Below are 72,089 nucleotides of genomic sequence, written 5' to 3'. Positions count from 1 at the left end.
AGAAACAAAATAAAATAAAATGATTTTTTAAGGAAGAATTTAGAAACCAAATAAAATAAAATGATTTTTTCCAGGAGAATTTAGAAACCAAGTAAAAAAAAAATTGCCTTTCTATGGCCCAGTGCCCACTATTTGAGAGAGAGAGATGGCACACCCAGGAGTCAAGACTGGCACACAAGCAGAAAGGGCAATATTAATCTCCCACTGATTTTTTTTTTTCAGGGAGACTTTAGAAACAAAATAAAATAAAATTATTTTTTATGGAAGAATTTAGAAACCAAATAAAATAAAATGATTTTTTCCGGGAGAATTTAGAAACCAAATACAATTTTTTTTTGCCTTTCTATGGCCCAGTGCCGACTATTTGAGAGAGAGAGAGAGATGGCACACCCAGGAGTCAAGACTGGCACACAAGCAGAAAGGGCAATATTAATCTCCCACTGATTTTTTTTTTTTTTCAGGGAGACTTTAGAAACAAAATAAAATAAAATGATTTTTTCAGAAAGAATTTAGAAACCAAATAAAATAAAAACATTTTTACCGGGAGAATTTAGAAACCAAAAAAAAAAAAAAATATAGGCTTTCTATGGCCCACTGAGTGAGAGATGGCACACACAGGAGTCAGGAGTGGCACACAAGCCCAGAGGCCAATATTTATCTCCCACTGATTGATTTATTGATTTTTTCTGGTAGAATTTAGAAACCAAATCAACAAAAAAAATAAATAGGCTTTCTACGGCCCACTGAGTGAGAGATGGCACACACAGGAGTCAGGAGTGGCACACAAGCCCAGAGGCCAATATTTATCTCCCACTGATTGATTTATTGATTTTTTCTGGTAGAATTTAGAAACCAAATCAACCAAAAAAATAAATAGGCTTTCTATGGCCCACTGAGTGAGAGATGGCACACTGTTATGTCTGCTAATGAAAGGTGTAATGAAGGCAATCCAGAGACACAGTGTGCCTAGCGATCAGAGCGCACACAGTGATCTGACAAATACCCAAAAACAAAAGAACGAGCTCTGAGACGTGGAAACTCTGTAGACTGCACACCTGATCCTATCCTAAACACAACTAAAAGTGGCTGTGGATTGCGCCTAACCACTACCTATGCAACTCGGCACAGCCTAAGAAACTAGCTAGCCTGAAGATAGAAAAATAGGCCTGACTTGCCCCCAGAGAAATACCCCAAAGGAAAAGGCAGCCCCCCACATATAATGACTGTGAGTAAGATGAAAAGACAAAACGTAGGGATGAAATAGATTCAGCAAAGTGGGGCCCAATATTCTTAGACAGAGCGAGGACAGTAATCGAACTTTGCAGTCTACAAAAAACCCTAAAGCAAAACCCACGCAAAGGGGGACAAAAAAGACCCACCGTGCCGGACTAACGGCACGGCGGTACACCCTTTGCGTCTCAGAGCTTCCAGCAAAACAAAAGACAAGCTGGACAGAAAAAAGGCAACAAAATAGCAAAAAAGCACTTAGCTATACAGAGCAGCAGGTCACAGGAACAATCAGGAGAAGCTCAGATCCAACACTGGAACATTGACTAGGAGCAAGGATAGCAGCATCAGGTGGAGTTAAGTAACGAAGCAGCTAACGAGCTCACCAGAACACCTGAGGAAGGAAGCTCAGAAGCTGCAGTACCACTTGTGACCACAGGAGTGAATTCAGCCACAGAATTCACAACAGTACCCCCCCCCTTGAGGAGGGGTCACCGAACCCTCACCAGAGCCCCCAGGCCTACCAGGATGAGCCGCATGAAAGGCACGAACAAGATCGGGAGCATGAACATCAGAGGCAAAAATCCAGGAATTATCTTCCTGAGCATAACCCTTCCATTTAACCAGATACTGGAGTTTTCGTCTAGAAACACGAGAATCCAAAATCTTCTCCACAATATACTCCAATTCCCCCTCCACCAAAACCGGGGCAGGAGGCTCAACAGATGGAACCATAGGTGCCACGTATCTCCGCAACAATGACCTATGGAATACATTATGTATGGAAAAGGAGTCTGGGAGGGTCAGACGAAAAGACACAGGATTGAGAACCTCAGAAATCCTATACGGACCAATAAAACGAGGTTTAAATTTAGGAGAGGAAACCTTCATAGGAATATGACGAGAAGATAACCAAACCAGATCCCCAACACGAAGTCGGGGACCCACACGGCGTCTGCGATTAGCAAAAAGTTGAGCCTTCTCCTGGGACAAGGTCAAATTGTCCACTACCTGAGTCCAGATCTGCTGCAACCTGTCCACCACAGAATCCACACCAGGACAGTCCGAAGACTCAACCTGTCCTGAAGAGAAACGAGGATGGAACCCAGAATTGCAGAAAAATGGAGAAACCAAGGTAGCCGAGCTGGCCCGATTATTAAGGGCGAACTCAGCCAACGGCAAAAAGGACACCCAATCATCCTGGTCTGCAGAAACAAAACATCTCAGATATGTTTCCAAGGTCTGATTGGTTCGTTCGGTCTGGCCATTAGTCTGAGGATGGAAAGCCGAGGAAAAGGATAGGTCAATGCCCATCCTACCACAAAAGGCTCGCCAGAACCTTGAAACAAACTGGGAACCTCTGTCAGAAACAATATTCTCAGGAATGCCATGCAACCGAACCATATGCTGAAAGAACAAAGGTACCAAATCAGAGGAGGAAGGCAATTTAGCCAAGGGCACCAGATGGACCATTTTAGAAAAGCGATCACAGACCACCCAAATGACTGACATCTTTTGAGAAACGGGAAGGTCAGAAATGAAATCCATCGAAATATGTGTCCAAGGCCTCTTTGGGACCGGCAAGGGCAAAAGCAACCCACTGGCACGAGAACAGGAGGGCTTAGCCCTATCACAAATCCCACAGGACTGCACAAAAGTACGTACATCCCATGACAGAGATGGCCACCAGAAGGATCTAGCCACTAACTCTCTGGTACCAAAGATTCCAGGATGACCAGCCAACACCGAACAATGAAGTTCAGAGATAAGTTTATTAGTCCACCTATCAGGGACGAACAGTTTCTCCGCTGGACAACGATCAGGTTTATTCGCCTGAAATTTTTGCAGCACCCGCCGCAAATCAGGGGAGATGGCAGACACAATGACTCCTTCCTTGAGGATACCCGCTGGCTCAGATAAACCCGGAGAGTCGGGCACAAAACTCCTAGACAGAGCATCCGCCTTCACATTTTTAGAGCCCGGAAGGTACGAAATCACAAAGTCGAAGCGGGCAAAAAATAACGACCAACGGGCCTGTCTAGGATTCAAGCGCTTGGCAGACTCGAGATAAGTCAAGTTCTTATGATCAGTCAATACCACCACGCGATGCTTAGCTCCTTCAAGCCAATGACGCCACTCCTCGAATGCCCACTTCATGGCCAGCAACTCTCGGTTGCCCACATCATAATTACGCTCGGCGGGCGAAAACTTCCTGGAAAAGAAAGCACATGGTTTCATCACTGAGCAATCAGAACCTCTCTGTGACAAAACCGCCCCTGCTCCAATCTCAGAAGCATCAACCTCGACCTGGAACGGAAGAGAAACATCTGGCTGACACAACACAGGGGCAGAACAAAAACGACGCTTCAACTCCTGAAAAGCTTCCACAGCAGCAGAAGACCAATTGACCAAATCAGCACCCTTCTTGGTCAAATCGGTCAATGGTTTGGCAATGCTAGAAAAATTACAGATGAAGCGACGATAAAAATTAGCAAAGCCCAGGAACTTTTGCAGACTTTTCAGAGATGTCGGCTGAATCCAATCCTGGATGGCTTGGACCTTAACTGGATCCATCTCGAAGATAGAAGGGGTAAAGATGAATCCCAAAAATGAAACTTTCTGCACACCGAAGAGACACTTTGATCCCTTCACAAACAAAGAGTTAGCACGCAGGACCTGAAAAACCATTCTGACCTGCTTCACATGAGACTCCCAATCATCTGAGAAGATCAAAATGTCATCCAAGTAAACAATCAGGAATTTATCCAGGTACTCACGGAAGATGTCATGCATAAAGGATTGAAACACTGATGGAGCATTGGCAAGTCCGAACGGCATCACTAGATACTCAAAATGACCCTCGGGCGTATTGAATGCAGTTTTCCATTCATCTCCTTGCCTGATTCTCACCAGATTATACGCACCACGAAGATCTATCTTAGTGAACCAACTAGCCCCCTTAATCCGAGCAAACAAGTCAGATAACAATGGCAAGGGATACTGAAATTTAACAGTGATCTTATTAAGAAGGCGGTAATCAATACACGGTCTCAGCGAACCATCCTTCTTAGCTACAAAGAAGAACCCTGCTCCCAGTGGTGATGACGATGGGCGAATATGTCCCTTCTCTAGGGATTCCTTCACATAACTGCGCATAGCGGCGTGTTCGGGCACGGATAAATTAAATAATCGACCTTTAGGGAATTTACTACCAGGAATCAAATTGATAGCACAATCACAATCCCTATGCGGAGGTAGGGCATCGGACTTGGTCTCTTCAAATACATCCTGATAATCAGACAAGAACTCTGGGACCTCAGAAGGGGTGGATGACGAAATCGACAAAAATGGAACATCACCATGTACCCCCTGACAACCCCAGCTGGATACCGACATGGAATTCCAATCCAATACTGGATTATGGGTTTGTAGCCATGGCAACCCCAACACGACCACATCATGCAGATTATGCAACACCAGAAAGCGAATAACTTCCTGATGTGCAGGAGCCATGCACATGGTCAGCTGGGCCCAGTACTGAGGTTTATTCTTGGCCAAAGGTGTAGCATCAATTCCTCTCAATGGAATAGGACACCGCAAAGGCTCCAAGAAAAACCCACAACGTTTAGCATAATCCAAATCCATCAGATTTAGGGCAGCGCCTGAATCCACAAACGCCATGACAGAAAACGACGACAAAGAGCATATCAAGGTAATGGACAGAAGGAATTTGGACTGTACAGTACCAATGACGGCAGACCTAGCGGACCGCTTAGTGCGCTTAGGACAATCAGAAATAGCATGAGTGGAATCACCACAGTAGAAACATAGCCCATTCAGACGTCTGTATTCCTGCCGTTCCACTCTGGTCATAGTCCTATCGCACTGCATAGGCTCAGGTTTAACCTCAGGCAATACCGCCAAATGGTGCACAGATTTACGCTCGCGCAAGCGTCTACCGATCTGAATGGCTAAAGACAAAGACTCATTCAAACCAGCAGGCATAGGAAATCCCACCATGACATCCTTAAGAGCCTCAGAGAGACCCTTTCTGAACAAAGCTGCCAGCGCAGATTCATTCCACTGAGTGAGTACTGACCATTTCCCAAATTTCTGACAATATACTTCTATATCATCCTGACCCTGGCACAAAGCCAGCAAATTTTTCTCAGCCTGATCCACTGAATTAGGCTCATCGTACAGTAATCCGAGTGCCAGGAAAAACGCATCGACACTACTCAATGCAGGGTCTCCTGGCGCAAGAGAAAATGCCCAGTCTTGAGGGTCGCCGCGCAAAAAAGAAATAATAATCAAAACCTGTTGAATAGGATTACCAGAAGAATGAGGTTTCAAGGCCAGAAATAGCTTACAATTATTTTTGAAACTTGGAAACTTAGTTCTATCTCCAAAAAACAAATCAGGAATAGGAATTCTTGGTTCTAACATAGATTTCTGATCAATAGTATCTTGAATCTTTTGTACATTTATAACGAGATTATCCATTGAAGAGCACAGACCCTGAAAATCCATGTCCACACCTGTGTCCAGAAACACCCAAATGTCTAGGGGAAAAAAAAAAAAAAAAAAAAAGTGAACACAGAGCAGAGAAAAAAAAAAAAAAATGTGGTCAGAACTTTTTCTTTCCCTCTATTGAGAATCATTAGTTGGCTCCTAGTACTGTTATGTCTGCTAATGAAAGGTGTAATGAAGGCAATCCAGAGACACAGTGTGCCTAGCGATCAGAGCGCACACAGTGATCTGACAAATACCCAAAAACAAAAGAACGAGCTCTGAGACGTGGAAACTCTGTAGACTGCACACCTGATCCTATCCTAAACACAACTAAAAGTGGCTGTGGATTGCGCCTAACCACTACCTATGCAACTCGGCACAGCCTAAGAAACTAGCTAGCCTGAAGATAGAAAAATAGGCCTGACTTGCCCCCAGAGAAATACCCCAAAGGAAAAGGCAGCCCCCCACATATAATGACTGTGAGTAAGATGAAAAGACAAAACGTAGGGATGAAATAGATTCAGCAAAGTGGGGCCCGATATTCTTAGACAGAGCGAGGACAGTAAGCGAACTTTGCAGTCTACAAAAAACCCTAAAGCAAAACCCACGCAAAGGGGGACAAAAAAGACCCACCGTGCCGGACTAACGGCACGGCGGTACACCCTTTGCGTCTCAGAGCTTCCAGCAAAACAAAAGACAAGCTGGACAGAAAAAAGGCAACAAAATAGCAAAAAAGCACTTAGCTATACAGAGCAGCAGGTCACATGAACAATCAGGAGAAGCTCAGATCCAACACTGGAACATTGACTAGGAGCAAGGATAGCAGCATCAGGTGGAGTTAAGTAACGAAGCAGCTAACGAGCTCACCAGAACACCTGAGGAAGGAAGCTCAGAAGCTGCAGTACCACTTGTGACCACAGGAGTGAATTCAGCCACAGAATTCACAACAGCAAACACAGGAGTCAGGAGTGGCACACAAGCCCAGAGGCCAATATTTATCTCCCACTGATTGATTTATTGATTTTTTCAGGTAGAATTTAGAAACCAAATCAACCAAAAAAATAAATAGGCTTTCCATGGCCCACTGAGTGAGAGATGGCACACACAGGAGTCAGGAGTGGCACACAAGCCCAGAGGCCAATATTTATCTCCCACTGACTGATTTATTGATTTTTTCAGGTAGAATTTAGAAAACAAATCAACAAAAAAAATTAATAGGCTTTCTATGGCCCACTGAGTGAGAGATGGCACACACAGGAGTCAGGAGTGGCACACAAGCCCAGAGGCCAATATTTATCTCCCACTGATTGATTTATTGATTTTTTCAGGTAGAATTTAGAAACCAAATCAACAAAAAAATAAATAGGCTTTCTATGGCCCACTGAGTGAGAGATGGCACACACAGGAGTCAGGAGTGGCACACAAGCCCAGAGGCCAATATTTATCTCCCACTGATTGATTTATTGATTTTTCCAGGTAGAATTTAGAAACCAAATCAACCAAAAAAATTAATAGGCTTTCTATGGCCCACTGAGTGAGAGATGGCACACACAGGAGTTAGGAGTGGCACACAAACCCAGAGGCCAATATTTATCTCCCACTGATTGATTTATTGATTTTTTCAGGTAGAATATAGAAACCAAATCAACCCAAAAAATAAATAGGCTTTCTATGGCCCACTGAGTGAGAGATGGCACACACAGGAGTCAGGAGTGGCACACAAGCCCAGATGCCAATATTTATCTCCCACTGATTGATTTATTGATTTTTTCAGGTAGAATTTAGAAACCAAATCAACCAAAAAAATAAATAGGCTTTCTATGGCCCACTGAGTGAGAGATGGCACACACAGAAGTCAGGAGTGGCACACAAGCCCAGAGGCCAATATTTATCTCCCACTGATTGATTTATTGATTTTTTCAGGTAGAATTTAGAAACCAAATCAACCAAAAAAATAAATAGGCTTTCTATGGCCCACTGAGTGAGAGATGGCACACACAGGAGTCAGGAGTGGCACACAAGCCCAGAGGCCAATATTTATCTCCCACTGATTGATTTATTGATTTTTTCAGGTAGCATTTAGAAACCAAATCAACAAAAAAAATAAATAGGCTTTCTATGGCCCACTGAGTGAGAGATGGCACACACAGGAGTCAGGAGTGGCACACAAGCCCAGAGGCCAATATTTATCTCCCACTGATTGATTTATTGATTTTTTCAGGTAGAATTTAGAAACCAAATCAACCAAAAAAATAAATAGGCTTTCTATTTCCCACTGAGTGAGAGATGGCACACACAGGAGTCAGGAGTGGCACACAAGCCCAGATGCCAATATTTATCTCCCACTGATTGATTTATTGATTTTTTCAGGTAGAATTTAGAAACCAAATCAACCCCCCCCAAAAAAAATAGGCTTTCTATGGCCCACTATGTGAGAGAGATGGCACACACAGGGATGGCACTCTAGCAGAAATGCCAATCTTAATCTCCCACAACTTATTTTTTGTAGGGAGAAATAAAAAAAAAAAAATAAATAAAAGGGACTGTCCTACAATTACTATCTCCCTGCAGTAATCTCAGCCAGGTATGGCAGGCAGCAATAAGGAGTGGACTGATGCACAAATTAAATAAAAAGTGTGGACAAACAAAAAAGATAGCTGTGCAGAAAGGAAGGAACAAGAGGATTTGTGCTTTGAAAAAAGCAGTTGGTTTGCACAGCGGCGTACACACAGCAATGCAGCTATCAGGGAGCCTTCTAGGGCAGCCCAATGAGCTACAGCGCTGAGAAAAAAAAAAAAATGTAGCTTCCACTATCCCTGCACACCGAAGGTGGTGTTGGACAGTGGAAATCGCTACAGCACAAGCGGTTTGGGGGTTAATGGACCCTGCCTAACGCTATCCCTGCTTCTGACGAAGCGGCAGCAACCTCTCCCTAAGCTCAGATCAGCAGCAGTAAGATGGTGGTCGGCGGGAACGCCTCTTTATAGCCCCTGTGACGCCGCAGACAGCAAGCCAATCACTGCAATGCCCTTCTCTAAGATGGTGGAGACCAGGACCTATGTCATTACGCTGCCCACACTCTGCGTTCACTTTCATTGGCTGAGAAATGGCGCTTTTCGCGTCATTGAAACGCGACTTTGGCGCGAAAGTCGCGTACCGCAGGGCCGACCCCACACAGGGGTCGGGTCGGGTTTCACGACTTTTGAAAATGAACGACCCGTTTCGCTCAACCCTACCCATAAGCATTACAGTCAACAATAACACTAGGGGTGGAGCCGCATATTCATCACTGTAATGGGCGGCATCACGTGACCGCTCATACAGGAGAAGCTGCGGCGAGGAGAGGAAGCAGCGAGGGAGCCGGGTAAGTATTTTATTAACAGCGGGGGGGGGGGGGGGGGGGTGGAAAGGGGTGCACAGGGGGTGGGAGGGGGTTGGGGACAGGGAACTTTTTTTTAAACACCAAAAAAAAAAAGATTTTTCATATTTTCATATTTTCTCTCCAGTGAATGCTGCTGGAGAGAAGAAATGAATGGCGGCTTCAGCACCACGCTGGGGGGACAGCGCTTACTGTAGCGCTGTCTCCTGCACAGCACACGGACTGCACACGGACAGCATCCGTGTGCGGTACGTGTTTTACACGGACCCATTGACTATAATGGGTCCGTGTAATACGTGCGCTCCCACGAACACTGACATGTCTCCGTGTTTTTCAAACGGACACACGGTCCGTGAAAACACGCTGGCATGTGCAGAGACACATTGATTTTAATGTGTCTACGTGAGTCAGTGTCTCCGGTAAGTGAGGAAACTGTCACCTCACGTACCGGAGCCACTGACGTGTGAAACCGGCCTTAGTTTGTGAATCCAAAAGTGATCCCAGTTTTTCTTTATCAAAAAACTTTTTTAGCTACAGGATACCCTCCCTTTGTCTTCAAAACCATACAAAATGTACATACAATGGAAAATAATTCAAAAATTACCTGAATGTAATGTTTATTTTAAGCTATTTTGTTCTTACAAAGAATATATTGTTACTTCTCATGTCATCCCATCTACCCTGATACTGTCCCTCCATGACCTTCAAATCTTTGCTCATCACTGACTGCATCAAAGTTTTCAGGGAAGTTAGCAAGATGGTGAAGCAGAAAATGCACCTTGATGCTCATATTGCAACTAAAAATTTGGAGCTTTCCAAGTGTTTCCGGACAATGTTGGTGTAATTGTTTGCTCGTGTATTTCCAAGAAAGTCCTTGACAAGGACTTTGAATGATAACTAAGCATAATTTTGGAGATCTAACATTGTCCCGCCGAAATGTTCATCTTTGATGAGCTGCCAAATCTGTGGACCATCAAACACATCAGCAGTCAGAGGTTTGCCACAACAGAGAGGAGCCAGAAGACCACAACGTCTGATTTCTTTTACTCCTGCACTGATTAGAAGCACCTCACCTTCATATTAAATGGTGCAGATTTCTTTTAGCAGTGCAGGGGTTGATATACTCAGGTGAGAGCTTATGGAAACTTTCCTGCATTAGTGCTCTCAGCTGTTCCCTGTTTGTCACACAAATCTCCTATATAATCTGGGCCCTGGTAATCCCTCATTGTCAAAGATAGCTTATGCTGCATGGTTGAAGATGGTGGTTTGTGGTTGTTGTTGAAAGAAGGAGTTTTGTCTAGTTGGTTCAAGAAAATAGGGGGGAACCCAAGTCGAGTTTTTTATTCATTTACTTCCTTAGATCGCAGCTGGCGGTTGTGCAATACCCTGATCATCTGCACCTACTGTCACTGTTATTAGCGGCAGCAGGTATTGGATGATTGGGGTAAGAGTCCCAAAAGCCCCCACCTGCTGTCATTTGGACTTTAATATAATGCTCATCATTCTCCTCTGCTTGCCGGCAGAGCAGGGGAGAATGATGAGAGCCAGCTTCAGCACCAGCCATCGGGGAACAGCGCTTAATGTAGCGCTTCTTCCCTGGCGGCTGTCTGTGTGGTACTGATGAAGAACACAGGTTGCCACACATGTGCCACATATAGTACACACATGGACACATGGACATGGATATCCCTGGTACTATATTTTTCCAGTACCGGAAATAAATGGACGTGTGAAACTGGCCTGAAGGAGATTTGACTTACCATGTCTCAAGATATTTATTTTATCTGATGAATACACACTACTTTTCATTGGACTTATCCTTTAATTTGGGTCTATATCATTATAAATCTGTGAGTCTAATGGTATGTCACATATTTTTCTATGATAATTTTATTATTGCATGGATAATTTTTTTATATCCATGGAATCCATTGATAAATTTTGTGCTCTATCATCTCTCAATTGTTATGACCTGGTGGTCAGGACAATAATGGACCTGGTGGTTAAGAGCACACGGAATGACCTGATAGTTACTGATAATAAAGGACTAGCTCTGGGACGTGGGAACTCTGCTGACCGCAATCCCTAATCCTATCAAACACACTAGAAATAGCCGTGGATTGCGCCTAACACTCCCTATGCAACTCGGCACAGCCTAAGGAACTAGCTAGCCCTGAAGATAGAAAAATAAAGCCTACCTTGCCTCAAAGAAATTCCCCAAAGGAAAAGGCAGCCCCCCACATATAATGACTGTGAGTAAAGATGAAAATACAAACACAGAGATGAAATAGATTTAGCAAAGTGAGGCCCGACTTACTGAACAGACCGAGGATAGGAAAGGTTACTTTGCGGTCAGCACAAAAACCTACAAAAAGACCACGCAGAGGGCGCAAAAAAGACCCTCCGCACCGACTCACGGTGCGGAGGCGCTCCCTCTGCGTCCCAGAGCTTCCAGCAAGCAAGACAACAATAAAAATAGCAAGCTGGACAGAAAAATAGCAAACCAAAGAAATACAAGCTGGAATTTAGCTTCTGCTGGGAAGACAGGTCACAAGAACGATCCAGGAGTGAACTAGACCAATACTGGAACATTGACAGGTGGCATGGAGCAAAGATCTAAGTGGAGTTAAATAGAGCAGCCAGCTAACGAATTAACCTCGTCACCTGTGGAAGGAAACTCAGAAACACCCACCAGAGGAAGTCCATGGACAGAACCAGCCGAAGTACCATTCATGACCACAGGAGGGAGCCCGACAACAGAATTCACAACACTCAATATTTTGCATGATTTCAACATTACATTCAGAGTCTTTGGTATTACAAGTCAGTGTTCATTTTCATGCATTTTATTTATCCATACTCTGAAATTACAGTTACCACTCCTAATTAGGAGCAAAGTTACAAGGGACTCATTCTTGCCTCTTTTTTAGAGATTAATATTGATCCTTATTGTGGATCTGTGTAATGGGAGAGCCTGAAGGGGCATAACTAGGTGAACATCTAATTCTTCATTAGAGCTCCTGATGGTGGGATTAGACTTGGCTGCAGATGGACACCAGGTGCGAGACCAGGACAGATCTTGGTCGCATGGCACCTGAGCCCCAAGGGGCAAGAAGCTGTAATGGCCCAAAAGGAAAGTTTAACTGGTACAGACAGGCATGACAGGAATGGCAGGTGCTGATGGGGATGGATGGTATACAGGCAAGTACTGGCAGGTGCAGTCTGGTGCGCCTTGTATATAGGTATGTGTAGGCAGGTACGGCTGGTATGCAGGCAGGCATTGTCAAGTGCAGGTTAGTACAGCTGGTACACAGGCAGGCACTGGCAGTTGCAGGCTTGTACGGCTGGTATACAGGCAGGCAGTGGCAGGTGTAGCCAGGTGCTGGCAGGCCCAGCTGATATACAGGCAGGCAGGTGCTGGCATGCACGGCTGGAATACAGGTAGGCAGGGACTGGCAGGAATGACTGGAATACAGTAACACACAACAGGTATGGAAAGATAGGGACAGGCAAGGATTGGCCGATACTGTCAGATACAGGGGGCCTGTGAACTAGCAAGCGTGCAACAAGGCAGAGTGAACACATAGCTCAGGCACCTCCCATCAGGTGGAGGTGCCTTAAATAATAAGTGTCTCCCAGCCATTGGTTGGGAACACTTTAAGAAAGGGCACTGTCCCTTTAAGAAGGAGGGAGCAGATGCGTGCCCTTAGCACAGCACCTTGGGATCTGTGAGCAATTCAGAGACCCCGGGCAGCAGTAGGAGGAGGAAGTGTGGGAAGGGGGCCACAGCGGTGAGTGAGTCGTTGCCCCTGCCAGGGAAAGAGAAAAGCCTTCAGGGATGCCGGCGCTACAGTACCCCCTTCCCCTTAATGCCCCTTCTTCAAGACCGCAAGAATTCTGTACAGGAGGAGAGGAGCATGGATGTTCTTCCTGGACTTCCATGACCTCTCCTCTGGACCGAACCCCTTCCAATCTAAAAGGAAAAAGGTTTTATATATGGAGATCTAATAGAGAAAAAAAAAACCAACCAGCACTCCTAATGTGAACACGTGCAAGCTGCAAGCTGCATCATATAGATAAAAAAGAACACAGCAGCACATGTACATGAATCTAGGCCATGTGAAAACACAGACAAATATTCAATACGAATTATACTTCTCAAAAATATGCTTTCATAAAAAATTTTTTTTCATAAAACTTACAGTTATAGATAAAATGAAGATTCTTAGTGCATAAATTGGCCAATTCATGTGTGCCCATCAACCACGGCAAGGTGATTTCCCTCTGATGGGTCCTACTCTACCATACATGCCACTTTTGGGCCACCAGCCTACAACTCTGGACAAAACATGTCACTCTGGGCTAAACCTACAATTTAGGGGCAGGTAGAGTTGATTACCACCACCTGCAAGGCCAATGGGAGGAGTACAAAGATCAGTCAGGATGCAGCTGCATCCATACATCAAATAGAGAAAAAAAACAACAACCATCACTCCTAATGTGAACACGTGCAAGCTGCAAGCTGCATCATATAGATAAAAAAGAACACAGCAGCACATGTACATGAATCTAGGCCATGTGAAAACACAGACAAATATTCAATATGAATTATACTTCTCAAAAAGAATTTTTCCTAAAAAAATTTTCAAATTTTTTTTTTTCATAAAATTTACAGCTATAGATAAAATGAAGATTCTTAGCGCATAAATTGGCCAATTCATGTGTGCCCATCAACCACGGCAAGGTGATCTCCCTCTGATGGGTCCTACTCTACCATACATGCCACTTTTGGGCCACCAGCCTTCAACGCTGGACAAAACATGTCACTCTGGGGTAAACCTACAATTTATGGGCAGGTAGAGTTGATTACCACCACCTGCAAGATGGGCACACATGAATTGGCCAATTTATGCGCTAAGAATCTTCATTTTATCTATAACTGAAAGTTTTCTGAAAAATGTTTTTTTCATATTTGTCTGCTGTGTTCTTTTTTATCTATATGGAGATCTATATATTTGCCTTCAGTACCCATAAGCGTGACTATTTTGTGGATCTGTAGCATTTTACACCTTGTGGCTTTGCTATTGACTTTTTTTTTACTATTTGTTTTTGCCAATGTACTGTTTTTTGTAACAAGCATATTATTATATTTATTTAACTTGATGTACTCTGACTCCGCATCACTCATAGGTTATAGATAAAAGGGAGTGTTCCTTAGAATTTTTGCTAGACACTATTTTTATTAATGTGCAATTTGCCATGATACATTAATATATTACCATACAATGCTTTCTGTTCAAGATTGGTAATGAAGTCTATCTTGATGTGCTGCCAGGAACTGCCAGGGAGCAGATGGTTCGTAGCTGTTTCATAGTCTTATTCTGGGCACAGGAGGAACAGGCTGAGACAAAATCCACAAAATCCTTGTATAGGGAGGGCTACAAATAATGCCATGAAATGTGTAGAGCCGTTTGTTCTGTCCAACATGACCAGCCAATTTAGATGAGTGACCCCAGTGAAGAATTCGCTCCCTGTTCAGTTTAGCAATTAAGGTTTTTCCTCATGGGACTCGAGACAAGTCCAGCGAAGAGACAGCAAGCATCTTGGAGGGCTCGGTGATGCACTAAGGCTCCTCCTCCTGGTTAGAAGACAGAAGGGACCTGAAAAGTGCATCAGCTTTGATGTTCTTGTCTGCCTGCCGAAAATGGAGAACAAAATCAAAGCAAGATAAGAACCTAGACCACCTGGCTTGATGCGGATTTAGGTGCTGTGCAGACTGCAGATAGGCCATGTTCTTGTGGCCCATATAGAAAATTACAGGATGAACCACTCCTTTGAGTAGAAATCACCACTTCTCCAAAGCCAATTTAATTGCCAACAGTTCTCAATTGCCTATTGAGTAGTTGCATTCAGGAGCAGAGAAAGCTTTGGAAAAGTAATGACAGGTCACCATATGCCCAGTAGGAGATTTTTGAGTAAGGATGGCACTGGCCCCAGAGGAGGAAGCATCCACCTCAATCCGGTCTCAGAGATGATGTAGCTTAAGAAGGGAAGAGAGGTTTGCTCAAAGATGCATTTCTAAATCTTGGCGTACAAACAGTTCTTCCTCAATCTCAGCAAGACTTGGTGGACATCCCTCCTGTGTGTGGGCAGACTGGGAGAGAACACCAGAATGTTCCCAGGTAAATTACCTCTCAGGAGTAGAGAAGATCCTAGAAGATATTGTTTACTAGTTCTTGGAAGACTGCTGGGGCGTTGCAGAGCCCAAACAGCATTATGCGATACTGATAATTGCCAACCCAGGTGTTGAAGACTGTCTTCCACTCGTCTCCCTGGCGTATTCGGACTAGGATATATGCTCCCCATAGATCATGCTTAGTAAAGACTCAGGAACCCCTGAGATGAACAAACAACTCTGAGATGAGGGGCAGAGGATATTTATTCTTGATCGTTATCTGGTTGAGACCCCTATAGTTGATACAAGGATGGAGCGAGCCATGCTTCTTTTTAACAAATAAGAATCCTGCACCAGCTGGGCAGAATAACTTCCAGATAAATCCTCTGCCAAGGTTCTTTTTGATATATTCAGACATGGCTTGGGTCTCTTCCTGGGACCAGGGATAGATACAGTCTCAAGGAGGAGAAGAACCAGGAAGAAGATCTATATGACAGTCATACGGCCTGTGTGGTGGTAGTGTCTCCATCTCCTTGTCAAAGATGTTTGCAAAGGCCCAATAGGAGGGATGTAAGCCAGGTAAATTTGATGGAATAGCTGGAGGTCGAGCAGCACAAATGGGGAGCAGGCATTGCTCATGACAGTAGTCACCCCAAAGCAGTATCTCTCCGGATCTCCAATCTAGAACAGGCTTGTGTGCATGTAGCCATGAGCAGAGGATGGTACAGACCTAATAGCACATAAAAGAAAATGTTCTCCTGAAGTTCCATTGCCTCAGCGATGAAGAGAACGGCTTCGGATAGAGATTTCCCATCCACAGATGATACCCCAATGGACTATTTATGCATTGACTGGGGATCTGATACTGATCTGCCAAGGCCTGTTGTATGAAATTTCCTGCTCAACCAGAGTCCAGAAAGGCTGATTCAATGAAACCAGTGTTGACACAGGAAACGGACACTGACAGAGTCAGCAGAGGAGAGGAGTAATTCTCACCCAGGGTAGCCTCTCCTACTGACCATAGGCTCTGGATTTTTCCAGCTTCTCTGGACAGGAGTGAATCTGATGTTCGAGACTACCGCAGTAGAAACACCTCCCCTCGCAATGCCGGACCTCCTCACTATGCTTTGCCATTTTCACTCAGTTAACTTGCATAGTCTCAGAGGAGCATGTCGATGCAGATATCTGAGGCATGATCGACCTTTGAAAGGTAGTTGCCAAGTGCATAGAGTTTTCTCTTGTGGATCACCTCCTTGGAGCACTCGTGAAACCTGATGTCGAACTAGGTGGACAGGGACACCAGGAATATCATGACCAGCTAGCTCGTCCTTAATTCTCCCAGCAAGACCCTACCAGAAGGCAACCGCCAGCACCTCATTGTTGCAGGCGAGTTTGGAGGTCAGGGTGCGGAATTGGACACTGCCCACTGTGAGGTTTCCCTGGTGCAATCTGATGAGCGAGGATGCTGAGGAAGAAATGCAACCAGACCCATCAAAGACCTTGAAGGCTTTTAAGAAGGTCTGGAGGTTGGAGACAAGAGAATCCCCTCATTCCCATAGGAGATTAAGCTACGCCAGAGCTTTGTTGGTTAGATGAGACATCATGAATGCTACTTTGGCCCGATCTGAAGAAAACTGGTGTGCCCAGAGCTCAAAGTGCAGTGTGCAATAATTTATGAATGCTCAGTACAGTGTAGGATCACCGTCATAACGTGGTGGAGCATAAAAATAGGGTTCGGAACCAAGAACACAGCTGGTAGTCTGGAGATTCACTGCTGAGGTCACTGCAGCTTGAGCAGGAACAGAAGTGGATGCAGATGTAAAGGTATCCAGGTTGGTGGTTACAGTCTGTAGATAGGACATGATCTTGTCCTGCTGGTCCCGCTGGCGGGAGACCTCCTGATAAAGGTCAAAGACTGTTAAGGATGGAAAGGATGACAATTAACCCTTTAATAGTGCCTTTAGAAAAAATTCTAGGCAACCACAACTTGTAACACTGATTTCTACTATTGATCCATGTACAGTTTACATACCCTGGCAGAATTTTTGCTTTCTTGGCCTTTTTTCAGAGAATATGAGTGAAATGATGGCACCAAAACCTTTTCTCCACTCATGGTTAGTGGTTGGGTGAAGCCTTTTATTGTTAAACTACTGTGTTTTCTCTTTTTAAATCATAATGACAACCCAAAACATCCAAATGACCCTGATCAAAAGTTCACATACCCCATTTTGGATTTTGGCTCACTGAAGAGCAAGAAATCTTTTCAGAAAAAACAAACTTCAATTTTCAATGATGTATTTGATGAGTTAACTAAAATCTAGAAGGAGCAAATAATTTCCTGGTGGGAAAGGCAAAGATTAGAAAATTATTTAACAAATAATATAGTACCAAGGGTTTACGTATTACCCTTCTCCCAGCTACACGATGTAGGACCTCGCACTTAATGACCAAGTGGGAAAAGGAGGCAACTGAAAGCTCCTTGAGATTTATGAGACTACTGCTGGAGGAGGAAAAGTTAACCTTGGATCTTTAAATGCTAAACTGAAGTAACAAGAAGAGGTCACTAAAAGTTTCAGTGTGAACGTGAATTTCAGTCAAAAGAGAGTTTCTTTAACATAGACCAATTTATCAGTTTCTGACACATGCACCTTAACACAAAAATGAAGACCTTGGGAAAGGGTTAGAGGAAAAGGTGATAGAAAACCTATTTTTGTATACTAAAAATATCTGCTGTGTGCTTGCTCTGAACAAATACCAGTTTTAGACATAAAGAATGTTAAACTGTTAAATAGACTTATAAAGGCTGAGATGAGTCTTCTGAGTATGGGCTTCTCCTTCGTACTGACCTGTAGGCTTTCTACATTTGACTGCATTAAGGATCCCAATTTATTTGTTAGAAAGTTCAAGTGGTGGAAACATTATCCCAACAAGATCAAAGGACACATGCAGAATTGGATATACCTCCCTACCTGCTTTTTGACGTAAGGCTTTTAGCTATCCTGGATAGACCACTTACATTCTGAATGCTGGCACGGGACTTATCAATAATAATTGAACCCTCGGATAAGGGGGGAAATATAATAGACAGAGAATAATATTGTGAAATATGACAGGTACTAAATGACAGGTTTACATATAGTCTTCCTGCAAAGCTCAAAATCAACATTGGGAATGAGGAATTTGAATTCATTCCACCCACATATCCAATATTGGCTACTTTCGATGCCTTCCTTAAAATTAACAAGGGATGCTGGCCTGCCAAGGGTAGGCCAATAGCATAAGTCCCCATTACCAAGGAGGTCTAATCACGTATGGGACTATTTTGGAGCTAACCTACAACCAACATGAGCTTTCTTTTGATATGTTTTCCTTCCTCGCATACTGTTGTTCTGGACCATGGATAACACAATGGGCTATTGACACTGTTGAAGCTATCCTAATACTTCATGTTGAAGTGACACTATATGTGACCTCTCTTACTAGCTCATTCTGCTTCTCATCATCTTACCATTCATTCATCCATCAATTGACCACAAGTATCCTGCCCCAAGGTGAAGAGATAATAGGTCTTTAGCAGTCAATATTGTGGTAGTATCCTCTCTCCTTCTCCCTTTCCTTCCCCTTTACCATTATTAGTCTTACCATATTAGTGTCACACATGCCTGACTGCGGTTTTACCTTTTTATTCCCCCTGATGTGTTACCTGAGGAACTTTTAACCAACAGGCCCTCTATCGCTGAGCATGTGCAACATAAACATCATCAGATGCAGGGATATCAAAATGACGTCACCATGGTTACCTGTGGACAGGAGGTAAGCGTAAAATTAGGGTATGTGCATTAGTGGTTTTCAGTGACACGTCTCCTAGGCTATGAGTAACTAATTGATGTGCACTTCTTGATTTGCTTATGATGCAGTCACCAGATTAACCACTGTCCCATGTTTATTCGCAGTTTGGGGCTTGATTCACAGTTTGGGGCATGCAGATGATGCACTTCTCAGGACATGCACATATCTAAGCCGGCCTTAGCACCCCTTTGTGTAACACGATCACCAGGGCGACCACAGACCAAAGGTGAAGCGCTGGCCTGGGCCCACTCTCACCCTTGGGGCTCTCCCTCTCCAAAGGATAAGTTGTTCCCTGCAACCACCTTTAAAAACCATTTTATATAATACTTACATGTTCTCTCTGTCCCATCCTCCAAACATTTTCCTGTTCTTCCCTCCTGTAGGTTGTTCTTTCATAGTACTTACTATGGGCCTTCATATCCTCACCACTTCCATCTCTCTCTTTCCTGCTATAGTTCATCCCTTTCCCCATTCTACAGTCTCACTACACTCCCCCATGTGTCTCATAATCCCTTCCCAGTCAGGCACATTATCTGATTTTCTTTCTGGGCCTTTGTTTACAGTGTAGTTGTCATGACAAATAAACCAGGGTCTCATGTCACCTGGGCAACCAAAACACATGATGCGTCACCTGATTGAGCCGACTCCACCCTCATAGTGATTCCTTACCCCCTCGCTCTCTCTAATACACGCCTGCAGCCCTGGCGCCATGACACACATGTCGCTCTTATATGGTTGGGGTTAAGCACATCATGCTCCTATCTGCTCCCTATAAAATGCTGGCAGGTTAGCCTCCCACTACACTACAGCTCACTAGTTTAAGCAAATTTAAGTATATTATTTCATGGGACAATCTCTTAAGACTAAATCATAGAAGTAAAGTAACAGATAGTAGCTTGTAGAGGAAAATATAGCCATGTAAACAACATATAATCCTGATATTTTCATAAAGTAACGAGAAACATAATCACTGATGAAAGGAATGAGGACATTTTGATATGAGTAAACTTTCTGAGGTTATAGCTGAATAGCAGCCATGCAGTAGATTTGTATCATGGGACAATTTACATTAACCTCAAGAGACACTGCCCTTTGCTGGGAATCAGTCTTGCACAATATATTACACAGGGTGTTGCTCGACGAGTAGAACCTGTCCTCAGTGCAGCTTGCACACACCATCACCACCACCTATGCTTTCTAAAGCCTTTTAGATCTTCCCTTTTAACATAACAACGTGAAGGATTCTAATTGCCAGAACGAGGATGCGTTTCGCCACTGACGTTTATTAATTCACACAAAAGCTAAGATTGTGAAATAAACGGAAAAATCTGAAAATAGCTGTGCAAGGTGTGTCACCATGTTAAGAAAAAAAGAGCAAAACCAACCACGACAGTCGGCTAGAGTGATTATAAAGCAGATTAGTAATAAAAACATTACCATTCGTAGAAGCCTTCTGGCTTTGGAGACATGTGTAGAGGTAGACAAGCTCTTCTTCCATGATGCTCTTCATGTGAACATATGTGATTGGGTTCAGCATGTCCTCAACACGCTCTGAGTGCGCTATTGTATTATTTTCTTGTCAATGTCACGTTATTAGTAGAAAGCGAGTCGGCAGATCTTTAACTCCAGCTGCAGTCACATTCTCATGAAGTACAACGCTGCTCAGTGAAATGTTCTGCTGTAATTAGGATTTTCGAGGAATGGAAATCTTTAGCTGATGCAGAGAAAAGCAGTTTTCGCATTAGTCCTTCAATGGGTGTTGCAAAGCCTGTTAGCAGCCTTTCCGAATTCACATATTTTAGATATTGCCAACGTTTTATTGTTTTCAGTGCAGCAAGTCCACAGATCAACCCAATTTCATAAGCTTCTTCTGAGCTAAGGCCCGGTTCACACGGTTGTACTAAAGCTTAGCTGGTCAGTCTGCTATGTGTGCAGCTCCATATGCTCGTCCACATAGCAGATGAGTGAAGTAGCTGCCTGCTACTGGCATACGGTAGGCTGGTCTGTAAAACAGGCTACACTGATGTTCGGTGAAATTTTTTCACAAGGACCATCATTCGGTATGAAAACTCACAGGCACACTAGTTATCATTCAGTTATGTCCATAAAGCACATGGACAGCACATTCACCAAATACATGCTCGTCTGAACTAGCGAGATAGCCCTTTTGTCAATGAATGGAGGGGATAATGGTCACTGCTAGTTGTGGCAGTGATAACATGACATGGCTTACCAACTTTATAAATATTACACAACCATTGTATCATCGATTTTTAATTTTTATTTTAACCTTCCATAGACTATTAACATCAAGGCATCAAGTGGAGAGGGAAAAGACATACACAGAATGAAACCAGGATGAGCACAGGAGGCCAGTCTAGCTAAATAGATAGGACAGGATGGAATACTGTGCGGTCAGTATAAAACACTACAAAAATCCACGCAGAGTTTACAAAAAATCTCCACACCTGACTAAAGGTGTGGCGGGCAAATCTGCCTCCAGAGCTTCCAGCAAGACAGAATAAATTCACACTGATAAGCTGGACAAACATAGAAAGCACAGAATGGATAAGTCCACAATCTATGGACAGAAAAGAGCAAGCAAAAACTTAGCTTAGCTGAACTGGTCAGGATAACAGGGAACTCCAAAGAGATGTGAATCCAACCAGGAACCATTTACAAGTGGCACTGGCTGAAGAAAGAGCCAGACCTAAATAGCCGAGCAGAAGAGACGATAAGTGGAGGCAGCTGATGACAGCTAACTCCAAGGAGCAGCCATACCACTTACAACCACAGGAGGGAGCCCTAGAGCGGAATTCACAACACCACTCCAGGCGATAAAAAAATCCAATATCTTTTTTTTTTTTAAATTCGTTTATTAACAACAAAATAGTAGTGTTACAAACATTTTGCATCCCGGATTATCAAACATAAAATGTAATATATATAAATTGCGTATTATTAAGTTTAAAATAAAATACAGCTGTCATCTATAACCAACATTATATTGTGATTATTAAAGCTGTTGGATCAATGGTAACACATGAAGTTCTATAGATAAAAATTCAATATCTTTATTCTGCCATAATGAGATGTTTCGACCTTAAAGGGACACTGTCACCTGAATTTGGAGGGAACAATCTTCAGCCATGGAGGCGGGGTTTTGGGGTTTTTGATTCACCCTTCCTTACCCGCTGGCTGCATGCTGGCTGCAATATTGGATTGAAGTTCATTCTCTGTCCTTCATAGTACACGCCTGCGCAAGGCAAGATTGCACCTTGTGCAGACATGTACTACAGAGGACAAAGAATGAGCTTCAATCCAATATTGCAGCCAGCATGCAGCCAGCGGGTAAGGAAAGGGTGAATCAAAAACCCGAAAACCCCGCCTCCATGGCTGAAGATTGTTCCTTCCAAATTCAGGTGACAGTGTCCCTTTAAAAGGTCATGATAAAGACCTTTTTAGGTCGAAACGTCGCATTATGGCAGAATAAAGATATTGGATTTTTTTTATCACCTGGACTGGATGCTGTTCCTTTTACTTTGAAGACTATTAACATCAAGGCAGTCCACACTTTTCTCTGGACTAACGTTCTAGAACGTCAATTTAGAGTCATTAATTTGCACAAAATCGTGTAACTGTGAGGTCAAGAAACCAGCTGTCTGACAGAGCCAACTTCCCACATAGAAGGCAAGCATAGTATTTTATCATATTTACCTTCTCGATACACAACACTGAACCAGTACTTGTGTAATACAGATTAGGAAATACTGACGTACTTCCTCCTCTGGACCCAACTATCATGTGATTATTGGGTCCTGGAAACTCAGTCAGTTCTGCTATGCAGGCAGGAGAATTAATATACCAACTCCAGTTACAAGGGATATCAACAATAAATAGAATCTATTAACATGTTAAAATTTAAGATGTTTAACATCAACATGTTAAGATTTTTCAAAGTACCATTACAGTGATTTTTTATTGCAGCGCTGGAGTGCTGTTACTCATCTAAGTTCCCTGAGCCTAGTCTATACTTACCAGCCGTTATCTTCAGCTTTTCCTGGCTCTGCTCTGGTCCTGTTGAACCATGTTGTGACTGTAGCTTCTGACTGACCGGAAGACAGAAGTAACCATCACAAGCGCTCAGTGTAAGTCTGGCTCATTCTGGCTCTCATAAACTCACATTGAATTTTGACTTCCAGATCACACGAGCAAACACTGGAGCTCTCAAGCAAGCCAAAAACTGCAGATGACCAGAGTGGTGTTGGGATCAGGCAAAGACAGTGCCTGGTAGGTATAACACTGGGGCAGGGAACTTAGATTAGTAGCACCACTCCAGTGCAGTGCTGCAAGAAAAATTCTGGAAGGGTGCTTTAAGATAGACAGTGTTAAATAAATAATAAAAGAAAAGCAAGAAAAAATAAAACAGGGAATAAAAAAAGAGTCACTACTAGTCTAAGTCACTGTTCCTAGCCCTAGCCTTAAAAACATTCCAATATATAAAAAAAATTCACAGAAAAGGAAAAGCAATTTAAAATGCTCTTTATTGGTCTTTCGCTGTCATAAATAAATATATATATACTAGATGGTGGCCCGATTCTAACGCATCCGGTATTCTAGAATATGCATGTCCACGTAGTATATTGCCCAGCCCACGTAGTATATTGCCCAGCCACGTAGTATATTGCCCAGCCACGTAGTATATTGTCCAGCCACGTAGTATATTGCCCAGCCACGTAGTATATTGCACAGCCCACGTAGTATATTGCCCAGCCACGTAGTATATTGCCCAGCCACGTAGTATATTGCCCAGCCACGTAGTATATTGCCCAGCCACGTAGTATATTGCCCAGCCACATAGTATATTGCCCAGCCACGTAGTATATTGCCCAGCCACGTAGTATTTTGTCCAGCCACGTAGTATATTGCCCAGCCACGTAGTATATTGCCCAGCCACGTAGTATTTTGTCCAGCCACGTAGTATATTGCCCAGCCACGTAGTATTTTGTCCAGCCACGTAGTATATTGCCCAGACTCCACGACTGCAACAAAATGCAACATGTTGCATTCGACGCAGTTTGGCGCAGCGTCAAAACGAAGCATGCAGAGGCATCCGCATACATTCGCATGGTCTGCATACCCAATGTTAAAGATAGATACGCAGGATGCATGCCGAAGTAGGCAGAGCTGAATGGAAGAGGTGTGGCAGTGGGCGGGGCTTAACGGAGGAACTAGGCAGCCCTCCGTAGCTCTGCCCAACGTAAGTGTGAAACCAGCCTAATATGGCGTTTCTTCCCTTTTGAGTTTTGCACGGTGTCTCAAAAGTAGTTTTCGACCACATATGGGGTATCAGTAAACTCAGGAGAAGTTGAACAACAAATTTGGGGGTTAATTTTTTCCTGTTACCCTTGTGAAAATACAAAATTTGGAGCTAAAAAAGATTTTTGTGGGAAAAATTAGATGTTCTTTATTTTCACATCTTAATGTTATAAACTTCTGTGAAGCACCTGGTGGTTCCCAAGTTGTATGGAGCAATGTCTCCTGTTACCCTTATGAAAATTGTAAATTTGGAGCTAAAAAAGATTTATTTGGGAAAAATGTGATTTTTTTTTAGTTTTACGGCTCTACATTATAAACTTAAGGGGTCTAGTTTCTAAAATGTTGTCACCTGCTGGGGGTTTCCACTATTTAGGTATATGAGGGGCTCTCCAAATGCAACATGGCAAGCGCTAATTATTCCAGCAAATTTTACATTCAAAAAGTCAAATGGTGCTCCTTCCCTTCCCAGCCCTACTCGGTGCTCAAACAGTGGTTTTACTTCACATATTGGGTATGTACGCACTCAGGCGAAATTGCGCCACAAATTGCATGGTCCATTTTCTCCTGTTACTCTTGCAAAAGTAAAAAAATAGGTCTAAAGGAACATTTTTGTGAAAGGAAAGTAAACGTTTATTGCTTTCTTTCACGTTCCAAAAATTCCTGTAAAGCACCTGAAGTTAAATGTTAATTTTTTCCTTCCACATTGTTTCAGTTCCTGTGAAGCATGTAAAGGGTTAATAAACTTCTAGAATGTGGTTTTGAGCACCTTGAGGAGTGCAGTTTTTAGAATGGTGTCACTTTTCGGCATTTTCTTTCATATTGACCCCTTAGGCTTGGGTCACACTTAGCGTAGGGAAATACAGTCCGTTTTTTACAGGCGTAATACGCAGAAATGTTCCCTGAACAGTGATCCATATGTCATCCATAGTCAGGGTGTTTCTGCGTATTTTGCGCATGTAAACCTCTGTATGTAATCCGTATGGCATCCGTACAGCGAGATTTTCTCGCTGGCTTGCAAAATGGACATAGAATCGATCCATGGGCTCAAATATTCATGAAAACATATATACAGTTAGGTCCATATATATTTGGACAGAGACAACATTTTTATAATTTTAGTTATAGACATTACCACAATGAATTTTAAACAAAACAATTCAGATGCAGTTGAAGTTCAGACTTTCAGCTTTCATTTGAGGGTATCCACATTAAAATTGGATGAAGGGATTAGGAGTTTCAGCTCCTTAACATGTGCCACCCTGTTTTTAAAGGGACCAAAAGTAATTGGACAATTGACTCCAAAGCTATTTCATGGACAGGTGTGGGCAATCCCTTCATTATGTCATTCTCAATTAGGCAGATAAAAGGCCTGGAGTTGATTTGAGGTTTGGTGCTTACATTTGGAAGGTTTTGCCGTGAAATAAACATGCGGTCAAAGGAGCAGGTGAAACAAGCCATCCTTAAGCTGCAAAAACAGAAAAAACCCATCCGAGAAATTGCTACAATATTAGAAGTGGCAAAATCTACAGTTTGGTACATCCTGAGAAAGAAAAAAAAGCACTGGTGAACTCATCAATGCAAAAAGACCTGGGCGCCCACGGAAGACAACAGTGGTGGATGATCGCAGAATAATCTCTATGGTGAAGAGAAACCCCTTCACAACAGCCAACCAAGTGAACAACACTCTACAGGAGGTAGGCGTATCAATATTCAAATCTACTATAAAGAGAAGACTGCATGAAAGTAAATACAGAGGGTCCACTGCACGGTGCAAGCCACTCATAAGCATCAAGAATACAAAGGCTAGACTGGACTTTGCTAAAAAAACATCTAAAAAAGCCAGCACAGTTCTGGAAGAACATTCTTTGGACAGATGAAAACAAGATCAACCGCTAACAGAATGATGGAAAGAGAAAAGTATGGCGAAGGCGAGGTACAGCTCATGATCTAAAGTATACCACATCATCTGTAAAACACGGCGGAGGCAGTGTGATGGCTTGGGCATGAATGGCTGCCAGTGGCACTGAGTCACTAGTCACAGAAGCAGACATATGAATTCTGCGGTATTCAGAGCCATACTGTGTGCTCAGATCCAGCCAAATGCAGCAAAACTGCTTGGTCGTCTTTTCATACTACAGATGGACAATGATCCAAAACATAAAGCCAAAGCAACCTAGGAGTTTATTAATGCAAAGATGTGGAATATTCTTGAATGGCCAAGTCAGTCGCCTGATCTCAACCCAATTGAGCATGCATTTCAATTGTTAAAGACTAAACTTCAGACAGAAAGGCCCACAAACAAACAGCAACTGAAAACCACCGCAGTGAAGGCCTGGCAGAGCATCAAAAAGGAGGAAACACAGTGTCTGGTGATGTCCATGAGTGCAAGACTTCAGGCAGTCATTGCCAACAAAGGGTTTTCAACCAAGTACTAGAAATGAACATTTTATTTAAAATTATTGAATCTGTCCAATTAGTTTTGGTCCCTTTAAATACAGGGTGGCACATGTCAAAGAGCTGAAACTCCTAAACCCTTCATCCAATTTTAATGCGGATACCCTCAAATGAAAGCTGAAAGTCTGAACTTTAACTGCATCTGAATTGTTTTGTTTAAAATTCATTGTGGTAATGTCTATAACCAAAATTAGAAAAATGCTGTCTATGTCCAAATATATATGGACCTAACTGTGTCTATATATATAATTGTCTAAGGGTTTTTCCGTCTGTCTGTCTGTCTGTCCTGGAAATCCCGCATCTCTGATTGGTCAAGGCCGTCAGGCCTCGACCAATCAGCGACGGGCACAGTATCGACGTAGATGTCATAATGGTTGCCATGGCGACGATGCTGTCATAAAGGTTGCCTCAACCAATCAGCGACGGGCACAGTCTGCTGCGAATTCTGGAATCATCATTGTCCATATACTACGGGGACATGCATATTCTAGAATACCCGATGCGTTAGAATCGGGCCACAATCTAGTATATAAATATATATATATATATCTGTATATATATATATATGTCAGTGAGACACATCTATATATATAATTGTCTAAGGGTTTTTCCGTCTGTCTGTCTTTCTGTCTGTCTGTCTGTCTGTCCTGGAAATCCCGCGTCTCTGATTGGTCGAGGCCGCCAGGCTTCGACCAATCAGCAACGGGCACAGCAACGATGATGTCATAAAGGACGTAGACATGCCGCGTCTCTGATTGGTCGAGGCCGCCAGGCCTCGACCAATCAGCAACGGGCACAGCGACGATGATGTCATAAAGGACGTAGACATCTCACGTTTCTGATTCAGCGACGGGCACAGTATCGACGTAGATGTCATAATGGTTGCCATGGCGACGATGATGTCATAAAGGTTGCCTCGACCAATCAGCGACGGGCACAGTCTGCCGCGAATTCTGGAATCATCATTGTCCATATACTACGGGGACATGCATATTCTAGAATACCCGATGTTGATTGGTCGAGGCCGCCAGGCCTCGACCAATCAGGGATGGGCACAGCGACGATGATGTCATAAAGGACGTAGACATCCCGCGTCTCTGATTGGTCGAGGCCGCCAGGCCTCGACCAATCAGCAACGGGCACAGTGACGATGATGTCATAATGGTTGCCATGGCGACGATGATGTCATAAAGGTTGCCTCGATCAATCAGCGACGGGCACAGTCTGCCGCGAATTCTGGAATCATCATTGTCCATATACTACTGGGACAGGCATATTCTAGAATACCCGATGCGTTAGAATCGGGCCACAATCTAGTACTGTATAATGACCCCACATGATGCTCCATACTGTATAATGACCCCCTCCCATCTTGTGTGCGTGGCTCATCTTCCTCCCATCCCATATGCATGGCTCATATTCCCCCCCTCCTCCAGTATTCATTGCTCATAATCCCCCCTCCTGTATGCATGGCTCATATTCCCCCCCTCCTGTATGATGGCTTATAATCCCCCCCGTATGCATGGCTCATATGTATGTATGTATATAGCAGCCACATAGTATATAGCACAGGCCACATAGTATATAGGAGCCATGTAGTATATACCAGACAAATACGATGTGGCCTGTCAGCTATATACTATGTGGCTGCTATACAGTATACAAACATACATACATATTGTAGAATACTTGATGCGTTAAGACAGGCCACGCAATATATAACACAGCCCAAACAGTATATAACACAGCCCACGTACTATATAACACAGGCGACGTAGTATATAACACAGGCCACGCAGTATTTAACACAGCCCACGCAGTATATAACACTGAGCACGTAATATACAGTATAGCACAGCACACGCAGTATATAACACTGGCCAGGTAGTATATAGCAGCCACGCGGTATATTACACAGCCCTAACACTGGCCACGTAATATATAGCACAGCCCACGCAGTATATAACACTGGCCACATAATATATAACACAGCCCCCGCAGTATATAACACTGGCCACGTAATATATAACAGCCCACGCAGTATATAACACTGGCCACGTAATATATAACACAGCCCATGCAGTATATAACACTGGCCACCTAATATATAGCACAGCCCACGCAGTACATAACACAGCCCACATAGCATCTAACACTGGCCAGGTAGTATATAGCAGCCACACGGTATATTACACAGCCCACGTAGTATATAGCAGTGTGGGCACCATAAAAAAAGTAATTAAAATAAAAAATAGTTATATACTCACCTACCGGGATCCAATCCAGCAAAGCTGTGGCACAGGTGATGAGCGCGCAGCTGCCGCCAAATTCTGTTCCCAGGATGCATTGCGAAATTACCCAGATGACTTAGTAGTCTCGCGAGACCGATAAGTCTTCTGGGTAATTTCGCAATGCATCTCTGGGAATGGATGGCGGAGGCCGCGCGCGGCTCGGTGGACTACGGAGGGTGAGTATAGCAGGTTTTTTGCTTTTTTATTATTTTTAACATTACATCTTTTTACTCTTGTAAAAAGTTGGGGACACACAGGGTTAATAGCAGCGGTTGCGGAGTGCGTTACCCGCGGCATAACGCAGTCCGTTACCGCTGGCATTAACCCTGTGTGAGCGGCGACTGGAGGGGAGTATGCGAGCGCCGGGCACCGACTGCGGTGACTGGAGAGGAGCATGTGGGCGTCGGGCACTGACTGCGGTGACTGGAGGGGAGCATGCGGGCGTCGGGTACTGACTGCGGTGACTGGAAGGGAGCATGCAGGAGCCGGGCACTGACTGCGGTGACTGGAGGGGAGCATGCGGGCTTCGGGCACTGACTGCCGTAACTGGAGGGGAGCATGCAGGCGCCGGGCACTGACTGCAGGGGAGTAGGGAGGGACTAATCGGACTGTGCCCATCGCTGATTGGTCGCGGCAGCCATGACAGGCAGCTGGCGAGACCAATCAGCGACGCAGGATTTCCATTACGGAAGTTGCAGACAGAAAGATGGAAGTACCCCTTAGACAATTATATATATATAGATATATATATATGTCTCATTGACATGGATTTTTTGTGCAATACGCTGACAAACGCAGCATGCTGCGATTTTCTGAGCCCATAAAATACGGCTGCGAAATATACGGCAGATAGGAGCTGCCCCATAGAGAATCATTGGTCCGTGTGCAATGCGTTGTTTTTGCGCCTCTCATCAGTCCGTAAAACTCTCTAGTGTGACCCTGGCCTTAAAGTCACTTTAAATGTGAGGTGGTCCCAAAAAAGTGGTTTTGCAAATTTTGTTGTAAGGGCAGAGACAGACTGCTGTATTTCTCGTGGGAAAATCACATTGTAAAACTTGTACTGGCTGTCGGCTCTCCTGACCTGAGCTTGACAGCTGCATAGAAATACATCATACTGTCTTGCTCAGGTCAGGAGAGGTGCCAGGCCAGTCCCGTGCAGTGCAAAGTGATTATCACACCACACCAGTTATACAGTTATATGGCCGACTGTCTGGCTCAGCCTTAAAAATGAGAAATCGCTGATCAAATTTAACCCTTATAACTTCCTAACAAAAAAATATTTTTCAAAAATTGTGCTAATGTAAAGTAGACATGTGGGAAATGTTTTTATTAACTATTTTGTGTGACATGACTCTCTGATTTAAGGCCGGTTTCAGCATTTGCATGAGCTGCGGAGGGCTGCGGACTTGGTCCGTGAAGCCCCGCCCTCGGCCGCACCTCCGCTGCTAGCTCCGCCTACTTCTGCATGCGGCCGGCATGCGGCCTGTGTACCTATCTTTAACATGATGTATGCAGGTCATGCGGCTATATGCGGATGCTTCCGCATGTGTCATTTTGACGATGCGGCAACCAGCGTAGAACGCAGCTTGTAGCAATTTTTTTTTCTCCGCATCGTCAAAACGACACATGCGGAAGCATCCGCATACAGCCGCACGACCTGCGTACCTAATGTTAAAGATAGGTACGCAGGCCGCATGCTGGCCACATGCAGAAGTAGGCGGAGCTAGCGGTGGAGGTGCGGACGAGGGCGGGGCTTCACGGAGGAAGTCCGCAGCCCTCCACAGCTCATGCAAACGCTAATGTGAAACTAGCCTAAAATTAAAAGTTTGAAAATTGCTAAATTTAGCCAAATTTCCATTTTTTCACAAATAAATGCAAGTCATATCAAAGAAATGTTATCACTATTATGAATAGCAATATATCATGAGAAAATTTTCTCATAATCAAAGGGATCTATTGAAGCGTTTGAAAGTTATGACTTCATAAATTGATAGTGGTCAGAATTGTAAGAATTGGCCTTGTCAAGAAGGTGAATATCGGCTTCGGGGTGAAGGGGTTAAAGTAAGTAGTCCAGTGTTATTAGGTCTAATAGTATGATGTAGTATGCTATTCATCCAGCGATATGTGTAAATATTAGCGTAAGCTAATAAAATTTCTAGCAAGTGATGTAGCATAGCCCCTCCTCCAGAATGGTAAGTGCATATGCAGCGCCCCAGAGATCTGGTCGTTGCAGTATGACACTCTGCCACTAACGGGAGTGATGGTACGTCTGATGGCACTGAAGGAATTCTACTGACCAGGTATCACCAGCACACATTACACTTCACACTCCGGCCACTAGGGGGAGCAAAGGGCTTTTTTTATTGGGCCACTCCTCACACTGGTAAAACTAGGGGTTGGATAGGAAGTTAGTCAGAAGCTGACTGGGTTGGATTCAGGCAACATCCCGTGGCAGGGGGTGTTGCAGGGAGAAGACACAGGGGGGGTTCCTGTCAGGCGTGGGAACCTGGCAGGCACCTAGCAACCAGAATAGAACGTTACGGAACCGCGCCTGCACACCCCGCGGCGGTATCCTAAGAAAGAGACATGAAGCGAAGGATATTGTGGAACAGTGAGAAACGAGATCCAGCACAAAGGAGAACCAGTAGGAGTCGTGCCATGAGACCGAGGCAACATCCTACTGAGGCGCGTAGCCGGTGGCCGGAACACCGAGGGAGTAACTGACTCTACGCTTTACTTCAAACTCCGCAGGACAGTTAATTATAGGTTGGCTGTCTCACCTAAACACCTACGAAGACATAGGGGGCAACTGTGGGAGAGGGGCATCTCTAGGGTCCCGGAAGAACTCCTGGCCTTCCCATCATACGGGTGCGTCCTAGCCATAACATACCTGGGGGACGTTGAACTAGAAAGATCTGGAAGGAATTAGAAAGAACGAATGAACGAGAACAGTACTTGTGAGGACTATTCCGAATGCTCAGCAGGGTAGCACTACAACACACAGGCGCTATTAGTAGTCAACGATTTCCACCTGCAAAGGGAATTCTGGATGTGCCCATCGGACCGGCCGGTCTCAGATAGCCCTGTTAACTGTGCTCTGGATTGAGGATCCTGAAGTGTTCAGTAAAGAGGTAAAGAGACTGCAGCCCTGTGTCCTCGTTATTGACTGCACCTCACACCATCACCATCCACCTTTCTGGGAAGCCCTGGGGACACACCTGTGGGAAGGTATACCATCCAGCTGCCATTCCATCACCCCAGCAGACCCCATAGCAGCGTCGGTCACTCTGACCAAACACCACAAGTGGCGTCACAAAACCTTGACAGACTCCTATCACCTTTTATTGGACGACCCTTAGCAGGGTCACGGACCGGGTATAGCCACCGTGACAGTCTCAGAACCAAATCAGAGAGGCCCGGTACCGAGAACTCGTGGCCCTGTGTCTGGGGGCGCTCCACATAGAAAGGATCATCTATGTATATAACATATATATTGTTGTATCTTGCTTTATCTTGGTTTTCATCAATAAGTCCCCTATCCCAAAAAAGTTAGCTGTAGAAAGGAGAAAATGTCAGCTTCTGGTGTACGCTCTGATGGCCAGTGTAAAAGCTCAAATATTGTAATACTAGATTGTGGCCCGATTCTAACGCATCGGGTATTCTAGAATATGCATGTCCCCGTAGTATATGGACAATGATGATTCCAGAATTCGCGGCAGACTGTGCCCGTCGCTGATTGGTCGAGGCAACCTTTATGACATCATCGTCGCCATGGCAACCATTATGACATCTACGTCGATACTGTGCCCATCGCTGAATCAGAAACGTGAGATGTCTACGTCCTTTATGACATCATCGTCGCTGTGCCCGTTGCTGATTGGTCGAGGCCTGGCAGCCTCGACCAATCAGAGACGCGGGATTTCTACGTCGATGCTGTGCCGGTCTCTGATTGGTCGAGGCCTGGCGGCCTCGACCAATCAGAGACGCAGGATTTCCAGGACAGACAGACAGACAGACAGAAAGACAGACAGACGGAAAAACCCTTAGACAATTATATATATAGACTAGATTATGGCCCGATTCTAACGCATCGGGTATTCTAGAATATGCATGTCCCAGTAGTATATGGACAATGATGATTCCAGAATTCGCGGCAGACTGTGCCAGTCGCTGATTGATTGAGGCAACCTTTATGACATCATCGTCGCCATGGCAACCATTATGACATCATCGTCACTGTGCCCGTTGCTGATTGGTCGAGGCCGCCAGTCAGAGACGCGGGATGTCTACGTCCTTTATGACATCATCGTCGCTGTGCCCGTCGCTGGCGGCCTCGACCAATCAGCATCGGGTATTCTAGAATATGCATGTCCCCGTAGTATATGGACAATGATGATTCCAGAATTCGCGGCAGACTGTGCCCGTCGCTGATTGGTCGAGGCAACCTTTATGACATCATCATCGCCATGGCAACCATTATGACATCTACGTCGATACTGTGCCCGTCGCTGAATCAGAAACGTGAGATGTCTACGTCCTTTATGACATCATCGTCGCTGTGCCCGTTGCTGATTGGTCAAGGCCTGGCGGCCTCGACCAATCAGAGACGCGGCATGTCTACGTCCTTTATGACATCATCGTCGCTGTGCCCGTTGCTGATTGGTCGAGGCCTGGCGGCCAATCAGAGACGCAGGATTTCCAGGACAGACAGACAGACAGACAGACAGAAAGACAGACAGACAGACAGACAGAAAGACAGACAGACGGAAAAACCCTTAGTCAATTATATATATAGATTTTTTTTTATATGATAGCCAAATAAAAAACATTAAATGAAAAATTACTTTGACAATGTAAAAAAACAAATGTTTTTAGTAAATCCTGATTATATTCTATCAAGATGAATGATGTTTGTTTGATTATACATATTTTGAATGAATGAAGATTACATTGCTGAGATTTGTAATTTTTTTCTTTCCTAATTTTCTATAATCGAGGGAGAATTTCATGTTATTTATAGCAAGCTCAGTACGTCATCTACACTCAAATATTTTTTGATGTATTCGACTGATCTTGTTGCCTTCAGAAGATGTTCTACATTCCAAGGGGGCTCTCTACCAAGCACCCAGCTGATGGGAAAGAGAAGTCTGGGGGGATGCCATTCTAGAAATGTATTCTTTCTATTATTATATATACACATAGAGTTTGAATCTTCCTATTTATTCATAAGAAGCACTTTGTTTACATGAGAGATAAAACTATCAGGAACTTATGACTTACACATGGCCAAAATTAACAAAGAAGAGGATTATTCAGTTGCAGACTTATCTGTTAAAAATTATAAAAAGACTTATTGTACTTTAGTAACAGCTCTTTCCTTTATCATTCACATGTTGTATCATGGGAGTTATTACAACTGTTTAACTTGTTCCTTTCTTTAAACTCTAATGGGCTCCATAGCACTGATGTGGGACCAGTCACAGACACAGCTGCACAGCCATACAGTTAAATACTCCAATTATTTCTGTCTACAGCCATCAGTAAGGAGAGTTCCTTACATACAGTATTAAAGGGGTTGTACACTACTCGGACAACCCCTTCTTAAATGCTTTAGTCATTGGTGGCAGATCTCCCAGTGCTCATATTTAATTGTTATGCCGCGTGAGCACTGCAGCTGCTAACGTGCTGTAGTGCTCCTTTGGATAAAACTGTAACATCCAACGGAAGTGTGCATGGTTGACAGCAGCACTCACATGGCATAGCAACTATATAACTGGAATGGTGCCGTTGCGGGAGATGAGTACATAGATTTTTTAATTTTACATGGTGGACTACAGCATTTAAGAAGGGGTTGTCCAATTAGGACTGATTGTGTTAGGAAACCACTCCCATTTTTCTAGCCATACCCAGTTTCATGCACACTTTCCTCAATCACCAAATACAAGTAACGGTAGCTTAAAGCAAATTCATTTTACCCTTCTTACCCCACCTATACCTTCATTTATAATCTCATTGCCACCTGTCAAGTACATATTGTTCCAGTCAAACTGTCAGTCATTTCTTGTTACATAATATTAAATAGTTCTTCTACAAGTTTGGAAAATTAGTGCTAAAGGAACCCTGCTCAAATTGGAAAGGATGACCACCTGTCACCTCAACTGTCTGCTATACCTAATCTCTGGTCTCAGCAGCCACTAGCAAAATATGCATGAAATACAGCCACACCATGACCAGACCACATATTACCATCACATAGTGACCAAACAGTACCACATATAAGGGAGAAATACCACCACACCATGACCAGACCACATACTGTCTTACCACCACACAGTGATCAAATAATATCACATACAAGGGACAAATACCATTACACAATGACCAGACCACATATGACCACCAGAAAGTGACTGAATACTGACAATACTGATCATTAATAAAAACCACAATACTAATAACACTTATATTATCACCAGTGACCTTAAACAAAGGAGCTCTGTTATAGTGTATAGTGTAAGTGTACAGGTAATACAGTGATAACCGGTGACTTATACACAGGAGCTCTGTATATATAGTGTATAGAGTAAGTGTGCAGTGTAGTGCAGCGGTAGCACACTTATGCAGTGATGAGGCAGTGACCCAACAGAGTTCCAAATCAAAGTCTCTTTAATGTGTTTACTTCACAGCATTAATGTCCAATTCACACAAGTATACACCATTAATGTCCAATTCACAGCACTACATAGTACCCAGTATCCTCCAGATCGCAGCTGGGATCCATACCTTCCAGTTTGCAGCCGATAAACATGCTAGTCCACCTCCTTCGGGCACAGGACAGTCTGCCTCCAGTTCACCGCTGGACACAAGACAATCCACCTCCGAGACCAGTTGCCATGGGCAACTGCTCCGCTGTGTACACTGTGGGTGCCAGGCCCCTGAGCTGCCTTGGCTGCTTGGCTCTGCTTGTTTGTGTTACCTGTGTTTTTTTTATTTTTGTTTTTTTTCCACAGACATGCTTTCACATATTAGATGTGATAATAATTTTATATCTAGATACACTCATAAGAGTTTAATTGTAGCAGACTCGTTGGTTTGGAATTTTTTTGTAACACATTTATATTCACTATTTGTTCAAGTATGCTTTTGATATCAATTGTATCAGTGTGGTATTTGCAAGACTTTAACTCACTCATATCTCTGTAATGTCTTTGAAGTATTTCTTGTGCAGCTTCTGTGTGTTTTTAATTTGTATTGCTGTGATTAGGGTTGAGCGAAACGGGTCGAACATTTTCAAAAGTCGCCGACTTTTGGCTAAGTCGGGGTTTCATGAAACCCGATCCGACCCCTGTGCGGGGTCGGCCATGCGGTACGCGACTTTCGCGCCAAAGTCGCGTTTCAATGACGCGAAAAGCGCCATTTCTCAGCCAATGAAGGTAAACGCAGAGTGTGGGCAGCGTGATGACATAGGTCCTGGTCCCCACCATCTTAGAGAAGGGCATTGCAGTGATTGGCTTGCTGTCTGCGACGTCACAGGGGCTATAAAGAGGCGTTCCCGCCGACCGCCATCTTACTGCTGCTGATCTGAGCTTAGGGAGAGGTTGCTGCCGCTTTGTCAGAAGCAGGGATAGCGTTAGGCAGGGTCCATTAACCACAAAACCGCTTGTGCTGCAGCGATTTGCACTGTCCAACACCACCCTCGGTGTGCAGGGACAGTGGAATTTTTTTTTTTTTTTTTTTTCCCCTCAGCGCTGTAGCTCATTGGGCTGCCCTAGAAGGCTCCCTGATAGCTGCATTGCTGTGTGTACGCCGCTGTGCAAACCAACTGCTTTTTTCAAAGCACAAATCCTCTTGTTCCTTCCTTTCTGCACAGCTATCTTTTTTGTTTGTCCACACTTTTTATTTCATTTGTGCATCAGTCCACTCCTTATTGCTGCCTGCCATACCTGGCTGAGATTACTGCAGGCAGGGAGATAGTAGCTGCCTGCCATACCTGGCTGAGATTACTGCAGGCAGGGAGATAGTAATTGTAGGACATTCCCTGTTTTTTTTTTTTTTTTTTTTTTGGTGGGAGATTAAGATTGGCAATTTGGCATTTCTGCTAGAGTGCCATCCCTGTGTGTGCCATCTCTCTCACATAGTGGGCCATAGAAAGCCTTTTCATTTTTCTGTATTTTTTTTTGTGGGGTGTATAAATTCTCCCTGATAAAAATACAGTGGGAGATTAATATTGGCCTTTGGGCTTGTGTGCCAGTCCTGAGTGTGCCATCTCTCTCACAAATAGTGGGCCATAGAAAGCCTATTTATTTTTTTTTTTGGTTTTATAAATTCTCCCTGAAAAAAAGGGAGATTAATATTGGCCTCTGGGCTTGTGTGCCAGTCCTGAGCGTGCCATCTGTGCCAGCCCTGAGCGTGCCATCTCTCTCACAAATAGTGGGCCATAGAAAGCCTATTTAATTTTTTTTTTTGTTTTATAAATTTTCCCTGAAAAAAGGGAGATTAATATTGGCCTCTGGGCTTGTGTGCCAGTTGTGAGCGTGCCATCTGTGCCAGTCCTGAGCGTGCCATCTCTCTCACAAATAGTGGGCCATAGAAAGCCTATTTAAATATTTTTTTGGTTTTATAAATTCTCCCAGAAAAAAAGGGAGATTAATATTGGCCTCTGGGCTTGTGTGCCAGTCCTGAGCGTGCCATCTGTGCCAGCCAGCCCTGAGCGTGCCATCTCTCTCACAAATAGTGGGCCATAGAAAGCCTATTTAATTTTTTTTTTTGTTTTATAAATTTTCCCTGAAAAAAGGGAGATTAATATTGGCCTCTGGGCTTGTGTGCCAGTTGTGAGCGTGCCATCTGTGCCAGTCCTGAGCGTGCCATCTCTCTCACAAATAGTGGGCCATAGAAAGCCTATTTAAATATTTTTTTGGTTTTATAAATTCTCCCAGAAAAAAAGGGAGATTAATATTGGCCTCTGGGCTTCTGTGCCAGTCCTGAGCGTGCCATCTGTGCCAGTCCTGAGCGTCCCATCTCTCTCACAAATAGTGGGCCATAGAAAGCCTATTTTATTTTTTTTTTGGGTTTTAGAAATTCTCCCTGAAAAAAGGGAGATTAATATTGGCCTCTGGGCTTGTGTGCCAGTTGTGAGCGTGCCATCTGTGCCAGTCCTGAGCGTGCCATCTCTCTCACAAATAGTGGGCCATAGAAAGCCTATTTAAATATTTTTTTGGTTTTATAAATTCTCCCAGAAAAAAAGGGAGATTAATATTGGCCTCTGGGCTTCTGTGCCAGTCCTGAGCGTGCCATCTGTGCCAGTCCTGAGCGTCCCATCTCTCTCACAAATAGTGGGCCATAGAAAGCCTATTTTATTTTTTTTTTGGGTTTCAGAAATTCTCCCTGGAAAAAAAAAGGGAGATTAATATTGCCCTTTGGGCTTGTGTGCCAGTACTAAGCGTTCCATCTCTCTCTCTCTCTCAGTCAGTGGGCCATAGAACGCATATTTTTGGTTTTATTTGTTTTCTAAATTCTCCCTGAAAAAATCATTTTATTTTATTTGGTTTCTAAATTCTTCCTGATAAAATCATATTTTTTTTATTATTTTTTTTTCTAAAGTCTCCCTGAAAAAAAAAAAAAAAAAACAACCAAAAAAACAGTGGGAGATTAATATTGGCCTTTCTGCTTGTGTGCCAGTCTTGACTCCTGGGTGTGCCATCTCTCTCTCTCTCTCTCTCTCTCTCTCTCTCTCCAATTGTGGTCCATAGAAAGCCTATATTTTTTTTCCTTGATTTGGGTTCTAAAATCTACCAGAGAAAATAACTACATCAATCATTGGTAGAAAAATATTGGCCTCTGGGTTTGTGTGCCACTCCTGACTCCTGTGTGCGTCATCTCTCAGTCAGTGGGCCATAGAACGCCTATTTTTGGTTTTATTTGTTTTCTAAATTCTCCCTGAAAAAATTATTTTATTTTATTTGGTTTCTAAATTCTTCCTGATAAAATCATATTTTTTTTATTATTTTTTTTTCTAAAGTCTCCCTGAAAAAAAAAAAAAAAAACAGTGGGAGATTAATATTGGCCTTTCTGCTTGTGTGCCAGTCTTGACTCCTGGGTGCGTCATCTCTCAGTCAGTGGGCCATAGAACGCCTATTTTTGGTTTTATTTGTTTTATAAATTCTCCCTGAAAAAATCATTTTATTTTATTTGGTTTCTAAATTCTTCCTGATAAAATCATATTTTTTTTATTATTTTTTTTTCTAAAGTCTCCCTGAAAAAAAAAAAAAAAAAACAACCAAAAAAAACAGTGGGAGATTAATATTGGCCTTTCTGCTTGTGTGCCAGTCTTGACTCCTGGGTGCGTCATCTCTCAGTCAGTGGGCCATAGAACGCCTATTTTTGGTTTTATTTGTTTTATAAATTCTCCCTGAAAAAATCATTTTATTTTATTTGGTTTCTAAATTCTTCCTGATAAAATCATATTTTTTTTATTATTTTTTTTTCTAAAGTCTCCCTGAAAAAAAAAAAAAAAAAAACAACCAAAAAAAACAGTGGGAGATTAATATTGGCCTTTCTGCTTGTGTGCCAGTCTTGACTCCTGGGTGTGCCATCTCTCTCTCTCTCTCTCTCCAATTGTGGTCCATAGAAAGCCTACATTTTTTTTCCTTGATTTGGGTTCCAAAATCTACCAGAGAAAATAACTCCATCAATCATTGGTAGAAAAATATTGGCCTCTGGGCTTGTGTGCCACTCCTGATTCCTGTGTGCGTCATCTCTCACTCAGTGGCCCATAGAAAGCATATAGTTTGTTACATTTGTTTTCTAAATTCTCCCTGCAAAAATCTATTTTTTTTTTTTTGGGGGGTTTCTAAAGTGTTCCTGAAAAAAATAAAAATAAAAAAAAAATAATAGTGTGACATTAATATTAACATTTGTGCTTCAGTGACAGTCCTGCGTGTGGGGCATCTCTCTAATTTGCAGCCACCAAAAAAAGAGTGTGTAACATTGGGCCTGATTTTCGCTGTGGTCTCACCAACCTGTAAAGGGGTAGCTAAATCATACTGAAGTTATAGCTCACCGTGTAAGTTGTGTGACTGCAACAAATAACGTTAGTTTGGTTACGTTTTTAAAACAATGAGGAAGTCTAGTGGAAGAGGTCGTGGCCGGGGGCGTTCATTGTCAGCTGGTAATGAGGGTAGTGGTAGTGGTGGAGCATCAGGTGGTCGTGGGGGAAAAAATATTGCACCTAAGTCTGGAGCTGTGGAGCCAGGTTCGTCGTCCGGCTACACAAGGCCTCGAACGCTCCCTTTTCTGGGATTAGGAAAACCGCTTTTAAAGCCGGAGCAGCAAGAGCAAGTTTTGGCTTATCTTGCTGACTCAGCCTCTAGCTCTTTTGCCTCATCTCGTGAAACTGGTAAAAGTAAAAGCAGCGCGTCGTTAGTGGATGTTCACGGTCAGGGACAAGTCACTTCCTTGTCCTCTTCAGCAAAAACAACAACAGAGAAGAATGCAGCAGGCGACACAACGGGTTACTCCATGGAGCTCTTTACACATACCGTCCCTGGCTTAGAAAGTGAAGCAGTTAACAGTCCATGCCCATTACAAATTGAATCTGACATGGAGTGCACTGACGCACAGCCACAGCCAGACTACTATGCTGGTCCTTTGACTCAGACCACAACATTGCCCTCGCAGGGTGCTGATCAAGAATCAGACCCTGATGAGACTATGTTGCCCCATCACGAACGCTATACCACCGAACGACACGGTGACACAGACGAAGTTGCGCAGGAGGTACAAGAAGAGTTATTAGATGACCCAGTTCTTGACCCCGATTGGCAGCCATTGGGGGAACAGGGTGCAGGCGGCAGCAGTTCTGAAGCAGAGGAGGAGGAGGGGCCGCAGCAGGCATCAACATCGCCACAGGTTCCATCTGCCGGGCCCGTATCTTGCCCAAAACGCGTGGCAAAGCCAAAACCTGGTGGAGGACAGCGTGGCCATCCGGTTAAAGCTCAGTCTGCAATGCCTGAAAAGGTATCCGATGCTAGAAAGAGTGCAGTCTGGCATTTTTTTAAACAACATCCAATTGATCAGCGCAAAGTCATCTGTCAAAAATGTTCTACTTCCTTAAGCAGAGGTCAGAATCTGAAAAGTCTCAATACTAGTTGCATGCATAGACATTTAACCACCATGCATTTGAAAGCTTGGACTAACTACCAAACGTCCCTTAAGGTTGTTGCACCCTCGGCCAATGAAGCTAGTCATCAACGCAACATCCCTTCCGGCAGTGTAGGACCACCATTTAGCGCACCACCTGCTGTATCTGTGCAGGTATCTTTGCCAGGCCAAAGCAGTCAGGGTCAGGGAATCACCAGTTTCGTAGTAGGAAACACTGCATCTAGGGCACCGGCGGCAACAATACCATCTCCCACCGTCTCTCAGTCTGCCATGTCCACCGGCACCCCCGCTAGTTCCACGATCTCCAGCTCTCCAGTCCAGCTCACCCTACATGAGACTATGGTTAGAAAAAGGAAATACTTAGCCTCGCATCCGCGTACACAGGGTTTGAACGCCCACATAGCTAGACTAATCTCGTTAGAGATGATGCCCTACCGGTTAGTTGAAAGCGAAGCTTTCAAAGACCTGATGGACTACGCTGTACCACGCTACGAGCTACCCAGTCGACACTTTTTTTCCAGAAAAGCCATCCCAGCCCTCCACCAGCATGTTAAAGAGCGCATCGTCCATGCACTCAGGCAATCTGTGAGCACAAAGGTGCACCTGACAACAGATGCATGGACCAGTAGGCATGGCCAGGGACGTTACGTGTCCATCACGGCACACTGGGTAAATGTGGTGGATTCAGGGTCCACAGGGGACAGCAAGTTTGGGACAGTTCTGCCTAGCCCACGGTCTAGTAAACAGTTGTCTGTAGCCGTTCGCACCCCCTCCTCCTCCTCCTCCTCGTCCTCCTGCAGAAGCAAGAGCTCGTCCACAGACCGCAGTCGCACAAACACTCCATCCGCACCTGCCACTGTTGCACACCAGGTCTCCCATTATGGGGCAGCTACTGGCATACGTCAGCAGGCTGTATTGGCTATGAAGTGTTTGGGCGACAATAGACACACCGCGGAAGTTCTGTCCGAGTTCTTGCAGCAAGAAACGCAGTCGTGGCTGGGCACTGTAGATCTTGAGGCAGGCAAGGTAGTGAGTGATAACGGAAGGAATTTCATGGCTGCCATCTCCCTTTCCCAACTGAAACACATTCCTTGCCTGGCTCACACCTTAAACCTGGTGGTGCAGTGCTTCCTGAAAAGTTATCCGGGGTTATCCGACCTGCTCCTCAAAGTGCGTGGACTTTGCGCACATATCCGCCGTTCGCCTGTACACTCCAGCCGTATGCAGACCTATCAGCGTTCTTTGAACCTTCCCCAGCATCGCCTAATCATAGACGTTGCAACAAGGTGGAACTCAACACTGCACATGCTTCAGAGACTGTGCGAACAGAGGCGGGCTGTTATGTTTTTGTGGGAGGATACACATACACGGGCAGGCAGTAGGATGGCAGACATGGAGTTGTCAGGTGTGCAGTGGTCGAAGATTCAAGACATGTGTCAAGTCCTTCAGTGTTTTGAGGAATGCACACGGCTGGTTAGTGCAGACAACGCCATAATAAGCATGAGCATCCCCCTAATGCGTCTGCTGATGCAAAGTTTGACGCACATAAAGGATCAGGCGTCTGCACCAGAGGAAGAGGAAAGCCTTGATGACAGTCAGCGATTGTCTGGTCAGGGCAGTGTACATGACGAGGTACCGGGCGAAGAGGAGGTGGAGGATGAGGAGGATGATGGGGATGAGTATATTTTTAATGAGGAAGCTTTCCCGGGGGCACGGGAAATTGGTGGCGTGGCAAGGCCGGGTTCTGGTTTTTTGAGGGACACAAGTGACGTAGATTTGCCTGCAACTGCCCCTCAACCAAGCACAACCGCAGATTTGACAACGGGAACTTTGGCCCACATGGCGGATTATGCCTTGCGTATCCTCAAAAGGGACACACGCATTACAAAAATGATGAACGATGACGATTACTGGTTGGCCTGCCTCCTTGATCCTCGCTATAAAGGCAAATTGCAAAATATTATGCCACATGAGAACTTGGAACTAATATTAGCAACAAAACAATCAACTCTTGTTGACCGTTTGCTTCTGGCATTCCCTGCACACAGCGCCCGTGATCGTTCTCACACGAGCTCCAGGGGCCAGCAGACCAGAGGTGTTAGAGGGGCAGAAATCAGAAGTGGCGTTGGACAGAGGGGTTTTCTGACCAGGTTGTGGAGTGATTTTTCTATGACCGCAGACAGGACAGGTACTGCAGCATCAATTCAAAGTGACAGGAGACAACATTTGTCCAGTATGGTTACAAACTATTTTTCATCCCTTATCGACGTTCTCCCTCAACCGTCATTCCCATTTGATTACTGGGCATCCAAATTAGACACCTGGCCAGAATTGGCAGAATATGCATTGCAGGAGCTTGCTTGCCCAGCAGCTAGTGTCCTATCAGAAAGAGTATTCAGTGCTGCAGGTTCAATACTAACAGAAAAAAGGACTCGTCTGGCTACCCAAAATGTAGATGATCTAACCTTCATTAAAATGAACCACAACTGGATTTCAAAATCTTTTGCCCCACCCTGCCCGGCTGACACCTAGCTTTCCTATGAAAAGGTCTTGCCTGTGGACTATTCTGAATGACTTTTCCAATCTCGTAATTTTCTTCACCTGATTGTCCAGCATACGACATGTTTCCACCTCACGAAATGGCCAAACTCCCCACACGGGGCCGTGCTATCGCCACTTTGCGCTTGGACCCTTGAGAGTGCTGTTTGTCTGAAGAGGTGGGTGTGGCCGCTTTTGGTCGACGGCACTGCCACTGGGTCCCTCATAGTACAATAAAGTGTCTCTGGCGGTGGTGGTGCGCACCCAACGTCAGACACACCGTTGTAATATGAGGGGCCCTGTGCCTGTACCGCCGGCCACAAGACAGTTCCCCCCCCCAGCTCAAACAGTGCTCTACCACTAGCAAAATTATCTCTCACAGCTTCACCAATGTGTAGTCTAGCCGCTGACATCCTTCAATGCCTGGCACTGACAATACCATTGTTTTGACATTTTTGTTATGTTAGGCCTTCGAAGCCTGTCTGCGGTCCCTTCTTTCTACAACTACTACACTGACCAGGCCACTGCTGGCCGTGTTACCCTGGAACCAATTTAAAAGTGCCTACAGTCAGCCCAATTTTGTTATGTTAGGCCTTCGAAGACTGTCTGCCGTCACTCCTTCCACTAGACTTCCACTGACCATACACTGCTGCCCATGTACCCCTGGAACCAATTTAAAGTGCCTACAGCCAGCCCAATTTTGTTATGTTAGGCCTTCGAAGCCTGTCTGCGGTCACTCCTTCCACTAGACTTCCACTGACCAGACCACTGCTGCCCGTGTACCCCTGGAACCAATTTAAAAGTGCCTACAGCCAGCCCAAGTTTGTTATGTTAGGCCTTGGAAGCCTGTCTGCGGTCACTCCTTCCACTAGACTTCCACTGACCAGACCACTGCTGCCCGTGTACCCCTGGAACCAATTTAAAAGTGCCTACAGCCAGCCCAAGTTTGTTATGTTAGGCCTTGGAAGCCTGTCTGCGGTCACTCCTTCCACTAGACTTCCACTGACCAGACCACTGCTGCCCGTGTACCCCTGGAACCAATTTAAAAGTGCCTACAGCCAGCCCAAGTTCGTTATGTTAGGCCTTGGAAGCCTGTCTGCGGTCACTCCTTCCACTAGACTTCCACTGACCAGACCACTGCTGCCCGTGTACCCCTGGAACCAATTTAAAAGTGCCTACAGCCAGCCCAAGTTTGTTATGTTAGGCCTTGGAAGCCTGTCTGCGGTCACTCCTTCCACTAGACTTCCACTGACCAGACCACTGCTGCCCGTGTACCCCTGGAACCAATTTAAAAGTGCCTACAGCCAGCCCAAGTTTGTTATGTTAGGCCTTGGAAGCCTGTCTGCGGTCACTCCTTCCACTAGACTTCCACTGACCAGACCACTGCTGCCCGTGTACCCCTGGAACCAATTTAAAAGTGCCTACAGCCAGCCCAAGTTTGTTATGTTAGGCCTTGGAAGCCTGTCTGCGGTCACTCCTTCCACTAGACTTCCACTGACCAGACCACTGCTGCCCGTGTACCCCTGGAACCAATTTAAAAGTGCCTACAGCCAGCCCAAGTTTGTTATGTTAGGCCTTCTAAGCCTGTCTGCGGTCCATTCTTTCAACTACTACTACACTGACCAGGTCACTGCTGCCCGTGTACCCCTGGAACCAATTTAAAATTGCCTACAGCCAGCCCAATTTTTTTATTTTAGGCCTTCGATGCCTGTCTGCGGTCCATTCTTTCAACTACTACTACACTGACCAGGTCACTGCTGCCCGTGTACCCCTGGAACCAATTTAAAATTGCCTACAGCCAGCCCAATTTTTTTATTTTAGGCCTTCGATGCCTGTCTGCGGTCCATTCTTTCAACTACTACTACACTGACCAGGTCACTGCTGTCCGTGTACCCCTGGAACCAATTTAAAATTGCCTACAGCCATGTGTTATTATTTTAGGCCTTCGATGCCTGTCTGCGGTCACTCCTTCCACTAGACTTCCACTGACCAGACCACTGCTGCCCGTGTACCCCTGGAACCAATTTAAAAGTGCCTACAGCCAGCCCAAGTTTGTTATGTTAGGCCTTCGATGCCTGTCTGCGGTCACTCCTTCCACTAGGCCTCCACTGACCACACCACTGCTGCCCGTGTACCCCTGGAACCAATTTAAAATTGCCTACAGCCAGCCCAATTTTTTTATTTTAGGCCTTCGATGCCTGTCTGCGGTCCATTCTTTCAACTACTACTACACTGACCAGGTCACTGCTGCCCGTGTACCCCTGGAACCAATTTAAAATTGCCTACAGCCAGCCCAATTTTTTTATTTTAGGCCTTCGATGCCTGTCTGCGGTCCATTCTTTCAACTACTACTACACTGACCAGGTCACTGCTGTCCGTGTACCCCTGGAACCAATTTAAAATTGCCTACAGCCATGTGTTATTATTTTAGGCCTTCGATGCCTGTCTGCGGTCACTCCTTCCACTAGGCCTCCACTGACCACACCACTGCTGTCCGTGTACCCCTGGAACCAATTTAAAATTGCCTACAGCCATGTGTTATTATTTTAGGCCTTCGATGCCTGTCTGCGGTCACTCCTTCCACTAGGCCTCCACTGACCACACCACTGCTGCCCGTGTACCCCTGGAACCAATTTAAAATTGCCTACAGCCAGCCCAATTTTTTTATTTTAGGCCTTCGATGCCTGTCTGCGGTCCATTCTTTCAACTACTACTACACTGACCAGGTCACTGCTGCCCGTGTACCCCTGGAACCAATTTAAAATTGCCTACAGCCATGTGTTATTATTTTAGGCCTTCGATGCCTGTCTGCGGTCACTCCTTCCACTAGGCCTCCACTGACCACACCACTGCTGTCCGTGTACCCCTGGAACCAATTTAAAATTGCCTACAGCCATGTGTTATTATTTTAGGCCTTCGATGCCTGTCTGCGGTCCATTCTTTCAACTACTACTACACTGACCAGGGCACTGCTGGCCGTGTACCCCTGGAACCAACATCAGAAAATATAAAAATAAGTATTTTGCTTATAAAAAAGAAAATACTGGTGAGATATCAAATGCAGACATTTTAACATTAAAAACAAACACACAACTCTAATCTGGTACAGTACTAAAAATGGCCACCAGCTACAATTACTTTCTCCTGCAAGTAGTTAACTGAAAGTTTTTTTAAATTGAAAACACACATATGGCATCCACCGAGTGTTGTCCTGTCGCGTCTTCTTTATATTATTGCCGAGAAGATGCAAAATAATGAAAATAATAAAATCATTAATTACCAAAATAATAGAGAAAGTCAACACCACATTGCAAATAAACATTCATTCCAAATAAAGAAGCAGGGCGCGTCCGAGGGTGAGTATATACCTAATAAGAATATAATCACCCTCGGACGCGCAATGCTTATTTCCAACAGCCTTCCTTCCTAAGAATCAGCCCTTCCGTCGTGTAGAGAGACGTTGTGTTACACTCCAAGGTGTTCCCCAGGTTGCCTTTCCTGAGCTTCGATCTTCCGGCTCTCGTTTAGTAGTTCTTGGAAACTACTCTGCATTAGGCCTTCAAATTGGGTATGGGGTGTAGAGAGATGGTGTGTTCCACTCCAAGGTGTTCCCCAGGTTGCCTTTCCTGAGCTTCGATCTTCCGGCTCTCGTTTAGTAGTTGTTGGAAACTACGCTGCATTAGGCCTTCAAATTGGGTATGGGGTGTAGCGAGAGGGTGTGTTACACTCCAAGGTGTTCCCCAGGTTGCCTTTCCTGAGCTTCGATCTTCCGGCTCTCGTTTAGTAGTTCTTGGAAACTACACTGCATTAGGCCTTCAAATTGGGTATGGGGTGTAGAGAGAGGGTGTGTTACACTCCAAGGTGTTCCCCAGGTTGCCTTTCCTGAGCTTCGATATTCCGGCTCTCGTTTAGTAGTTGTCGGAAACTACGCTGCATTAGGCCTACAAATTGGGTATGGGGTGTAGAGAGAGGGTGTGTTACACTCCAAGGTGTTCCCCAGGTTGCCTTTCCTGAGCTTCGATCTTCATGCTCTCGTTTAGTAGTTGTCGGAAACTACGCTGCATTAGGCCTACAAATTGGGTATGGGGTGTAGAGAGAGGGTTTGTTACACTCCAAGGTGTTCCCCAGGTTGCCTTTCCTGAGCTTCGATCTTCCGGCTCTCGTTTAGTAGTTGTTGGAAACTACGCTGCATTAGGCCTTCAAATTGGGTATGGGGTGTAGCGAGAGGGTGTGTTACACTCCAAGGTGTTCCCCAGGTTGCCTTTCCTGAGCTTCGATCTTCCGGCTCTCGTTTAGTAGTTGTTGGAAACTACGCTGCATTAGGCCTTCAAATTGGGTATGGGGTGTAGCGAGAGGGTGTGTTACACTCCAAGGTGTTCCCCAGGTTGCCTTTCCTGAGCTTCGATCTTCCGGCTCTCGTTTAGTAGTTCTTGGAAACTACACTGCATTAGGCCTTCAAATTGGGTATGGGGTGTAGAGAGAGGGTGTGTTACACTCTAAGGTGTTCCCCAGGTTTCCTTGCCATTGCTTCGGTCTTCCGACTCTCGTTTAGTAGTTGTAGAAAAGTACACTGCATTAGGCCATACAAAATGGGTATGGGGTGGAGAGAGATGGTGTGTTACACTCCAAGGTGTTCCCCAGGTTGCCTTTCCTGAGCTTCTATCTTCAGGCTCTCATTAAATTGTGGTTAAATGGAACAACTGCATTTGGCGTACTAGTTGGTTTGGGGCCTACTATCGGTGTCTGCCACTCCTTGCTGTTCTCCTCCACTGAACAAAGCTGTGCCGCCTGTTTACTACGGTTGCCAATTTTGAACTGCATTTCGACTACTTACTGATTTGGCCCTACTCTCTGTGTCAGCCTCTCATTCCAGTTGTCCTCCACTGCAATGCCCCCTGGTTATTCCTGTGTTACCAATTTTGAACTGCATTTAGCCCACTTTCTTCTTTGGGCCTATATCTGTGTTTCCACTTCATCGTGCCCATTGCCCAGCCAGTGATAGATGAGTCTGCTGGTACATTGACCCATAACGCAACATTCCCCGTGCACGCTACACAACAACATTGTGACCCTGCTGAAAGTCAGGTTGCTCTTCCCGCATACCATACCACCTTACACGGGGACAAAGAGGAAGGTGCAGATGAAAGTGCAGGTTCCTTCATCAGGTGGGGGGAGGAATACTAGTTGGCGACGTCACTGGCACAGGGCCTCTCATAGTACGCAAAAGTGTTGCTGCCGGTGGGAGGCGCCCCCGCCGTGCAAACACACCGCTGTACTTTGAGGGGCCCTGTGCCAGTGCCAATGCCAACGAGTGGGCCCCCCCTGCTTGCTCAGGTTCACAGCACTTGCAAAGTTGAAATACTTACCTCTCCCTGCTCCACTGCCGTGACGTGGTCCAGATTTCCTGGGCCCACTAATTACTTGAACCAGCCCTACCCCCCACAACTTTAGCCAAATGACCCCCAATTTCAAATGCCTTCCAATTATTATAAGGTAAATTACGCTTGACAAGCTTCATTAAGAAGAATGGATGGTTTTGACATTAAAATGGCCACTCTAGGTGTTTTCCTGGCCCCCACTCACTGCCGACTATGCTGCCCCATTGACTTGCATTGGGTTTCGTGTTTCGGTCGATCCCGACTTTACGTCATAATCGGCCGATTTCACTCGACCCGACTTTGGACATAGTCGGGTTTCGCAAAACCCGGCTCGACTCTAAAAAGGTCAAGGTCGCTCAACTCTAGCTGTGATATCCTCATGTGTGTTCAATTTCATTAATTAAGATGGAGTATATTTAAATCTTCAGTGGGGCATTCTGCCACGTGACCAGTGTTCAAGAACTTTATTGTTCAAAACGCGAATGGTTCTTCTTATGCATCACCCCCTATTTTATATTTGCAATGTTGTCTGAGATGTCCTAATTGATGCTGTACCATTTTAAAAAGAATTCTTCCAAATAAAATTGAATTAAAGATTTTTATCAACACCCTGGTGTGTGAGCTAGTTCCATTTTCACACTGTTCAAATTGCCGAGTGCTGTGTAGCAGCAAGATTCCTGTGCTCCTATCCTGGACTGGAATTACGCCTCAGGGGTAAGCTGATTTTCCATTTATTTACACATGTTTTTACACAAACTGTGAATCTGTGTAAGCCATAAGGAAACAAGTCTATTTTTTACTGGCAGCACGGCTGACAAGGGCCAACAAGGGCCAATATAAGTCTATGGGTCCATGTAAAACACGTGTGCCATCGATGTTCACACTGATGGCACACGGATGGAACACGGATGACACACGGATGACACACTGGTGAGAGACGGATGGAACGCAGATGACACACTGATGTGACAAAGGTGACATCAACCCCACAAATATTACCTCACTTGCCACCGCTACAGGGCAAGTGGGAAGAGCCGGGCAAAGCAGCAGAATTGGCGCACCTAATAGATATGCCTTTTCTGGGTGGCTGCGGTGAACTCACTGAGCTGAACTGCGGTGAACTCAGTGACTTTTTCTCACGGTGCTGAGGTCACCGCAGTTCAGACGAGCTGGGAACGCAGCCTCAGTGACCCGCGGTAACCTTGATGATGTCACCGCTAGTAACTGACGCTGCGCTCACAGCAGCTCATTCACCAATGGTTCTCAGCCTGGACGGTCACTGTTGTGAATTCTGCTCTTGGGTTCCCTCCAGTGGTTGTAGGTGGGAATGCAGTTGTCTCTGACTCGCAGTCCTGGCCAGGTGTATCGGATGATTACAATTCTGACTGGGATATTTAGGTGTGCAGGATCCTTTAGCCCTTGCCAGTTGTCAATGTTCCTTGTGAAGTGTTGGATCACTTTCTGGCTTCTCCTGCTTGCTGCCAAATTCAGCAAAGATAAGTGTTTGGTTTTTGTATCTGTGGCACACTGCTGTGTGCTTGTTTCAGTTTTATTCCTGCTCTGATTGTAGGATTCACTGGAGTTGCAGATTTACGCTCCTACATCTTTTAGTTAGATGTAGGAAGTTTTTTGTATATTCTGCTGTGGATATTTTGAAGGGTTTTAATACTGACCGCACAGAACTCTGTCCTATCCTGTCCTATCTAGCTAGAGTGGCCTCCTGTGCTAAATCCTGTTTTTCTGCCTGTGTATGTTTTTTCCTCTCCGACTCACCGCCAATATTTGTGGGGGGTTGTCTATCCTTTGGGGATTTTCTCTGACACAAGATAGTATTCCAATTTCCATCTTTAGGGGTATTTAGTCCTCCAGCTGTGACGAGGTGTCTAGGTGTGTTAGGTACATTCCACGGCTACTTCTAGTTGAGGTGTTAAGTTCAGGATTGCGGTCAGTATAGTGGCCATCTTCTCCAGTGAAAGTTCTCATGCAGCTCCAAGGTCACCGGATCATAACAGGTCACATCTTGGCATCGTCCAGGTTGAAAACTATTTATCCCCAGATATGGATTACGATGTGGGGCAGAACATTGGACAGGTGAGGGATATTGTTATTTTTTTTAGTTTTCTTTTATTACTGTAGACAAGGGATATTATGGAATGGGTGTTAGATGAATGTAGCTGTGTTTATTTTTTAAATAAAAATGGAAAAGTGTGTTTTGTTTTGATTTAAATTAAAATACTTTTTTTCTGGCTGTATCTTTATTTACAATATTACTATAGAATTAGTAACGGATAGGTGTCTTATAGATGCCTTTCCATTACTAAGCCATGGGCTTGATGTCACCAGGCAATACAAAGGTGACATCAACCCCACAAATATTACGCCACTTGCCACCACTACAGGGCAAGTGGGTAGAGCCAGGCAAAGCGCCAGAATTGGTGCATCTAATAGGTGTGTCTTTTCTGGGCGGCTATGGGCTGCTATATTTAGACTGGGGAAGTCAATATCATGGCCCCTTACCATCTTGAGAATACCAGCCCCCAGCTGTCTGCTTTAACAAGGCTGGTTGTCTAAAATGGGGGAGACCGACCCCCACGCCATTTTTTAAAAAATTATTTACTTAAATAATTACAAAATACGGCTTTGGGACCACTGTATTCTAGATAACCAGCCTTGCTGAAGCTGACAGCTGAGGCTTGCAGCCCCCAGTTGCCAGTTTTGCCTCGCTGGTTATCAAAAATATAGTGGAACCTACCCGTTTTTATTTATTTATAGCGCAGGCGGCGGCTGATGAATACTCCCAACAGCCGCTGCTTTCTCTCACTGTTATTAGCAGCAGCAGGTGTAGGCTAATGGGAATAGTAATCCCATCAGACACCGCCTGCTCTTGCTGTTATCAGTTGAATATATGATGTCATCCATGTGTCATCACTGTGCACGTGTGCGAGGTTTTTTTTGGCCCCTGCTGCTGTTAAGGGACATGTCAGTGTATTTTGCCCATGGATACACAGTCCGTGGAAACACACTGACATGTGCACAGACCCACTCACTTTAATGGGTCTACGTGTGTAAGTGTGTCTGGTATGTGTGAAAACTGTCACCACATGTATGGGACACACTCACACTTGCGTTTAAATTGGATGAGTGCAGTCCGATAAGAAATCGTATTGCTCTCGGACCAATGTTATTCAATGAGGCCGTGCAGATCTGCAGATTTTTTCTCAACTATTCAACGAGAAAAAATCACAGCATACTGTGATTTCACTCTGAAATCGGACAGTGCAAGAAAAAAAAATCGCAGTATAACATCCGATTTTTACAGATACATTACAATTCTGTAGCATAGGAAACGGTAAATGGTCCTGTAAAAGATTAATAGCTGCTGAGTAAAAAAAATGGAAGCACACGAACGACAAATGAGAAAAAAATCATCCCACTTTCCTGGATCAGAATGGAACAGATTTTTATACGCTAATGAGAGTGAACCCTTATTGAAGTCATTCAGTGAAAATATACTGGGGGCTCAGTACTTTAGCAATAGGACCCTCAGGGATGACAAATTTATGAAACATTATAAAATATGTTGTGATTTTTATGAAGATGTGTCATTTTCTATAAAGTCGTAATGCTGAAATATGTTGTGAGTTTTATTCTTATTGTATACTAGATGGCAGCCCGATTCTAAAGAATCGGGAGTCTAGAATCCATATATACTTTATTTATTCAAATGTAAGAATAATACAATTAATAAATAATAGTAAGAAAGAACAAAAATAATAGGCAGTATATGGAGAAAACACCAAACAAAAGTTCAAAATTGGTGTGAAAATGTCACTGAACCACTTCACAACTAAATATATATAGTTTTGGTAAATGGTATTATCATTTTTTTGACGAAATTCGGCAGGAGCTTGAAGAGCAACGTCACTGGGCCCGCCTCCACGCAGTAGAAACTTGCTGTGAGGTAAAAATTCAAAAATCACACCAAAATGGCGGGCGGAGTGTGTCACAGTACGGCACGTTTCTGATTGGTCGCTCGCAGCAGGCGGCAACCAATCAGACACTGGACACTGTTGAAGTCACTTATCTCCGGACATTAGCTCCGGACATTAGCTCCGGACATTAGCTCCGGACATTAGCTCCGCACATTAGCTCCGGACATTAGCTTCGGACATTAGCTCCGGACAAAGCCACGGAAGTTGGCACAAATTGCAGGAAGTAGTATTCTAGGCAATTAATCTCCGGACATTAGCTCCGGACATTAGCTCCGGACATTAGCTCCGGACATTAGCTCCGGACAAAGCCACGGAAGTTGGTACAAATTGCAGGAAGTAGTATTCTAGGCAATTATATATTAGATGTTTTAAGAATTCAATCTGTAATTGAAAGCTAATAGGAGCAAAATAATTTCCCAAATGTTGCAAATGCTCAGCTTGCCCTAATCAAAATGTGTATGCCTTAGATTCCATAATTATATGAATTTGACTATATCTCATGGCAATGTTGCTCATGGCAAACTATCTGAGTTTAGAAAAAGATATGATACAAGAAACACAATCTAGATCAAATCCAAAAACTGTAGTACTCAGCTTCTGTGAATATATTGTTTTTGCCTTGAATTATAAGAAAGTTTGAAGAAAGAAAATGCAATTAAATTAGAAGCTGATGATCGCCCCCTGCTGACCTAGGGTATTGTGTGTCATTTGGTAAAATGACTGAAGCAAACACGTGGTGTTGGTCCATGTTATAGTCGGTTTAATGCAATAGTAATCCAGCATTATAATCATGCATCTTAACTGGATATACAAACACATGAGGGGCATGAGTAAGACCGCTATAGGTCGAAACGCGTAGCCGTATTCTTACAATCACCTGTCTGGTCCATTTTTTGTAAGGAATTTTTCTGCTTTTATTGCCACTTTGGATTAATAAAATTTGCAACTTTTTATCCATCTTGCTGGAGCTGGAGTGTCTACTTTGTTGGAAGTGCTATAACTGGATATAGTATACATTGTAATAAGAGTAATTATATCATGCACATGCTATATATCTGTTGTCTATACTGTCATGTAGCATTGTGCAGATCTGGTCATCACTTACTCAGTCATTGTCCATAGGACATTCCTGTGATTGTTGCCTAATTCTGTACTAAGTATGGAAAAACATAATGAATGAAGAAGAAGAAATAGCTAAGTACGACCAGAGACTATAATGGGGTTTGATTGGGGTTTCATTTCCGGTGTGATATCCTGAATTTTAGTGGAAAAATAGTATACTGCAAAGTATCGGTAATCTGGAAAAAATTAGTGTAGCATTTGTCATTGACCGCATTTTTATGATGCCATGTTGGCAGAGGACGTGCTGATAGCAATAAGGCTATGTTCTTACATTGCATCATTGATGCTCTTGAAAATGCAGGCCATGGTGAAAACACGACAGTGGAAATTATGTGCGTTACTGGTGCATTTGTGATTTCTATTTTGATGCAGGCTTTGGTGCATTTTGCTATTAGTGGGCATAAACTGCCATAGAAATGCTGAAAGCACTGACAACAAACAAAAACTGGTAAAAAAAAACACAAGAAAAATGCACCACATTTCACTAAGGGTATGTGCACACGCAGTGGATATTTCTGCAGCAAAACCCAGAGCTTGGGCAGGAGAAAGTATACCCATTTGAATGGATGAAAAATACTGCAAAAATGCTAAAAGAACTGACATGCTGCAGATTTGAGAGATTTCAGAATTTTTGTCACTTTTCCTGTCCTGTAAAATACAATGTTTTTCCCGCAGCAAAAATGTGGCAGAAAAAAAAATGCGTTTGCCTTTTTCTGAATAGGAAAAAAATGTGTAAATAATGCATCAAAATTACATGTGAAGAAGCAGTAATGTGGGCAAAACAAACAATTGTTGTGCTAAAAGTTGAAGATAGGACCATGTGAATGATAGTCTAGTATTAATCAACTTGCCACATTGCCGGGTCTGTGTTCATTACTGGCAATCTTCCTGCTGGAGCTGCACTGGTCATACATGTTCAGAGACCAAACTGCATGTAACAACACTCTGCACATGTATAGATAAAATTGGCACCAGGGCTGCCTCTAGGAATTTCGGGGCTCATACTGGCAAAATTTTCGGGGCCCTCTTGAGACTCCGCCCAGGCTCCACCCCTCGAACTGTCCACAGCCCCACCGCTCTCTCTTGGAAAAACTCCACTTCTCATCAATCACACATTAACAGTTCCCATCACCAGATCACACATATAGCCAGCAGCTTTTGTTTTGGCCAAAAGATTTTTTAGGCCGCCACCATGACAAGGTAGACTCTTTTGGCAGAGTTCTACTCTACTCTATCCTATTAATCATTTGTTAAAATATCCAATACAATTTAGGTATATTTTTATTTTTCAATTTTTAAAATGACCAATAATATCACATACAAGGGAAAAATACCTCTGCACTATGACTAGACACCATATTACCACCACAGTGACTGAATAATATCACATACAAGGAACAAATACCACCACACCATGACCAGACAACATATTACCACCACATAGTGACCTATAATACCACATACAATGAACAAATATCACCACACAACATGTCCAGACCACATAATACCACCATAGTGAGTGAATAATATCACATGAAAGGAACAAATACCACCACACCATGACCAGACCACATATTACTACCACATAGTGACTGAATACTACAATACAGATCATTAATAAAAAAAATACTAATATCTCCATAAGTGCCATTATAAACAGGAGATCTGTACTTAGTATGCAGTGCCTGTGTACAGGTAATACAATGATCACCAGTGACATAATACACAGGAGCTCTGTATACAGTATCCATGTACAGGTAATACAGTGATCAACAGTGACATTATACACACGATACATACATGCTAGCCACCTTAGGGAGAGACCCAAGTTGGGCTAAATGTAGCGGGACGAAAGAGACCGAAAAGCCCTCTACTTAAAGGAAATACATAGTGGATGCTTTCCTGAAACGGAAAGTACTTGCAAGCAGCATAATACAAAGAATAGCAGGTTTTCCCAGAATCCTTTGCAGAAGGCGGAGCTATGCAAATCATCTCTTTCCACCCCTGTCTAATCCACAGCGCTTGGAACCGCCAAGCGTGCAATGCTGCGGATTAGTTTCTAAATTTACACAGCCAACCAATTCCTACCTGTGGACACGTGTTTCGGGCTTTAGGCCCTCATCAGCACAGGGCTGGAATTGGTTGGCTGTATGGAGTGGGGCTCGGTGAGCAAGCGATACATACATGCTAGCCACCTTAGGGAGAGACCCAAGTTGGGCTAAATGTAGCGGGACGAAAGAGACCGAAAAGCCCTCTACTTAAAGGAAATACATAGTGGATGCTTTCCTGAAACGGAAAGTACTTGCAAGCAGCATAATACAAAGAATAGCAGGTTTACCCAGAATCCTTTGCAGTAGGCGGAGCTATGCAAATCATCTCTTTCCACCCCTGTCTAATCCACAGCGCTTGGAACCGCCAAGCGTGCAATGCTGCGGATTAGTTTCTAAATTTACACAGCCAACCAATTCCTACCTGTGGACACGTGTTTCGGGCTTTAGGCCCTCATCAGCACAGGGCTGGAATTGGTTGGCTGTATGGAGTGGGGCTCGGTGAGCAAGCGATACATACATGCTAGCCACCTTAGGGAGAGACCCAAGTTGGGCTAAATGTAGCGGGACGAAAGAGACCGAAAAGCCCTCTACTTAAAGGAAATACATAGTGGATGCTTTCCTGAAACGGAAAGTACTTGCAAGCAGCATAATACAAAGAATAGCAGGTTTACCCAGAATCCTTTGCAGTAGGCGGAGCTATGCAAATCATCTCTTTCCACCCCTGTCTAATCCACAGCGCTTGGAACCGCCAAGCGTGCAATGCTGCGGATTAGTTTCTAAATTTACACAGCCAACCAATTCCTACCTGTGGACACGTGTTTCGGGCTTTAGGCCCTCATCAGCACAGGGCTGGAATTGGTTGGCTGTATGGAGTGGGGCTCGGTGAGCAAGCGATACATACATGCTAGCCACCTTAGGGAGAGACCCAAGTTGGGCTAAATGTAGCGGGACGAAAGAGACCGAAAAGCCCTCTACTTAAAGGAAATACATAGTGGATGCTTTCCTGAAACGGAAAGTACTTGCAAGCAGCATAATACAAAGAATAGCAGGTTTACCCAGAATCCTTTGCAGTAGGCGGAGCTATGCAAATCATCTCTTTCCACCCCTGTCTAATCCACAGCGCTTGGAACCGCCAAGCGTGCAATGCTGCGGATTAGTTTCTAAATTTACACAGCCAACCAATTCCTACCTGTGGACACGTGTTTCGGGCTTTAGGCCCTCATCAGCACAGGGCTGGAATTGGTTGGCTGTATGGAGTGGGGCTCGGTGAGCAAGCGATACATACATGCTAGCCACCTTAGGGAGAGACCCAAGTTGGGCTAAATGTAGCGGGACGAAAGAGACCGAAAAGCCCTCTACTTAAAGGAAATACATAGTGGATGCTTTCCTGAAACGGAAAGTACTTGCAAGCAGCATAATACAAAGAATAGCAGGTTTACCCAGAATCCTTTGCAGTAGGCGGAGCTATGCAAATCATCTCTTTCCACCCCTGTCTAATCCACAGCGCTTGGAACCGCCAAGCGTGCAATGCTGCGGATTAGTTTCTAAATTTACACAGCCAACCAATTCCTACCTGTGGACACGTGTTTCGGGCTTTAGGCCCTCATCAGCACAGGGCTGGAATTGGTTGGCTGTATGAATTGGTTGGCTGTGTAAATTTAGAAACTAATCCGCAGCATTGCACGCTTGGCGGTTCCAAGCGCTGTGGATTAGACAGGGGTGGAAAGAGATGATTTGCATAGCTCCGCCTACTGCAAAGGATTCTGGGTAAACCTGCTATTCTTTGTATTATGCTGCTTGCAAGTACTTTCCGTTTCAGGAAAGCATCCACTATTATACACACGAGCGCTGTATATATTGTACAGGTTATACAGTGATCAATGACATTATACACAGGAGCTCTGTAAGAGTGTCAGTGTAAAGGTAATACAGTGATTACTGGTGACATTGTACACAGGACCGCTGTATATAGTATACAGTGTATAGTGTCAGTGTACAGGTAACACAATGATTCAACAGTGACGTCTCTAGGTGAAGTCCTTCATCTTTTCTTTTTATCATCATCCACCACCGACCACCATCACTTCTTCCAGCCAGGGCTCGTCTCTGCAGGAAAAAACACAGTTATCTAGCGTACCACTTGCAGCACACATTGCTTAATTTTTACCAACTTCTACACTACACAGTAGAAGAAAAAAAAAAGGCGACATAGTGTCGCTCTGCACAGTAACAGGACTGCCCCCCCATTTAAAACAGTATCCTCAAAAAATAAAATAATTACATGACTGCAGTAATAATATCCCTTAATTACCTTCAATAGTAATAATATCCTCCGTCCTGGCCCCCATGTGTCTCATTCCTGGCTCCAGTGTTGTGAATTCTGTGGTCGAGCTCCCTCCTGTGGTCACAAGTGGTACTGCGGCTTCTGAGTTTCCTTCCTCAGGTGATGAGGTTAAGTTGTTAGGTGTTGCTCTATTTAACTCCACCTAGTGCTTTGATCCTGGCCTCCAGTCAATGTTCTAGTATTGGTCTTGCTTCCTCCTGGATCGTTCCTGTGGCCTGTCTGCTCTGCATAAGCTAAGTTCTGCTTGTGTTACCTTTTGTTGCTATATTTTCTGTCCAGCTTGCTAAATTGGTTTTTTCTTGCTTGCTGGAAGCTCTGAGACGCAGAGGGAGCACCTCCGTACCGTTAGTCGGTGCGGAGGGTCTTTTTGCCCCTCTGCGTGGTTGTTTGTAGGTTTTTGTGTTGACCGCAAAGCTATCTTTCCTATCCTCGGTCTATTCAGTTAGTCGGGTCTCACTTTGCTAAATCTATTTCATCTCTGTGTTTGTTTTTTCATCTTAACTCAGTCATTATATGTGGGGGGCTGCCTTTTCCTTTGGGGTATTTCTCTGAGGCAAGGTAGGCTTATTTTTCTATCTTCAGGGCTAGCTAGTTTCTCAGGCTGTGCCGAGTTGCATAGGGAGCGTTAGGCGCAATCCACGGCTGCCTCTAGTGTGGTTTGATAGGTTTAGGAATTGCGGTCAGCAGAGTTCCCACGTCTCAGAGCTCGTCCTATGTTTTTTGGTTATTGTCAGGTCACTTTGTGTGCTCTGAACTTCAAGGGCCATTGTGGTTCTGAATTACCGATTCATAACAGTACTGGAGGCCCAAAGAACTATGCTTCTCAATAGAGGGAAAAAAGAAGTTCTGAGACCATTTTTTTTTCTTTGCACTGTGTTTTGCCTTTTTTTTCCCCTAGACATTTGGGTGGTTCAGGACACAGGTGTGGTGATGGACATTAAAGGTCTGTCTTCATGTGTGGATCTTCTCACTGCAAGAGTACAAAATATTCAAGACTTTGTGGCTCAGAATTCTATGTTAGAACCAATAATTCCTATTCCTGATTTGTTTTCTGGAGATAGAGCTAAATTTCTGAGTTTTAAAAATAATTGCAAACTGTTTCTGGCGTTGAAACCTCGCTCCTCTGGTGACCCAGTTCAACAAGTTAAGATCATTATTTCTTTATTACGTGGCGACCCTCAAGACTGGGCATTTTCCCTTGCGCCAGGAGATCCTGCATTATGTAATGTTGATGCGTTTTTTCTGGCGCTCGGATTACTGTACGATGAACCTAATTCAGTGGATCAGGCAGAGAAAAATTTGCTGGCTCTGTGTCAGGGTCAGGATGAGATAGAGATTTATTGTCAGAAGTTTAGAAAGTGGTCCGTGCTCACTCAATGGAATGAATGTGCGCTGGCAGCTATTTTCAGAAGGGGTCTCTCTGAAGCCCTTAAGGATGTCATGGTGGGATTTCCTATGCCTGCTGATCTGAATGAGTCCGCCATTCAGATCGGTCGATGCTTGCGTGAGCGTAAATCTGTGCACCATTTGGCGGTATTATCTGAGCATAAACCTGAGCTTATGCAGTGCGATAGGACTTTGACCAGAGCTGAAAGGCATGAACACAGACGTCAGAATGGGCTGTGTTTCTACTGTGGTGATTCCACTCATGCTATCTCCGATTGTCCTAAGCGCACTAAGCGGTTCGCTAAGTCTGCCACCATTGGTACGGTACAGTCGAAATTTCTTTTGTCCGTTACTTTGATCTGCTCTTTGTCTTCCTATTCTGTCATGGCATTTGTGGATTCAGGCGCTGCCCTGAATTTGATGGACTTGGAGTTTGCTAGGCGCTGTGGGTTTGTCTTGGAGCCCTTGCAGTGTCTTATTCCATTGAGAGGAATTGATGCTACGCCTTTGGCCAAGAATAAGCCTCAGTATTGGACCCAGCTGACCATGTGCATGGCTCCTGCGCACCAGGAGGATATTCGCTTTCTGGTGTTGCAAAATCTGCATGATGTGGTCGTGTTGGGGTTGCCATGGCTACAAGTCCATAACCCAGTATTAGATTGGAAATCAATGTCTGTGTCCAGCTGGGGTTGTCAGGGGGTACATGGTGATGTTCCATTTCTGTCTATCTCATCATCCACCCCTTCTGAGGTCCCAGAGTTCTTGTCTGATTACCGGGATGTATTCGATGAGCCCAAGTCCAATGCCCTACCTCCGCATAGGGATTGTGATTGTGCTATCGAGTTGATTCCTGGTAGTAAGTTTCCTAAGGGTCGACTGTTTAATTTATCTGTACCTGAGCACGCCGCTATGCGGAGTTACGTAAAAGAATCCTTGGAGAAGGGTCATATTCGCCCTTCGTCATCGCAATTGGGAGCAGGGGTTTTTTTTGTGGCCAAGAAGGATGGTTCGCTGAGACCTTGTATTGATTACCGCCTTCTAAATAAAATCACGGTAAAATTTCAGTACCCCTTGCCACTGCTATCTGATTTGTTTGCTCGGATTAAGGGGGCTAGTTGGTTCACCAAGATAGATCTTCGTGGTGCATATAATCTTGTGCGTATTAAACGGGGCGATGAATGGAAAACTGCATTTAATACACCCGAGGGCCATTTTGAGTACCTAGTTATGCCATTCGGACTCGCCAATGCTCCATCAGTGTTTCAGTCCTTTATGCATGACATCTTCCGAGAGTACCTGGATAAATTACTGATTGTATACTTGGATGATATTTTGGTCTTCTCGGATGATTGGGAGTCTCATGTGAAGCAGGTCAGAATGGTGTTCCAGGTCCTGCGTGCTAATTCTTTGTTTGTGAAGGGATCAAAGTGTCTCTTTGGTGTTCAGAAGGTTTCATTTTTGGGGTTCATTTTTTCCCCTTCTACCATCGAGATGGACCCTGTTAAGGTCCAGGCCATTTATGATTGGACTCAGCCGACATCTCTGAAGAGTCTGCAAAAGTTCCTTGGCTTTGCTAATTTTTATCGTCGCTTCATCTGTAATTTTTCTAGTATTGCTAAACCATTGACCGATTTGACCAAGAAGGGTGCTGATGTGGTCAATTGGTCTTCTGCTGCTGTGGAAGCTTTTCAAGAGTTAAAGCATCGTTTTTCTTCTGCCCCTGTGTTGTGTCAACCAGATGTTTCGCTTCCGTTCCAGGTTGAGGTTGATGCTTCTGAAATTGGAGCGGGGGCTGTTTTGTCGCAAAGAGGTTCTGATTGCTCGGTGATGAAGCCATGCGCCTTCTTTTCCAGGAAGTTTTCGCCTGCTGAGCGAAATTATGATGTTGGCAATCGAGAGTTGCTGGCCATGAAGTGGGCATTCGAGGAGCGGCGTCATTGGCTTGAAAGAGCTAAGCATCGCGTGGTGGTCTTGACTGATCACAAGAACTTGACTTATCTCGAGTCTGTCAAACGGTTGAATCCTAGACAGGCTCGTTGGTCGCTGTTTTTCTCCCGTTTTGACTTTGTGGTTTCGTACCTTCCGGGCTCTAAAAATGTGAAGGCGGATGCCCTGTCTAGGAGTTTTGTGCCCGACTCTCCGGGTTTGCCTGAGCCGGCGGGTATTCTCAAAGAGGGAGTAATTGTGTCTGCCATCTCCCCTGATTTGCGGCGGGTGCTGCAAAAATTTCAGGCTAATAAACCTGATCGTTGCCCAGCAGAAAAACTGTTTGTCCCTGATAGGTGGACGAATAAAGTTATCTCTGAGGTTCATTGTTCGGTGTTGGCTGGTCATCCTGGAATCTTTGGTACCAGAGATTTAGTGGCTAGATCCTTTTGGTGGCCGTCTCTGTCGCGGGATGTGCGTCCTTTTGTGCAGTCCTGTGGGATTTGTGCTCGAGTTAAGCCCTGCTGTTCTCGTGCCAGTGGGTTGCTTTTGCCCTTGCCGATCCCGAAGAGGCCTTGGACACATATCTCTATGGATTTTATTTCGGATCTCCCCGTCTCTCAAAAAATGTCGGTCAGTTGGGTAGTTTGTGATCGCTTCTCTAAGAAGATCCATTTGGTACCCTTGTCTAAATTACCTTCCTCCTCTGATTTGGTGCCATTGTTCTTCCAGCATGTGGTTCGTTTACATGGCATTCCAGAAAACATCGTTTCTGACAGAGGTTCCCAGTTTGTTTCGAGGTTTTGGCGAGCCTATTGTGCTAGGATGGGCATTGATTTGTCTTTTTCCTCGGCTTTCCATCCTCAGACAAATGGCCAGACTGAACGAACCAATCAGACCTTGGAAACATATCTGAGATGTTTTGTTTCTGCTGATCAGGTTGATTGGGTGTCCTTTTTGCTGTTGGCTGAGTTCGCCCTTAATAATCGGGCCAGCTCGGCTACCTTGGTTTCGCCGTTTTTCTGCAATTCTGGGTTCCATCCTCGTTTCTCTTCAGGGCAGGTTGAGTCTTCGGACTGTCCTGGTGTGGATACTGTGGTGGACAGGTTGCAGCGGATTTGGACTCATGTAGTGGACAATTTGACCTTGTCCCAGGAGAAGGCTCAACGTTTCGCTAATCGCAGACGCTGTGTGGGTCCCCGACTTCGTGTTGGGGATTTGGTTTGGTTGTCATCTCGTTATATTCCTATGAAGGTTTCCTCTCCTAAGTTTAAGCCTCGTTTCATTGGTCCGTATAGGATTTCTGAGGTTCTTAATCCTGTGTCTTTTCGTTTGACCCTTCCAGATTCTTTTTCCATCCATAACGTATTCCATAGGTCATTGTTGCGGAGATACGTGGCGCCTGTGGTTCCATCTGTTGATCCTCCTGCCCCGGTTTTGGTGGAGGGGGAGTTGGAGTATATAGTGGAGAAGATTTTGGATTCTCGTGTTTCGAGACGGAAACTCCAGTATCTGGTTAAGTGGAAGGGTTATGGTCAGGAAGATAATTCCTGGGTCTTTGCCTCTGATGTCCATGCTGCCGATCTTGTTCGTGCCTTTCATATGGCTCATCCTGGTCGGCCTGGGGGCTCTGGTGAGGGTTCGGTGACCACTCCTCAAGGGGGGGTACTGTTGTGAATTCTGTGGTCGAGCTCCCTCCTGTGGTCACAAGTGGTACTGCGGCTTCTGAGTTTCCTTCCTCAGGTGATGAGGTTAAGTCGTTAGGTGTTGCTCCATTTAACTCCACCTAGTGCTTTGATCCTGGCCTCCAGTCAATGTTCTAGTATTGGTCTTGCTTCCTCCTGGATCGTTCCTGTGGCCTGTCTGCTCTGCATAAGCTAAGTTCTGCTTGTGTTACCTTTTGTTGCTATATTTTCTGTCCAGCTTGCTAAATTGGTTTTTTCTTGCTTGCTGGAATCTCTGAGACGCAGAGGGAGCACCTCCGTACCGTTAGTCGGTGCGGAGGGTCTTTTTGCCCCTCTGCGTGGTTGTTTGTAGGTTTTTGTGTTGACCGCAAAGCTATCTTTCCTATCCTCGGTCTATTCAGTTAGTCGGGTCTCACTTTGCTAAATCTATTTCATCTCAGTGTTTGTTTTTTCATCTTAACTCACAGTCATTATATGTGGGGGGCTGCCTTTTCCTTTGGGGTATTTCTCTGAGACAAGGTAGGCTTATTTTTCTATCTTCAGGGCTAGCTAGTTTCTCAGGCTGTGCCGAGTTGCATAGGGAGCGTTAGGCGCAATCCACGGCTGCCTCTAGTGTGGTTTGATAGGTTTAGGAATTGCGGTCAGCAGAGTTCCCACGTCTCAGAGCTCGTCCTATGTTTTTTGGTTATTGTCAGGTCACTTTGTGTGCTCTGAACTTCAAGGTCCATTGTGGTTCTAAATTACCTATTCATAACACTCCAGCCATATGTTCTCCCATTCTGGCCCCATATATTCTCCTATCCTGCCTTCATTAGTATCCATTCTTCCCTCATGTGATGTCCCGTGATCCTGCCCCATCTGCCCTGTGATCCTGCTCCATCTGTCCCATGATTCTGCCCCTTCTGTCTCCATTGTATCCATCCTGCACAATGTGTCTCCTTTTTGCCCCATGTCTCCATCCTGCCCCATGATCCTGCCCCATGAGTCTTCATACTGCCCCATGATCCTGCCCCATCTGTCTCCATCCTGCCCCTTGATCCTACCCCAGAAGAGACGCGGCCCAATGCGGGCCCCCTCTGGTCATCGGGCCCCATATGCCAGTCAGGCAGTAATGCCCTTATGGCGGCCCTGACTGGCACTCCCATTCAGTGGTGCGCACGAGGAAATCAGCAGTACAAATCACGAAATTCCGGGTATTTAAATTTGTTCTGCAATATTTGAAAGAAGCTTAACCCTCAAAAGTATTCACAGAACCATTTTGATATGTAAGAAGAAATTGGGTTACAATAAAGAGAATCTATAAGCAGGATTTCACTTCCAAACTAATTATATGGACATGTGGCTCATAAAAGACAAGTCCAGCAATACCTTTACATGGCCAGTCCATTCCTTCTTTATTAAGAAATCAGCTTTTAATTCGTTATGCAAATGAGGCTTCATTGCTTTGGATGTGTGGAAGCACTCCCAAGTCTCTGTCACTCTGGCTCTATTCCCCACCCAGCGATACCTTCTCACCTCTAAGATCTCATCTCCTGAGATCTTGATGCTGAGATCTACATCTGGTCATGCGCCGCCTCTGGCAGCCATTTTCCCGAGGTCCACCGCATAGGAAACCATGGAACTGGCCTTTCACAAAATGTTGGCAGACACCACCTGCAGCACCAGACACCCCCTGCGGCCTGCAGCAACGCTCCACTCTTTCCTCCTCCTGCCGCGACCCTGGGACCCTGCTCCACCATGGCCGGTAAGTTATATCTGCATTATAAGACGTACCCACATTTTCCCCCTAAATTTGGGGGAAAAATGTGTCTTATAATCTGAAAAATACGGTACTTGCACATATAAATAAATTGAGGGAAGTCAAATCCTTGTGACAGATTCCCTTTAAGGACAATTTAGTACAGTGCTATGTAAAAGTTTGGGCACTTCACCAGTACAAATTACTGTTATTGTGAACAGTTAAAGCGAGTTGAAGATTAAATGATTTCTAAAAGGCCTAAAGTTAAAGATGACATAATCCTTTGTATTTTAGGCAAAAATCTACCGTATATACCGTACCATTGCATTTTAAAAATTATAAAAAGGAAAATGGTCTGATGCAAAAGTTGATGCAAAAGCATGGTTAGTACGTAGCAGCACCCCCTTTTGAAAGCATCACAACTTTTTGTAGGCAACCAAATGTCTTTCAATTCTTGTTTGAGGAAGTTTCATACAAATCATTCTTCCTTGGAAAGTTCTGAGATTTCTGGGTCGCCTTGCATGAACTGCTATTTTGAGGTCTAGCCACAGATTTTCAATGCTGCAAATGATGGATCCAAAGGTATTGAACACAGAGTAGAAGATCAGTCATTTATTGTAGTAGTTATGCAGTTATGTACAATTTCTGCTTTTCTTTTCCCAGACACAGCAGGCTTGCCAAAAGAACAGGAGAAAGTGTAGGCAGAAGTCTGACATATACTGTATTTTGCTTATACGTCCTGCTGTAGATATTTCTTCCTGAATATATGATTTATTCATAGCTTTATTTAGAACTGTTTTGTTACATACATGAAAGTAGCTATGTAACTTGCTTGTCAAACGTCTTATTAGTAGTGATGAGCGAGTATACTCTTTGCTCAGGTTTTTCCCAAGCACGCTAGGATGATCTTCGAGTGCTTGGAGATTTAGTTTTCGTTGCCTCAGCTGCATGATTTAGGCTATGTGCACACAGCAATTCCGCAACTGTGCCGAGGGTAAAATGCATGCGGAATTGGCATGCATTTTCCTGCTAAACACTAGCGTTTTGTAAGCGTAATTAGCTTGCAGAATGCTAGCGTTTTCCAAGCGATCTGTAGTGTCGCTCGGAAAACTGATTGACAGGTTGGTCACACTTGTCAAACATAGTGTTTGACAAGTGTGATCAACTTTTTACTATTGATGCTGCCTATGCAGCATAAATAGTAAAAAGATAGAATGTTAAAAATAATTTAAAAAATAAAAAAAATGGTGATATTCTCACCTTCCGGCATCCCCTGCAGCTTTCCTGCTCCTTGCGATGCTCCCGGCAGCTTCCGTTCCCAGTAATGCCTCACAGCAATGTTCCCAGATGATGTAGCATCACGCGAGACCACTAGGTCATCACAGGTCATTGTCACAAAGCATCCCTGGGAACGGAAGCATAGTGAGGAGCGGGAAGGCTGCCGGGGACGCCGGAAGGTGAGAATATCACGATTTTTTATTTCAATTCTTTTTTTTACATGTATATGGTACCTAGGGCCTGGAGGAGAGTCTCCTCTCCTCCACCCTGGGTACCAACCGCACATGATCTGCTTACTTCCCGCATGGTGGGCATAGCCCCATGCGGAAAGAAAGCAAATCAATGCATTCCTATGTGTGCGGAATACCTGCGATTCCGCACAAAGAATGAACATGCTGCTTTTCTTCCGGAATGCGATTCCGCCGCGGAAAAAAGCTACATGTGCACAAAAATTGCGGATTGCATTCTAACAATAGGATGCTTAATGTATGCATTTTTTTCGTGGTTTTATCTCACTTTTATAGCGAAAAACCACAAAAAAAAACTGCGAAAAATCCTGAACGTGTGCACACTGCCTTACAGCTGACAGACAGCTTGAATGCATGTGGAGATTCTCTAGCAACCAGGCAACCCCCACATGTACTCAGGCTGGTTAGCAGCCGTAAATCATGCAGCTGAGTCAACAAAAACGAAATCTCCGAGCAGTTACAAATACTCAGAGACTACCCAAGCAACGAGTGTACTCGCTCATCACTACTTATTAGGTCAGATAAAAAGTCTCTTTATTTGGGTTGCAATGACAATTGCTTGTGATGTCCAGGGCTGAGTTTAGACAAAGTGGGGCCCTGGGTAAAAGTTTTAAGTGGGTACCAAAATGCTAACATATTGCATCATCACAAAGAATCATTAAGGTTGCATTTACATGCACTGATTTCAGACCCTTAAATGAGTGTGATCAAGAATATTGGAGTTGTTTGGCGCTTGTCTACCGGTCTCTTTACACAACCGAACAAGGAATGATGGACACAGAAAAATCACTAATAGATCAATCTGACTCCATACAGTATTATATTTATTAGCAGCACATCCGCACTTTACATCGGATGATCTGCTGCTTAGTTCATTGATTTTTGTTCCTCCGTAAACAATCCAATATCTTATGAATGAGCAGCATTTTGCTCAGGACTACTTCCCCGCATCAGTGGGAGAATGGATAGAGCCATGTACCGTAAAATCCTGAATGACAACCTCCTTCCCTGGATCATCCAGAAGGTCATTGGTGAACTTCATTGGGCCTGGACATGTGCTGGTGTGAGCAGGGGAATCATGTGTGCACTGCAGAATTTTAATCCATGATGGCGTAGTGTGTTACTAATGTTAATGTTTTAGTTTGTGGTCCCAGCTCTCTTCAGGTCATTGACCAGGTCCTCCTGTGTAGTTCTGGGCTGATTCCTGACCTTTCTAAGAATAGTCCTTACCACACGAGGAGACATCCTGCATTGAGCTCAAACCGTAGAAGATTGACAGTCATCTTGTCTTTCTTCTATTTCTCACTAAGCTTTTTGACTATTGTCTTGTAGCCCTTTCCTGACTTGTGCAGGTCTACAATTTTGCCCATGGTGTCCTTAGACAGCTCTTTGGTCTTGACCATGGTCGAGAGGTTGAAGTGTGATTGATTGAATGTGTGGACAGGTGTCTTCTATACACGTAAAGAGCCTAAACAGGTGCAATTAGTACAGTTAACGAGTGCAGAGTAGAAGGGCTTCTTAAAGAAAAACTAACAGGCCTGTGAGCTGTCAATTAAACTTGGCACTCAAACAAAACAAGAAAAAAGAAAAGAGAAAAAATTCTTGTATGTGAATTGAGTTCCTCTTTATTTTACTTCGCATTCATAATGGTTGAACGTTTTTGGTCCTGCTAGGGACCTTCGTTAGAACTGAATGCCCATAGAGAAGGAACTTTGCTGCAATAGCGTGTGTGGTGGCGAACTGTGTCGCAGGCCCGTGTGAGACAGAATTCTTGCTGGTTATTAGGTGATCAAATACTTATTTCATGCAATAAAATGCAAGTTAATTATTTAAAAATCATACAATGTGATTTTCTGTTTTTTTATTTTTAAATTCTGACTCTCACAGTTGAAGAGTACCTACAATAAAAATGACAGACCTCTCCAATCTTAATAGTTGGGAAAACTGGCTGCATATACTCAGCACATAAATAAGCAGATCACATACATCTACAGATCACATACATACAGAGACATGCTGCATACATAGAGCACATACATACAGAGACAGTTTCTTCTTCTTCAGTTCATCTAAACTCCCGCACAGTGCAGGACCTTTGGTGAAATCCCAGTCATATGACTATGATGTCACGAAAGGTTCTTAAGCAGTCTCAACATTGGAAATTATATTGATAATGCAGAGCTTTTATCAATGTCATTTCTGTTGTTGACACTTGGGGCTGCTGAAAGATTGGGAGACTTGGGAAATTGTCCAGTTTTCCTCACCCCTACGCCAGCCCTGATTCGCATACATGTGGTTAAGTGGTAGCTAGATGTGTTTGGCTTCACTCAATGCAAGTGAATTGAGCAAAGCTGAGCATATCTAGTAGGAATGTGGCGCGAAGTATGCAAATCGGATACTTGCAGTCGTGTGACTACCAGCTCTTGCAGGCAGCGTGTCACCCCGCCAGGGCCACTGCACTCACGGTACTGGTGCACGGCAGTCTGAGTGCTGGTATGGTCAAACTGGGGGCGCACGCTAGTCTTTGTCAATTGTGGGGGTTAATAAAAAAATAATAAAAAGGTTTATGATGCCAGTTGGGATGTTTAACCTGGTATGGCCGTGCACTAATGAAGGTCCCTGGGAGTTAGGTGGTGATGGACAGTGCCAGATGATTAACCCCTTCCCAACTAGGGCTGGCTCCCAGGGATGTTGGAGCAGGAATGGTTCAGCAAAGAATAATCAGCGTTAGACAGTATAATGAACAGTTTGTACCGTTTACTGATGTTTTGCAAACAGTTCCAGAAGCTTCCATACAATTTGCATACAGGGTGTTGGTCAGACCTGCATGATAAGGGTTCAGTTTCTCTGCTGTGAGGTTATGAGGTTATGTAGCCTTCCTGCTGCCAATTTTACCTTTGGTAAACGATTCTTTGGATCCTCAGGGGTCCATGTAAACAATTACTGGATCCGTGATCCCTTTCAGCGAGCAGTCAACATGAATCCTGTCGGAACACTTACTTCTTCTTACAATAGTGTCTCTGGTTCCATGCAATTGCTGAACTCCTGGGCAAAAGCTCTCTTCGGCTAGTTATATAAAGACTGAGCAGAGTCAAAGTATAGCACAGACTCTGGAAGTCTCTGTACTCCAGGGACTGCTACCCTGTCTTATGCAGCTGTCTTTGCAGAGAGCACACTGCTTTTATCTGCATGCAGGACCTTCCTCTTCCTACTTCTTCCTCAAAAGCTACCTACCTCTTCTCAAGCCCCTCCTCCCCTCTGAGGGATTGTGCACACTTCCTGGTTCAGACAAAGGTGTATAATCTGCCAGTAATGGATCGGGTAATAATGTGTGGATGCAATTAAAAACTTATCCCTCACTATAGCTGGCTAGCTGGCAATACAGGTAAATTATATTACACAAATGGGAATTTTGTGGCGCTATAGGCACAGGGTGCCACAGCAGCATAGGAGATTCCTGACAGCTTGTGGTGTGTATACAGTACGGATTCAGAAGTATTTAAAGGGCTAGTCCACATCCTGGGACTTTTTTTCATTAAGTATAATGCATGCATTTTTGTCTAAAAATTATTTTTGCTTTTGGGTTTCATTAAAAATTTTGTGCCCTGTGACTTTTACAGGCCCTTTGTTTCCTTGCGCTTTTGACTTTAATGGAATAGACAGCATTTTGGATTGCTTTTAAGGCTCGTTCCACCTTTATCCTCTGCTTTTCGCTTAGCACTTATGTCAGAGTCTCCATCAAAATCTAATAAATATATGATTCAGGCAGAACCCTTGATGGATCCAGTTGCTATAATATAAAAGGTAGAGTTATTCTGGACACCATCTGGCCTGTGTTTGGTGGTAACTGCCTTTTTGAGGTGTACAACAGGTGCACAAATGTGTAGTCAACTGCTATATTATAGATACCTGAAGAAGAAGATGGACAACGCCAGATCATAGGCCATACTGAGTCCATCTGCCTCATTATTGAATGACTCCATTGACGAGTTTGCCTGACTCTTGTATTTCTAAGATTTGGATGTAAACCCTGAATAAGTACCGTACTCAGTGTAGAGCACAAGATAAATCTGAACCAAGCCTTATTACGACATTTGGGAGGCAAAAATTAATTGCTTAAACCATTCACCATGAGGCTTAAGTGATAAGATGGCTTTATTTTTCAGATCAGCAATTACAGCAGTGCAAAATATATAAAGTATTTTATGTTTTGCTAATTTTATACATTAAAAATATATAATATATTTTTTTTATGAGTGGTAGCTTTTATTCCTATCACTTTGGGGTACAGAACATTATTTGATCGCTGTTTATTCCTATATATATGGGAGGCAAATGAGCAAAAAAATAGCAATTCACAAATGGATTTAATTTGTTTTTATGTTGTTCATTGTGCAGTAAAAAGTGATTAGACAGTTATTATTATTCGTGGTTGCAATATTAATTTATACATATAATCATTATGCAATAAAACTCCGCAATCTTGCATATATAAATGTCACTATTGTTACACTTAAAAATTGGGAGTTTTTCGCTGCAATATTGATAAAAACGTGTAAGCTCATCTGTCAGCTCCAAGGTGACCACTTTTAGATTGGACCATTCACTAAAGACTCATCTCTCCTGCCTGGGCCTCAAATAAACTGTTCTAATTAAAAAGAGTAAGCAAAAGATAGATAGAGTGCATGGACCTTGGAGGCAACCACATCCCCCAAATGTAGAAAATCTAGAGCTTGGTCAACACCAGTGAAGTCACTAGTCAGGCTTAGCTATAGAAGTAAACGAATACCCATCCACCCACATTTCTGTCTCTTTATAACTATTTTAAATATCAGATGAAATATTATGTTTTAGTTGGAACTAGACTTGTTTTTGTTCTTGCCCAATGTGTCAGAAAATTATAATATGATTTCATGGTATGTCAGCACTGCTGAACATTTTAAGGTGTGGACAAAAAAGTGTTTGAGCCAAGTTTAAGATTATCACACTGAGTAACATTGATTAAAAATTAAAGATATTATCTAAGACAGGGGTCTCA

Source organism: Ranitomeya imitator, chromosome 1, assembly GCF_032444005.1.
Source record: "Ranitomeya imitator isolate aRanImi1 chromosome 1, aRanImi1.pri, whole genome shotgun sequence".
Taxonomy (NCBI): domain Eukaryota; kingdom Metazoa; phylum Chordata; class Amphibia; order Anura; family Dendrobatidae; genus Ranitomeya; species Ranitomeya imitator.
The sequence above is the reverse complement of the archived record's forward strand: the minus strand, read 5'-3'. Positions refer to the sequence as shown.